This window comes from Microtus oregoni, unplaced genomic scaffold (genome assembly GCF_018167655.1).
Source record: "Microtus oregoni isolate MIOR12 unplaced genomic scaffold, Mior012 000073F_ref0000255, whole genome shotgun sequence".
Lineage (NCBI taxonomy): Eukaryota > Metazoa > Chordata > Mammalia > Rodentia > Cricetidae > Microtus > Microtus oregoni.
Genome location: NW_024543986.1, coordinates 3,322,014 through 3,382,146, shown reverse-complemented (window position 1 = coordinate 3,382,146; position 60,133 = coordinate 3,322,014). Strand labels below are relative to the sequence as shown.

The following is a 60,133-nucleotide window of genomic DNA, read 5'->3' as shown; positions in this document are numbered from 1 at the left end:
CCCCCCACCTTTCTCCCCCTCCACCCACCTTTCTCCCCCTCCCCCCACTCCTTTTCCCCTCCCTCTCCAGTCCAAAGAGCAGTCAGAGTTTTCTGCCCTGTGGTAAGTCCTAGGTCCTCCCCCCTCCGTCCATATCTAGGAAGGTGAACATCCACACTGGCTATGCTCCCGCAAAGCCAGCACATTAAGCAGGATCAAACCCCCCTGCCATTGTCCTTTGCGTCTCATCAGCCCTCATTGTTCGCCATGTTCAGAGAGTCCAGTTTTGTCCCATGCTTTTTCAGTCACAGTCCAGCTGGCCTTGGTGAGCTCCTAATAGATCAGCTCCACTGTCTCAGTGGGTGGGTGCACCCCTCGTGGTCCCGACTTCTTTGCTCATGTTCTCCCTCCTGCTCCTCATTGGGACCTTGGGTGCTCAGTCCAGTGCTCCAGTGTGGGTCTCTGTCTCTATCTCCATCCATCACCAGATGAAGGTTCTATGATGATATGCAAGATATTCGTCAGTATTGCTATAGGATAGGGTCATTTCAGGTTCCCTATCCTCAGCTGCCCAAGGAACTAACTGGGGACCTCGGCTTGGGCACCTGGGAGCCCCTCTAGGGTCAGGTCTCTTGCCAACCCTAAAGTGGCTCCCTTAACTAAGAATTGTGCTTCCGTGCTCCCCTGTCCAACCTTCCTTTATCCCAATCCTCCTGTTTCCCCAAGCCCCCCCCCTCCTTCCCTTCTAACTTTTCTCTCCCCATCTCCCCTTACCCCCATCCCACCCCACCCCCAAGATCCCAATTTTCTCCCCGGCAATTTTGTCTTCTTCCCTTAGCCAAGAGGATAACTATATGTTTTTCCTTGGGTTCACCTTCTTACTTGGCTTCTTTAGGTTCACCAATTGTAGACTCTGTGACCCTTGTTTATGGCTAGAAACCAATTATGAGTGAGTACATCCCATGTTCATCTTTTTGGGTCTGGGATACCTCACTCAGGATAGTGTTTTCTATTTCCATCCATTTGCATGCAAAATTCGAGAAGTCATTGTTTTTTACCGCAGCGTAGTACTCTAATATGTATATATTCCATACTTTCTTCATCCATTCTTCCATTGAAGGGCATCTAGGTTGTTTCCAGGTTCTGGCTATTACAAATAATACTGCTATGAACATAGTTGAACAAATGCTTTTGTTATATGATAGGGCATCTCTTGGGTATATTTCCAAGAGTGGTATTGCTGGGTCCAGGGGTAGGTTGATCCCGAATTTCCTGAGAAACCGAAACACTGGGTATATCTCTTCAGTGTAGAAGCAGGAACTGTTCCTGTCCAGATGGGATTCCTCAGCAACTCAAACATTTTTACTTTTAAACTTCACAGTTCTCCGACGGGTTTGTGAGGTGTCTTGCTTTGAGAGTTACAATATAAATTCAAGCCATCTTATGTTTAAAAAAGAAAAAGTCTATGAAGGTGCTGGTTTATTTATGAAATTTAGTTAGATCTGTGTGATTTGCTTTAATGTCTGCAAAAGCAATTGTCATAGCATTTGAATGTTTTAATGCTGTCGCTCCTTTAAAGGGCAGTGATGTGTTAAAGAACTGTTGCAAAGATGAAGAAATAGCCTCAGTTCTTAAATAGAAACAGTTGTGTTTTTTTTTCTTTTAAATTGCGTTTATTTGTTTATATTTCTCTTTTTTGCTGTATGTATGTATGTAGGTGTGCGCACCCTGCAGTTTGGAGATCAGATGACTGCTTGGTAATACGAAGTTCTCTCCTACTGAGGTAGGTACCCACAATGAATCTCTGATTTTGTTTTGGTTGTAAGCTCCCTTACCTGCTGAGCCCATCTCACTGAAACCCCGTTTTATTCTGGTTTTTTTGTTTGTTTGGTTGGTTTTTGAGAGGGTTCCATGTAGCCCAGGCTGCCCTTGAACTTGATATGTAACCGAGGCTATCCATAAACTCTTGATTCTATTGGCTCAACCTCCCCAATACAGTGATTACAGGTAAGAGCCAACGTGCCTATCCCCTTAGAGTCAGTTCTTGAACAAGTGTCTTCTGACTTTCACCTAAGGTTCAATTCATTGAATAATGCCTCACTTTTTATGGGCATCTCAAAGTGCCTGAGAAAGATAGGGAAAGAGGGTTTTATGTATACATTGTTCTGCTTGTAGGCAAAAAGAAGATCATGTTATAGATGGTTGTGAGCCACCATGAGGTTGCTGGGAATTGATCAGGATCTCTGGAAGAGCAGCTAGTGCTCTTAACCTCTGTGCCATCTTGCCAGCCTGGGTCACCTAAAATTTTTAAGAAGTATTATTCAATTTTTCCTCTCTACATTTTTTCTTTCTTTTTTGTTTTTTTTTGTTTTGTTTTGTTTTTCAAGACAGGATTTCTCTGTGTAACAGCCCTGGCTGTCCTGGAACTTACTCTGTAGATCAGGCTGGCTCAAAGTCACAGAGATCCATTTGCCTCTGCCTTCTATGTCCTGGGATTTAAGGTGTGAGCAATCATTCCCAGCCCCTCTATACATTATTTAATGTTTTATTTTTTTAGATGCATTGGTGTTTTGCCATGGGTATCAGGTCCCCTGGAACTGGAATTACAAACAGTTTTGAACTGCCATGTGGGTGCTAGGAATTGAACCCAGGTCTTCTGGAAGAACAGTAACAGTCAGTGCTCTTAACCCCGAGACTTTATAGTTTTGTATTTTAGCATTTGAATAATATTACATCCAAGTATGCTGAAAAATTGAAGAATAGTATTGAAAAAGTTCTGATGATGAAGAGTTCCATACCTCAACTTTTTCTTTCCTGTTCAACTCCTTCCCTCCGACTGTTAAATTTTCCAATTAGACTGGCCTTTTTAGCCCAGCATTTTACCACTTAGCATTGCTTTTTTATTAAGAAAAGGGAAAGGGGTATAGCATTCTATGCCTTCCTTTCCTTCCGCTTATTTTTCTAGGAGAATATTTAGAACCACACAGAATTTGGGGGGAGTACTAGTGATCAATTTGTATGTACTAATTATAGCTAGATGTTCTTTATGCTTCAGAGAGGACATTAAATCTTATTTCTCAAGCCAGCAAGATGGTTTACCAGCTGCCACCAATTCTGACAGCTTGAGTTCAATCCCAGACCCCACAACGTAGGAGAGAACCAGCTCCTTCAGGTTGTCTTCTGACCTCCATACATGCTGTGGCATATGCAAACACACACAATTTGAAAAATAATTGATTTTTAGTGAGATTGTTGTAAGAATAGTATAGGAAGACTTGATTTACTCAGTGAGTTGAGTAAAAATATACATCTATACTTTTTAAACATTCATTCTCTACAAATTAGTTTTTTATTAAAAGGTCTTTGTATTATCTTTAATGGGAAAATTGTCAACACTAAGTACCGTTTGGGTCCAATGATCCACTTTAATTTTTTTATATATTCTTTAAGTTAATTCATACATACTTTCCATAAAGGTAAAAGAGTTGCAGGAACAGCTATTTGATAAAAATCTAGGCATGGTATTCTTTTTTTGTACTTAGAAAAATGAAAAGCATCCAGGCATGGTAATACATACCTGTGATCCTGGCAGTTGGGATGCAAAAGCAGGAGGATCACTGGAAGTTCAAGGCTGATCTGGTGTATATTACAAGTTCAATCCAACCAGGGTTACATAAGAAGGTCCTGTCTCAGAAAGAGAAAGAGGGGCAGTATGAAGGGAAAGAAGAGAGTGAATGAAAATATAAACAAATGAATTTAATTATTTTTACTGCCTTTATTTTAAATGCTTTTAACTTATTTTTATTTATTTTAGTGTGTGTGTAGGTAGGTGTATGCACATGTGCTCAGTGTGAGCATGCGTTCTCGAAGGACAACTTGTATAGTTTTCTCTTTCCATTATGTGGGTTCCAGCAATTGAACTTAGGTAATCAGGCTCTGTGGCAGTTCAACTGATGCATTTTAGCAGCTGAGACCAATCTGTTTTCTCCTCTCGGTTCTAAGAATCAAGCTCAGGCTCTAGTGCATGCTAAGCAAATACTCTGCCACTGAAGTGCATACCTAGCTTTTGATTTTTCAAGCCAGGCTTTCACTATGTAGCTCAGGATAGTATTGACTTCCTATGTATCTTATCCCAGCCGCAAACTCATGATTCTCCCTCTTTTCCCTCTCAAATTCTGGGATTACATTTGAATGTGACCACATCTAGCTATAACTAAGATGCTTTTAAAATTTTTTATTTTTAAAGAGAATTTGTAGAGTATATGGTATGTGTATGAGAATTCAGGATATAACTTAAAATTCTTTTTAATGAAGCAATTCAAATTTTTGATTTTAATGTAACACCTGGGGGTTTGTTTGTTTGAGACTGGGTTTTTCTGTAGGTTTGGAGCCTGTCCTGGAACTAGTTCTTGTAGACTAGGCTGGCCTCAAACTCACAGAGATCCACCTGCCTCTGCCTCCTGAGTGTTGGTATTAAAAGTATGTGCCACCACTTCACGGCCAACACCTGGTTTTTTTTTTAAAGGTCCAAATAAGGCTGCAAGATGTTGCTTATAGAAAAGCACTTGCTTAGCACATGTAAAATCTTTTTTTTTTTTTTTAGTTTTTCAAGACAGGGTTTCTCTGTAGCTTTGGTGCCTGTCCCAGAACTAGCTCTTGTAGACCAGGCTGGCCTCGAACTCCCAGAGATCCGCCTGCCTCTGCCTCCTGAGTGCTGGGATTAAAGGCCACATGTCAAATCTTAAATTTGATTGCCAACACCACAAAGATAAAAGTCTAAATACTGTAAACAAATTAGATTGTAAACTTCTGAAGAATGGGACTACATTTTATTCTTTATTTTCCTCTAGAGTATAGAGGGTAATGGAAATTTGGTAATGAATTAATCTATGAAGTACTTTAGGTAATTTTCTTTTACTTTTCAGTTAGAAATGATAAAAAGGTCCATAAGCAAAGTATTTATATGTACCTTATTATAGTAATAATAGCATTCATTTCTAAAGTATAAAGAATAAGTCCTAGTTAAAGATATCACTTATACTCGAAAAACCAAAATAAAGATATCACTTACATTGAAATTAATATTTATTGAAACATGACTAGATAATTATGTTTTTATGTGGCATACCTTTTAATTTTTATTTCTAATTCTAAAATACTATTTTTCAGGTAGTAATTACTTAAAATATTCATGAGTTTATTTGCTAAATTTACATTCATTCAGGAATAAGCCAATTTGGGAAAGTATTAGATGATGTGTACATTTCATAGTCCCCATTTGGGGATGGGGTTACAGCTGTGAGAAGCCATGCCTAGTTTACATTAATTTTTTATTATTCATTGTGTATTTGTGTGTGCAGGTGTGTGTGTGTGTGTGTGTGTGTGTGTGCGCCACAGGACAACCTCAGGTGCCATCCTCAAGAATGCTGTCCCCTTCCTTGAGACATGATTTCCTCATTGGCCTGGAGGTTACTGACTATGACAGTCCTGCAAGCAGTTGTCTTTCTCTGCCTCCTCACTTCTGGAATTGCAAGTGCTTACTTTTATGCCCAGCATTCTTATATGGATTCTAGCAATATTAGACTCAGGTCCCATGCTTGAAGAGCAAGAACTTTACTGCTTGAGCTATTGCCCCATCCTTTAAAAAAAAAATTAATGTGGGTGTGTGCTTGTACACATGCCCGCTCAGACATGTGACATGAGGAAGTGAGAGAACAGTTTGTGAGAGTCATTTCTCTCCTGCTATGTGTACTGGTACTCAAATTCAGGTGGTCAGACTTAGTGGTAGAGGCATCTTCATCTACTAAACCTTTGGGGGGGGCGGGGTATGAGACAGGATTTCTCATTGTAACAGCCCTAGCAATCCTGGAACTAGCTCTGTAGACCAGGCTGACCTCGAACTCACAGATATCCACCTGCCTCTGCCTCCTGTGTGCTGGGATTAAAGGCCTGTGCCACTGCTACCACCTGGCAGCCACTAAGCCATCTTGCATACTCTCTTTTTAATTTTTTTTATACAAGATCTCATGTATTCCAGGCTATCCTATAACTTCACTTACAATTAGCCAATTGTTATGGAATAATGTGTTCTCTGGGAATGATGTAGCCATTACCTTCTTCAACTATCAGCAGCTATGATTTCCTGAAGGAGACCTACATAAGATTGGGTCCATTAATTTTTCTTCATGGAATGGGAAAGGGGCTTATGATCCCACATCCTTCCCTGAGAATTATAGACAGTTAACAGTAAAGGAGGGGGCTTATGAGGCCACATCCTTCCCCAAGGATTTATAGGCAATTAAATATTGATGTGATGTGAGACTGTGAGATGGCTCAGTAGGACCAAGCTTGATGATCTGAGTTCAATCCCTGGGACCTACATGGTGGAAGGAGAGACTTGACTGGATGTGGCCCTCACAATTAAGTATAAAACCAAAAATGTTGATGGGAGGTGGGGTTAACAGTTGTTAAGAGGAGGACTCATGAGGCCCTGCCCCTCCTCAAGGAATTATGGACTGTTAAAAGTTTCACAGTCGAGTTTGGCCTGATGAGGTCTTGCCCTTCCCAAGGTTTTCTAGACAATAATTACTAGGGGAATGAGCTCCAGAGGCCATAGATCTAGCCAAAATTTGTAAATAATTAGTAGGGGACAGGTTTAGGGGCCCCAACCCTCTTCAAGACTTCCAGGCAGTTGTTTCTGGAAGAATGCTTCATGCCTATCTCCAAACAGACTGAAAGCTTTTGCATGGGGGGATGGGCCTCAAGAAACCACTTGCTAGGTGAAGAGACTTTTTCTTCAGTAGTGAAGTCACCCTCCATAAGTTGCTCATGAGCTTGTAAATAACCCCCAGTTTAAAAAAATTTAGAGGCTGGGTGCACGTGCCTTTAATTCCACTGCTCAAGAGGCAGAGGAAGGTAGATCTCTGAGTTCAAGACCAACTCAGGTCATTGGGCTGGGGCAGTAGGCACCTTTACTCGCTGAGCTACCTTTCTAGCCCCTGTTTGTTAAATTTTGTCAGATGTCTCTAAAAGATGATTTTCTCGGGCTGGAGAGATGGCTCAGCGGTTAAGAGCACTGACTGCTCTTCCAGAGGTCTTGAATTCAATTCCCAACAACCACATGGTAACTCACAACCACCTATAATGAGATCTGGTGCCCTCTTCTGGCCTACAGGCAGGATACTGACTGACTGACTGACTGACTGACTGACTGAATCTTTAAAAAAAGATCATTTTCTCCTGTCCTCTGTATTATCTGTTTTTGTTTATATCTTTTAATCTGTTTTATTGCTTTGGTCTTTCACATTAGAGACTTTCCTCAAAATTTTGGTGTTCATTAATTATTCATAACCATTTTTGTTATTTTTTTATTCTTAGATTATTTTAAAGATGTATTTATTTTATGAGTTTTGCTTACATTTATGTATGGGCACCATATATTTGCCTTGTGCTCTCAGAGATCAAAAGAGGGGGTCAAATCCCTTTAAACTGGAGCTATAAGTAGTTGTGAGCCCTAGTATCACTGGTGGGATATGAACCCTGATCCTCAGCGAGTATTCTTAACTGCTGAGTCATCTCTCCAGCTATTTCTTTGTTTTATGGTTGTTTTTGTTTTGAGACAGGTCCTTGGCTACCCTGAAATACACTGTGTAGACCAGGTTTGCCTTGCACTCACAGAGATCCGCCTGCCTCTGCCTCCTGAGTGCTGGGACTAAAGGTATACACCACCATGCCTAGCTTATATCCATATGTTAAGAATGAAGTACTGAGTTGGCATGACAGCACACACTTGAAATCCTAAGACTCAGGCTGAGGCAGGACATTTATGAGTTTGGGGCCAGCCTGAGGCTACATAATGAGTTCCAGGACAGGTCAGCCCAAACTACATGGAAAATCCCTGTCACAGAAACAAAACAACAACATCCCCAAAGGAATAAGGCACTAAAATGTTTGCTATGAGCTGTGTAATATTTGTAGTACGTCCTTTGTTTAATTTCTTGAGATAGAAAATGTTTACTCTATCCTGGAATAAAATAAGCTTCTCTTTTTTCCCTGTTTTCATCCTAGTATCTCGTTTTTCTTCTTTACCCTAATATTTCTGAATCTGATGCAGTTTTTTTTCCTTCTTCCAATCTAATTGCCTCCTATGCTTGGTTTATAAACACAAGTGGTAGGCTTTTGTCTCAGGTAATAATTATATAATATTCTTTTTGGTATGTATAATATCCTAGTCATGTAATATAAACTTAGCTTGATTGGATTTAATTTTTTGGCCACCTGGGACTAGAGAGATAGCTTAGCAGTTAAGAGCACTGGTTGTTATTCCAGAGGACCCCAGTTTGATTACCAGAACCCACATGGCTGCCAAAGAACTCCAGTTCCAGATGATCTCATGCCCTCTTCTTGCTTCTGGGGGTATCACATACATGTGGTACACAGACATACATGCAAACAAAACATCTATATATTTAAAGCAAAAATTACAAAAAGAAAATTTTGGCCACTGTAACTCAACTGCTGTCCCCAATCTTCTAGCTACTTAGCCATTTTTTACTAGCTTTGTTTTTGAGACAGGGCTTCATTGTGTAGAGTAGACAGGCCTCAGAATAACTATTCTGTTACTTCAACCTCCTGAATGAATGGTAGGTAGGGTTGCAGGGGTATACTACTACACTGAGTGCTTAGTTTAGATATATAAATTGCTTTCTCAGTTTATTCTTGCTATGTGTAGTTATTCAGTAATTTCCTTTAAGATTAATAAAACTTATCTTTAATTATCATACTTCCTGTTACAAAAAGTTTTTTTTCCTTTTGAAAATATGGGTTTCTCTCCTTTAGGAAATTAGATAATTCAAAAATGGCAGAACTTGTTATGGAATGTGAAGAAGAAGAGTTGGAACCATGGCAGCAGAAAGTAGACGAAATTCAAAATAAAGACGATGATGATGATGAGTTGATCTTTGTTGGAGAGATATCAAGTTCCAAACCAGCTATTTCAAGTAAGCATTTATTTCAGTGAAGATTCTTATGATAGTTGTTGGTTTTTTGAGTGGGAAAAACCTGTGACTTTTATTTTTAGTGCTTGATGTATTTGTTCTGTACAGAGCTTAGATGAAAAGCAAGATAGGGCTAGGGAAATGCCTTAGCAGTTACTGTACTTGTCATGTGAGCCACAAGCATGAGTACTGGGATTTGGATAACCAGAAGCCATGTAAAATGGCTGCCTTTTTGTAATCCCAAATCTTAGAAAGCAGAGAGGGGGAGATCCCTGGAAGAAAGTGACTGGCTAGTTTGTAGCCTTTTTGGCCAATCTAGGTTTAGTTTTTTGCCTCAGTAAATAGAGTGAAGAAGGATTGAGGAAGACTGCCAGCATCTTGATGCCTTGGGCCTCCCACATGCATATATACCCACACGGTATGACCATGCATGTACACAAACACACAAAGTTTTTTTAAAAAGGAAAGCACAGTAACGGTCAGTGAGCACTTAAGATGTTTGTGGTGACAATGTAGTTTGTAGCACAAATTCTAATTGTTCTTAATAATAAAACCTTAGAGTTAGCTATCAGGGTGTAGAAGCTGAAAGATCAGAGAAACAGAGCAGCCACCCACTAGAGTTCCTACCTCTTACCAATACATCCTCAGACTGCAATGAGCTCCTGTCTCCTCCAGCCTTACAGTCCTCTCTCTGCCCAGCCATATCACCCTTATCTCTACATTGCTAGTGCTGGGATTAAAGGCATGGAATCCCAAGTGCTAGGATAACCTTTGTGTGAGCTCTGTTTCTCTTTTAGACTGAATCAGTTTCCTGTAGCCTGGGGTGGCCTTGAACTAACAGATCAGTCTGCCTCTGTCTCTGTCTCCTAAATCCTGGGATTAAAGGTGTGTGCCACCACTGCCTGGCCTCAACAGCTAACTAGTGGCTTAGCTCTGCACTGTGATCTTCAGGCTAGCTTTATTTGTTAAAACAAACAAAATAACACTACAGTGGTTAGATACAGTAATGAAGGGGAGAACTTAAAATAGCGTGTGTAAGAAAAGAGGGAATAATTAAAGTAACTAAGGATTAAGATTACCTGAATGCATTATAGGTCTTATATGATAGAGAGCCTACTTTTAAAATATTTTTGTCACATGTATTTTAGTGCATGAGTGTGTGTGTGTGTGTGTGTGTGAGCGAGAGAGAGAGAGAGAGAGAGAGAGAGAGAGAGAGAGAGAGAGAGAGATAATACACCCATGGGTAATGGGACAACCTGGAGAAATGGGTTTCTCTTTTCCCTACTATATGGGTCCTGGGCATTAAACTTAGGTCATCAAGCACCTTTAATACTGAGCCATCTCACCAGCTGCTCTAGTTTGTTTGTGTGGGAGGCTCCTTTTATTGAAAATGGATATTTTTCTTACATAATATTTAGCTTTATTATGTTTTCCCCTCCCTCTACTCCTCCCAGATCTTTCCCACCTCCCCTTCCATCCAGACCCACCCCTTTCTGTCTTTCATTAGAAAACAAATAAGCTTCTAAAGGATAATAATAAAGTAAGATTTTAAAAAACCCTAACACATCCTAATAGGACAACATAAACAAACAGAAGAAAGATCCCCGAAAAGGCACAAGAAACAGATATAGATGTAGAGACCCACTCATTCACATACTTCAGCATCCCACAAAAAACACTAAACTGGAAGCTATAATATGAATGCAAAGGACCTGTAGGATTAAAAAGAGAGAAGGAAAAATATATACATACATATAAAATAAAATGAAAAAAAATAAGATAAATTTTTTAAAAGCTAGAGCCCTGACACAGCATTATGAAATACGGAACCTCCAAATATGTGTTGAGATCATTTTCAGGGATTGCAGCCTAGCCTTAAGAGTAGTTAGTTTCCCCAGTGAGACTCCTTTGGAGAAAACTAGATTTTTATTTGCAAGTGGTTATCAAATGGAGAATGCTGCTGGATTGGGGTGGGAACATGTGTCCACTTCTCCTTAAAGCTCTAGGACTCCATCTGGTGTAGACATGTGCAGGTCCTGTGCATCATTTTATTGATTGAGAGGGCCTTGTTCCCTTGGTGTCCTCAATCCCGTCCCCTCTGGCTCTTTCTGCCTCCTCTTCCCAAGGGTTCCCTGAGTCCTGAGGGGAGCAATTTGATGGAGACATCCTGTTTAGGGTTGAGTGTTCCCAAGGTCTCTCATTCTCTGCGTGATGTCTGGCTGTGAGTCTCTTTATTTGTTTCCACCTGTTGCAGGAGGAAGCTTCTCTAATGATGGCTGAACAAGGCACTGATCTATGAGTATAGCAGAATATCATTAAGAGTCATTTTATTCCTGTACTTTCTTGTATGTTTGTTTTGTTTGTTTTAGAACAGTAGTGTTTGCTTTTACCATAGGTCCCTGGGCTATCTACTTTCAGGTTCTTTGTCACCCAAGCAGTATCAGACATGGGTTCCATCTTGAATCAAATCAGGAATTATTTGGTTACTCCCACGAGCTCTGTGCCACCACTACCCTAGCATATCTTGCAGGCAGTACCCCATTGTAAATAGAGGGTTTGTGGCTAGATTGGTGTTTATGTTTCTCTTTTGAGAGCATGTAGAGTATGTTCCTGTACCAAAGACATTGGAATGTAGGGATGAAGGCTCTATGTAGGCACCAGTTCATCAACTCTAGTTGTGTAGATGTTGTCTTCAGCAGTGGGTCCTTGCTGTCAGTTTGTGAAGAGCATCCTGTTGTCTTGGCAACAATCTGGGTTGTTTGGGGGTTCCCATGGGACCCCTTAGGCCGACAACTCATTTAGATTTAACCCAGCTCCAGTACTGGAAACTTCCATTTAGTGACAAGAGATACCCAGTTGGGACTCTGTCTCACCCATTATTTGATGATTTTATTTAGATCCTCTTCATTATACATATATATTTTAGGAAGCTTCTACCGTATTAGGCTTCCCTATAACTCCTCAAATGGCCCTTGATTTTAGCTCTCTTTCCCCATATTTCCTCCCTCATCTCCCACTTCCCTGCCCATCCCTGCTTGATCCTCCCATTCTAGTCCTCCTATGCATCCATAATTTATTTTTCATTCCTTATTAGTCTGTGCCCCCACCCTCCAGTCACTTATGATTATACCTAACCTCTGTGGGTCTATGGATTGTAGCTTCTCAGGTTTATGAGGTCCCATTTAACTATTTGTTGATCTTAGTGCCCGTGCTTAACAGTATTCTCTTCAGGAAGTTTTCTATTCTCCGTTTTCTCTTCTATAAGGTTCAGTGTGTATTTATTTTGATGTTTTTGATCCACCTGGAGTTGAGTTTTGTGCAGGGTAATGAGTATAGATAAATTTGGATTCTTTTATATACAGGCATCCAGTTTGACCAGCACTGTTTGTTGAAGTTGCTTTCTTTTTTTCCAGTGTGTATTTCTGGCTTCTTTATAAAAAATCAGATGTCCATAGTTGTGTGGATTTATATTGGGTCTTTAATTCCATTGATCAACATGTCTGTTTTAGTACCAATACCGTGCAGTTTTTATGACTATACCTCTGTAGTACAACTTGAAATTAGGATAATGATACTTTTATTGTACAGGATTATTTTAGCTATCCTGAACTTTTAGTGTTTCCATATGAAGCTAAGAATTATCCTCTTAAGATCTGTGATGAATCATGTTCGAATTTTGAGGGGAATTTCATTGAATCTGTACCTTGCTTTTGGTAGCTGGCCATTTTTTCCTGTGTTAATCCTGCTGATCCATGAGTATGGAGATCTTGCCTTCTTCAGTTTCTTTCTTCAGTGCCTTAACATTTTTACCATACAAGTCTTTGATTTGTTTGGCTAGAGTTACTCCAAGATATTTTATATTTGAGGTTATTATGAAAGGTATTGTTTCCCTGATTTCTTTCTCAGACCATTTGTTATTTATATATTGGAGGGCTACTGATTTTTTGAGTTAATCTTGTATCCAGCTACTTTGGTGAAGGTGTATCAACTATAGGAGTTTACCAGTGGAATTTTATGGTCACTTATGTATGCTATTTTATCATTTGCAAATAAAGATGCTTTGACTTTTTTCTTTCTGATTTATATCCCCTTGATCTCTTTTAGTTATCTTATTCTAGCTAAGACTTTAAGTACCATGTTGATTGAATAAGTATGAAGAGAGTGGACAGCCTTGTCTTGTTCCTGATTTTAGTGGAATCGCTTTATATTTCTCTCTGTTTAAGTTGATGTTGGCTATGGACTTGCTGTAAATTGCCTTTATTATATTTAGGTATGTTTCTTCTATCCATAATCTCTACAGTACTTTTATCATGAAGTGTGTTGGAATTTGCCAAAGGCTTTTTCAGCATCTAATAAGATGATCATGTGGTTTTTGTCTTTCAGTTTGTTTATTTGGTGGATTATGTTTATCGATTTGCATGTGTTGAAACATCCTTGCATCTCTGGGATGAAGCATACTTGATCATAGTGGATGATCTTTTTGATGTGTTCTTGGATTTGGTTTGCAAGTATTTTACTGAGAATTTTTGCATTTATGTTTATAAGGGAAATTGGTCTGTAATTTCCTTTGTTGGGTTTTTATGTTTTTGGTGGGTATCAGGGTAACTGGCCTAAAAAGAATAGTTTCTTCTCTTTCTATTTCATGGACCAATTTGAGGAGTATTGGTGTTAACTTTTTTTTGAAAGTCTTGTAGAATTCTGCACTAAAACTATCTGGGCCCTTGGCTTTTTTGGGAGATACAGGAAGTTGGGAGACTTAATTACTGCTTCTATTTTACTAGGGGTTATAGGTCTGTTTAGATTATTTATTTGACTTTGGTTTAACTTTTGTAAGTGGTATCTATTAAGAAAATTATCCATTTCTTTTAGATTTTCCAATATTGAGGAATGTAGGATTTTTTAAAGTATATCCTTATGATTCTTTGGATTACTTCGATGCCTGTTGTTATAACCCCCTTTTCATTTCTAATTTGGTTAACTGAGATATTCTGTCCACATTTTAGTTACTTTGAATAGAGGTTTGCCAATCTTACTGATTTTTCTCTAAGATCTATTTAATTGATTCTGTGTATTTTTTGTTCTGTTTTATTGATTCCAGCCCTCATTTGATTATTTCTTGCCATCTATTCCTTTTGAGTGTAATTTTTTCTTTTTGTTACAGAGCTTTCTAGTGTAGTGGTAAGTGACTAGTACAAACTCTCCATTTTTTCAAGTTTCTATTTTTTTTATTGAAAAATTTCCACCTCCTCCCGCCTCCCATTTCCCTCCCCCTCCCTCTCCAGTCCAAAGAGCAGTTAGGGTTCCCTGCCCTGTGGGAAGTCCAAGGTCCTCCCCACATCCACCCAGGTCTAGGAAGGTGAGCATCCAAACAGGCTAGGCTCCCACAAAGCCAGTACATGCAATAGGATCAAAACCCAGAGCCATTGTCCTTGGCTTCTCATCAGCCCTCATTGTCCACCATGTTCAGAGAGTCCGGTTTTATCCCATGCTTTTTCAGTCCCAGTCCAGCTGGCCTTGGTGAGCTCACTTTAGATCAGCCCCACTGTCTCAGTGGGTGGGTGCACCCCTCGCGGTCCTGACTTCCTTGCTTCCTTTTATTTTTTTTAAATGTAGGAACTTAGTGCTATGAAATTGTCCTTAGAACCGCTTTCATTATGTCAGATTTTGGAGAAAGTTCCATGGGGTGCAGAGAACAATTAATATTCTTTTGTGTGTTGGTAAAATGTTTTGTAAATATCAGTTAGGTCCATTTGGCTTATAAAGTCAGTTAACTCAAGCATTTCTATGTGTAGTTTTTGTCTGGATGTCCTGTCTGTTGGTCGGGTAGGATAGTGAAGAAGGAACCACAATTGAGAAAATACCCACACCAAATTGGCCTATGGTCTTAACTGATATTTATGTGGGTGGGCCCATCCCATAGGTGATGGTGTCACCCTTGGGTGGTATAAGAAAACAGCAGGCTGAGCAAACCTTGAGGAGGAAGCCAGAAAACAGCATTTCTCCAAAGCCTCTGTGTCAGTTATTGCCTCCAGGTTCCTGCCCTGTTTGAGTTCCTACCCTGACTTCCCTCAATGATAAAGTACAAATTGTAAGATGAAATAAATCCTTCCTTTTCTAAGTTGCCTTTGGTCGTGGTGTTTTTTTCAACAGCAGTAGGAACCATAACTTAGATATCATTTTCTTGTGATAAGAAATTTTAATCAGATTTTAAAATTCTGTATTTAAGCTGGGTGGTGATGGCACACACCTTTAATCCCACACTCCAGAGGCAGAGGCAGGTGCATCTCTGGTGAGTTCTAGACCAGCCTGATCTACAGAGCTAGTTCCAGGACAGCTAGGGCTGTTACACAGAGAAACCCTGTCTCACAAAACCAAAAAATAAAATAAAAAGATAAAATTTTGAATTTAAATATGATTCCTCAGTAACCATAAAATTAACTTCATATGGGGACAAGAGATAGCAGTCTGAAATGGTCTAGAGTATCCTGTCAGACCCAAATTGACTTATAGTGTATTTAACCTCTGAAACTAATCATATACTAAAATCTAGGTTTAACTTAATGTGTTATCTGATAATTTTCCTTTCTGAGCTCAAGTAATAAGCAAGGACGGATTTATTTCATCTTACAATTTGTACTTTATCATTGGGGGAAGTCAGGGTAGGAACTCAAACAGGGCAGGAACCTGGAGGCAATAACTGACACAGAGGCTTTGGAGAAATGCTGTTTTCTGGCTTCCTCCTCAAGGTTTGCTCAGCCTGCTATTTTATTATACCACCCAGGGGTGACACCATCACCTATGGGATAAGCAAGCCAGTCAGCTAGTCCATAATGAAACTTCCAGATATCTATGGATGAGGAATGTGCATGGGCTTGATTTTTGACTAACAAGAATTTGAGTCATAAAATCTTATAACCATTAAGGGGAATAAATATGTTTCTACTGTTGGTTGTATATGTCTATTTTAGACAGTTTTCCATAATCTTTATGTAGTTTATCTCAGTAATGAGTTTTTAAATGTTCTTGTAGATATTTTGAATAGATGTAGCCCTGGTTCATCTTCAAAGGGACTAAAGAATTACTCACTCAATCCAGGTACAGTATTACTATACTCTCTTAATGCCAAAAATTTGTTTAATTTTTTATTTATGTGTATGTATTTGTGCCTGTGTAAGTTTTTGTGCACCATGTATGTGCAGGTGCCCATGAAAGGTAGAAGAGGGCATTAAATCCCCTGGAACTGGAATTAATATGTGGTTATTAAACACCTGATGTAGATGCTAGGAACTGAACGTGGTCACTGCAAGAGCAGTGGGTATACTTAATGGCTAAGCCCTTACAATTTTAAACTCACCTATTTGACAGAATTGTATACCAATATGTTCATTACATTGTTTTTTGTTTGTTCTTTATGTTTAGCTATTTCTAATATATTCAGACCTGCAAATCGACACTACAAAAATCCATTACATAATCCAGTGGCTGCTTTGCGTAGATTTCATCCTAAATCCAAATCTTCAGAGAATTCTGGTGTTCAGACTGTGTTTAAACCTGTAAGTAATTTTTAACTTCACAGTTAATTCAGGAACACATTGGATAGTATATATCCAGCTTTAATGGAGAATGGTCATAGCTAACTAACATAATTACTCATAGAAAATGTCATTATCTTTAGGTTTTCTTTTTTGCTTGTTTTTTTCCAGACAGGATCTCACTATGTAGCTCTGGCTCTCTGGGAAATCAGTATGTAGACCAGGTTGACCTCAAAACAAAGATAGCCATGTGCCTCTACCTCCTGCATGCTGAAATTAAAAAACATGAGCCAGCACACTTAGCTTTATTTTTAAGCCAAAATCATTTCATTGTGTTAAAGAACACTATTTTATGCTCACAATTATGTAGCATATTTTGTGATCTTTATATGCAGGTTTTCCCAATATATTAAAGTCAACACTACAAGTCCAATAGCTACGTTACCTAGAGGTTATTTTTTGCTTGTTTTTTTTTTACTTTTTTTTATTATTAAAAATTTCCGCCCCCTCCCTTTTCCCTCCCTCTCCCTACTTCCCTCCCCCCCACTCCCCTCCCCCTCCCTCTCCAGTCCGAAGAACAGTTAGGGTTCCCTGCCCTGTGGGAAGTCCAAGGTCCTCCCCCCTCCACCCAGGTCTAGGAAGGTGAGCATCCAAACAGGCTAGGCTCCCACAAAGCCAGTACATGCAGTAGGATCAAAACCCAGTGCCATTGTCCTTGGCTTCTCATCAGCCTTCATTGTCCACCATGTTCAGAGAGTCCGGTTTTATCCCATGCTTTTTCAGTCCCAGTCCAGCTGGCCTTGGTGAGCTCACTTTAGATCAGCCCCACCCTCTCAGTGGGTGGATGCACCCCTAGCGGTCCTGACTTCCTTGCTTATGTTCTCCCTCCTTCTGTTCCTTATTTGGACCTTGGGAGCTCAGTCCTATTCATTAGTGTTTACCTAGAGTTTTTTGTACTAAAGTCTTGACTATTCCCCTTTGCCCTTTCCAGCCCCAGTAACCTATATTCTACTCCTAGTATTTGACAAAGAGGCCAAAAACACACTGAAGAAAAGACAGCATCTTCAACCAGTGGTTCTGGAAAACTGGATGTCCACATACAGATAATTGAAATCAGACCTATATCTATCACCCTGCACAAAAAAATAACTCAAAGTGGATCAAAGACCTCAATTTGCAACCTGAAACATGGAAACTACCAGAAGAAAGCATAGGCAGTACGCGATGTAATATAGGTATAGGAAAGGACTTTGAGTTGATAAGTGGGACCTCATAAAACTAAAAAGCTTCTGTACAGCTAAAGAAAGAATCAAATAAAGAGGAAACACAAAGGAAATCAACTTAAGAGAGTAAACTTAGGTGTTCTTAATTGAGATGATTATTCCAACAAATTGTGACTGTTTATTGTCAAAACCCTTTTCACTATTTAGTTCTTAAACATTTTAGCCAGCATGGTTGTTGATGTGCCTGTAGTCCTAGTACTTGGGAAGCTAGGCAAGAGGATTTTGACTTTAAGACAGTCTCCTTGGGCTGGAGAGATGGCTCAGCGGTTAAGAACACTCACTGCCTGCTGTTCCAGAGATCCTAAGTTCAATTCCCAACAACCACATGGTGGCTCACAACCATCTATAGTAAGATCTGGTGCCCTCTTCTGGCCTGCAGAACACTATATACATAATGAATAAAGAAATCTTTAAAAAAAAAAAAGACCAGTCTCCTCATTGTAAGTTCCAGACCAGGCTAGACTACAAAGTATGACTGTTTCACAAAACAATAACAAAAGACTTTTAATAGAAGTAAGAAATGGCAGTGATGTTTAACATTTGGAGGGAAACTGTTGATATGTGCAAATGTAATTTTTACATAATTCTTAGGACATCCCTATGAGGGAGGCTATTCCCAATTTATGGTTGAGGAGACGGAAACTCAAGGAGCCAAATGATTATCCGAAGGCCAGCTGGTAACCAAAACATAGGATTTCAATCCATATTAGCCCAGGGGTTTATACACATATCTAATCATACATTTAAGTATATATATATCACTGCCTGGCTGTTTTAGGTAATTTCAGTATCTGTCTCCATAATTCTTTTGTCTGTGTGTATGTATGCACACCATGTATGTGTTTTGTACCTACAAAAGTCAGAAAAGGATTCCAGATCCCTTAGAACTAGGGTTGTATTCAATTGTAAACCTATATGTGGTTCAGGTCTCAGGAACCACAGGTCCCCAGCAAGAGCAGCAAGTACTCTTATCCACTGAGACATTATCTCTCCAGTACCTGTCTTTTTAAGTTCCTAACAAACTGATGAGAAAATTTAGTGACGAAGCCAGTTATGGTGGCATATGGCTATACTCAGGAAACTGAGGCAGGAGGATGAAGAAGCCAGTCTGTTCTTCATAGTCAGTCCCAGGCTATGCAAGATTATATTGGGAAATTGTTTCATTTCCTCTTTCTCGATTTAAAAAAAAGTAATATTTAGTAAGAACAGAAAATTCGTCCAACTTAATTATCTCAGCTTGAAAGCATAAGACAAGCAAACAAAATATTTGTATTATGAAAGTTAATGTATGTGAAAGTTATTAGAAACAAGGGAATATATTATATTTTGATTTTTATTTTCTGTAGATAGTATAGTCTGTCATGACCATATTTATACATATTTAATGCCTATTCCTCATTTTTAACTGAATATTGCATTAAAAATATAGTTCTTTGTCATTCATTGTTTATCATGCTTAATAGTCTGTCAAACTTATGGAACTATTCCTCTTTTGTTGAACATACAGGTTTTTGTGTTTTGCTTTTATAAATGCTCTGTTAACGTTTTCACTTCCTTATCACAAATTCTTAGAAGTAGAATGATTATATCAAGGAATAATGGATTTTGAAAGCCTTTATATTTTAGTAGATACTGCTAAAACGTTCTTGCCGAGAAGTTATACCAAAAAATGAAACCTTACCAGTGTTATAACTGTTTTTTATTTTAACACTTTATTTACACCTAATTTTAATTTTCCAAAGAAATTACAAAAATATTTAATAATGCCAATATGCTTTTCACGCAGTATGTGCTCATTTTAGCAGAGGGTAGTAATTACTTTTGTGCTTTCTAACTGATTTTTGTAGTACTAGCATACAATTCGGTTTACTTTTTTAATAACTAACAAAATAACTTTAACGTTTTACAGAGTTTTTCAAAGACTTCATCACAAGATGATCCAGGTGCTTCTATCTTACAGTTAGACTCAACCAAGGATAAACCATCCTACAGCATACTGAAAAGGAGTACAGAAGGTTTGATTTAGTATTTCTTCTTAAAATTCTACAAAAAGAGACTTTGTTAATGTTCATATAGAATTTTTATACAAGGGCTTAAAGATGGCTCAGCAGGTAAAGGTGCTTGCTGCTAAACTTGCAACCTAAGTTGGATCCCTGGAACCTACATAGTAAAAGTAGAGAATCGACTCCATGCCATCCAAAGATGCACACTAAGTAAACAAATTAATAAAGATTTAAAAAGGCAGAAAGATTGCTCAACAAAGGCAATTGCCAAGCTGATCTGAGTTTGATCTTTGAACCCACACAATAAGATGAGAGAACTGACTCTGGCAGGTTGTCCTCTAACCTCCACAGTACACCCACATGCATACACATACTTCTGAAATCAGTGCCTTCGTGTTATTTTTTGGATATAAGATGTAAATAGAGCTATCATTCCTGAATGCTTTAGATGTGCAATCTTATTTAATGGACTATCTCCTTTCTTTCTGTTAGTTTAGCTAGTGTGTGCTAATTGAGGTTTTTGGGTTTGGGTTTTTTTGGTTTTTTGTTTGGTTTGTTTGTTTGTTTGGTTTTTTTTTGTTTTTTTTTTTTTGAGACAGGGTTTCTCTGTATAGCCCTGGCTGTCCTATAACTAACTCTGTAGACCAGGCTGGCTGGTAATTCAGAGATCCACCTGCCTCTGCCTCCTGAGTGCTGGTATTAAAGATTTCACCACCATCCCTGCCTGAGTTTATTCTCATTTAGAACTGTCTGTGAGCTATGAAATCTTAATATAGTTTCTGTAAGTCAGAGAAGTCTCCTGATGACTTAAATACTGTGTAAAATATATTTATTGTTTGGCATGGCTTTAGTTTAATTTTGGTAAACTTTCTATATAATAAATGACATGTGAGATAGCTAAACATAATAGAGTGGTATTATAAAATGGCAGAACTAAAGAGATAATATGCACATGATCAGTACCTAATATATATTCATTGAAGGAATAGAAATTGCACAATTGAAATAAAATTCATTTAAAAAAATTTTTTTCTGCCTTGACAAAATCTTAATGAATGTAAATAATATAATTGTAGAAGAATGTTACCTAGATAAAAAAGAAATTCTTTATAATGGAATAAAGTAGCTTCTCTATTAGCTAATTTGATATATTTCACTAGAAAGGAACATAATTATCTTTTGAATTTTTATTTACTAATAAGTAGTATATTACATTTATCAAACCAAAGGGAAAGTTTTAAAGTAATTTGAGTGTCACAATATTTTCTCACTTTGCTAAATACTTCATTTGATATTAACCTATGTCCAGTTAGCAAAATAACCAAGAACCAAAATTGATAGGGAAATAAAATAGTTGTCTTAAATTTGATTTTACTAAGCACATGGTCTCATTCCTAGAACAAATCTCAATTTGTGAAGCTTCTAGAAGTTAAAGACTAACTCCTACTCACTATTTAAAGATCCTCCACTAAGTGTGGTGGCACACATATGAAATTTATGAAATTCCACCACGTGGGAGGTAGAGCCAGGAGGATCAGAAGTTCAAGGGCCAGTCTTAGCTGCTTAGCAAGTTCAAGGGCAGCATGAGCTACATAAATCCCTGTCTCAACAAAGGTTTTTAAACTGTAGAGAAGAGAGCTTTGTCCTGTATATTAAACACTGTTAAAGTTGGATTAAAAGATAAAAGTTTAAACCTCTGTTCTACAGATTTGTATAGGCTTTATCAAGTCACCTAACTTAATCTATGTCACTTTTCTCACATTGATTAAAATACTGTTTTTATTTATTTTTTAGTTTTTTTTGCTCCAATGAGCTGTTTTTTTTTAAATTTGATTTTTTTAAATATTTATTTATTATGTATACAATATTCTGTCTGTGTATATGCCTGCAGGCCAGAAGAGGGCACAAGACCCCACTACAGATGGTTGTGAGCCACCATGTGGTTGCTGGGAATTGAACTCAGGACCTTTGGAAGAGCAGGCAATGCTCTTAACCTCTGAGCCATCTCTCCAGCCCCTATTTTTTAGTTTTTTGAGATAGGATTTCTCTATAGCTTTGGAGCCTGTCCTTGAATTTCCTCTGTAGATCAGGCTGGCCTCGAACTCCCAGAGATTGCCTGTCTCTACCTCCCAAATGCTGGGATTAAAGGTGTGCACCACTACTACCTGACTTTAAAATATTATTTTCTGTTTCTCACATAATACATTCATTCTCTGGACCTAATATGAGCCATTTGTAAATAATGTTATTCATCTTAGGATTTTATTGAGTTTGCAAAATTAAGAAAAGTGAAATTGTTTTATAAACTTTAAATGGTTTATTAAAGTTTATAATAATAACCACAAATATGTGATAACGTTTGAAGTCTAGGATGACCATGAAAACTCAGAGAAAATTAGATTTGAGCTTGAATTTGAAGAAGGGAAATAGGATTTTTTATGAGAATAAGTTTTTTGGTTTTTAGCCAGGCATGGTGGTGGTGCATGCCTTTATTCCTAGCAGAGACACACAGATTTCTGTGAGTTCAAGGCCAGTGTGGTTTACATAGCAAAGTCCAGGACAGCCAGAACTACAAAGTGAGACTCCATCCCAAAAATTAATTTCAAAAATATTCTTTTTCATCAATTTATTCTTTGACAATTTCACACATGTATGTAATGCATTTTGACCACACTCATTCCCCCCACCACCACTATACTCGTCCCACCTCCACCAACTCCCTAGTCCCCATTCCACTTTTTGTTTTTACTTTTCTTGTGTGACCCACTGGATTTAATTAGGGCCGCCTGCTTATTTTTATTTGTGTAAATAGGAAGTCTTGAAAGTAGGGAATAGCAAAGATCAAAGCAATAAAAATAAATAACGTGAAAGATCAGTATTTAAAACTCTTTAAGAGTAATTTTCTTTAATTTAGATAAGGCTGGTGAGATGCTTCAGCAGTTAAGAGCACTTGAGCTCAGTTCCCTGCATCCATGTCATGTCATGCAGCTCACAACCACCTGGAGCTCCAGCTCGAGGAGATCTGACACCTTCTTCTGAGCTCTGTAGACATGCATGTAGCATATAATCCCTAAGATGCACAAATACCAGTTCTGAGAGGTCTTGACACCTTGTGTGCTCTGCAGACATGCATGTAGTTTATATTCCCTGAGATGCACAAACACCAGCTCTGAGAGATCTGATACCTCCTTCTGGGCACTGCAGACATGTATGTAATGTACATTCACAGAGATGCACAAACATACATGTGCATAAATTAATAAAAATAAATCCATCCTTAAAGGCTATATTAAAATGGTCTATTTTTATTACATGGTATATTGTATAATATTACCTAGTGCAAAATGCCAACATTTATTGATTATCCAAGTGACACAGGCATCTTAAAGAAACATTAAAGTCCAAGGACCAAATAAATAAATTTAAAAAAAAGAAACATTAAAGTAACAAAACCAAAGTCAGTCTCATGTGCTGGCAGTAATCATTCAGTAGACATAGTCTCTAATAATGGGAAAAAGAATTCCATCATCTCAAAGAATGAAACATAAATTTGACAAGAATATGTCTACTGCTTCTGTGAATGTACACTTGAGAACATTAAATAAACGTATGTTTGATTTTACAGACTTTGTCACAGAATACAATTTATTTTGGATTATTTTATAAAATCACTTTTTCTGTTTCTGTGGCTGTTTCTCAAACAGATGCCATTGATTACCTAATCCTTTGGATGCTAAGACAATAGTGTTAAAACAAAACTATTTCTCCCAGTCGCAAAAGTCAAATAAAACATAAAAGGAAAGGCTCTGTCAGGAATCCCCATTATGTCTAATTAACTTGGTATAGTAGTTGGAGAACTATAGTTTTTTTTTTCATATAAATGACTTACGCATTTTTTTTAAATGTGTAGCCCAGGCTGGCCTCGAACTCGTGATCCTCCTGCCTCTGCCTCCTTCAGCAAATCCTACCGGCGTGCGCCACCACAACCGGCTGACTTACGCATTTTTGTTTCCATTTTCTACATAAGAAAGAAAACTTTGATTGGATAGCTCAAGATTTTTAAAACAGCTATAAAAAATTCTCTTGGATTTTAGAATGAGTAATTTTTTTTTAGTTTAAATAACTTTAATCACCAGAACATAAGTTCATTTGTAAGGGCATAGCTCAGAAAAAGTTATTTACCTTCTCTTTTCTCTCTTTCTTTTTTGTTATATTATTGTTGTTATTGTTGCTTTGGGTTTTGTGTGATTTATGCTTTTCTTTTTTTTTTCCTTCAGCCTGCTTCCTTTAATGGATAGCTTTATTTGAAAGTATCCTTATAGTTTTCTTGCATAAAGTTCATTTTGTGAATCTGAAATATATATGAAGCTGCTTCCTTGTATAATTTCTGCTTTATGATTTTTTTTTCCATTTAGGTTAGCTCCAAGGTGTTTTTACTATATTAAAATCTAAGGCCATTTTTATAGCAATTTAAATAAGTAATATTCTGTACTAAAGCATTTATAAATCTTTCCTGCTGTTCAAATCTTTGTAGGTATCGAACAAACTTCATTAGGATTAAAACATCCTTCCACTTCCAAATTAAACAGTGTTAATCCAAAAAAGCCAAAGACCAATGAAAGTGTTTCTGAAACAAATCCTTCCTCTTCATCATCTTTAAATAAGTCTCCTTCCGAGGCTTCTTCCCAGGTTGTACTATCAAGTAAGTATGAAATCTCATGTAGAAAAATGTATTAGTTAGAAACAAATTTTAATAATTGTGAGATGGATTTTTTTAAAGATTTTTAAGCTTTTTAAAAGATCAGTTTTTACTCATAAAAGTCCTCAATTTATTTTAGATGAAAATACCTCATCAATTCAGGCTGAAACTGGAGCGCCTTCATTAAGATCTTGTCCAAAGTGCAAGGTTAAGTTCAGTTTTTTGGATCCTTTGAAATGCCACATGAAGGTAAAATAGTGTCAAATTTTGAGTTTTGAAAATGTTTATAAATCCAAGAAATAGTAAGAATAGTAGAGAGTGTTTGTCTATATATTTAAATAAAAACCTATTATTGTCAATTTCATATGAATAAAAATTAATTTTCAATTTTCATAATGATTATACAAAATTTAAATTCTTCCCAATCATAAAATTATAAAACTTAAGTTCATCCTACATACACCATCGTATGTGATCATGTATACTCTATAGTATGTGTGCATTGCTTTTTAATTTTAAATGAAAATTCATAAACCGTAATATTGACTAAATTGTGCCATTCTTTTTATTTCTCATAAAGCAGGCGTTTTATTAATCTAAAATATAACTTAAAATTTCCTTCTATTTTACACATTTTTCCATGTTGTCATATTCATTTACTATTTTTCAATGGAAATTTTAGTTGTGTGTCTTAGTTTTCCACAGTTTCCTAATGAAACATTTCTTATGAAATAATAGCTTTAGCTAAATCCAAAATAGGATATATACAGTTATTAATGAATTATAGCTTTATATTGGTATTTCAAACTCCTGAACTTAGGTTTTAGATAAATTTGAAGCTACTAAAGTATGGAATTTAGAGGGATTACTATTAAAATATTTTATAATATAATATGGTATTCTGTTGTATCTTTCTAAAGATAGTTCATCTTTGGTGGCGCACGCCTTTAATCCCAGCACTCGGGAGGCAGAGGCAGGTGGATCTCTGTGAGTTCGAGGCCACCCTGATCTACAAGAGCTAGTTCCAGAACAGGAACCAAAAGCTGCAGAGAAACCCTGTCTCGAAAAATCAAAAAAAAAAAAAAAGACAGTTCGTCTTCTCTTTGTCTGCCCCATGTAAATGGTAGTGAGTGAAGAGGCAAGAAAAACAATAAGTAAGATAGGTGACATGGAAAAGAAGGATAGGGAGAATGCAAAGAAGCATCTTAGGAAAGATTCTGCTTACTGTTCCAAAGAGATTTTTATTAAATCCCGCCCCTTGGAGAAAAGTACAAGAGTAAGAATGAATTCCAACATTTCAAATGCAGTATCTATTCTGGGAACAAAACTGATCCTGGATGTTAATCCCTCTACGTCCCTGAGCATGTAAGAATAGTGAAGCCAGTCTCACATCATTAGTACTTTCTTTGATGTTTGACAATTCTATTTTGTATGCCTCTATCTTTTTCTCTGCGTGTGTTTCATAACTTCACTGACATTTTAAATAAGGTATCCTTTTGCCTTGTTTAATTCATTCTGGCCTAAATTGCATTTTAATTTATTTATATTGTTCATATGTAAATGTGTAGGTATATGTCTGTGCAAATTTGTATGTTTGCGTGTAAGTGTGCACTTCCCACTGTACACATGTAGAGGTCCAAGGACAACCTCAAGTTTTAGTCCTTGCTTTCCACCTTGTTTAAGACAGGGTCTCTTTGTTGATGGGGGCTGGGTATGCCACATTCTCCAATCTCTGCCTCCCATCTTTATGTAGTAGTATAGTATTATAGGCGTGTGTTACCATGCCTGACCTTTCTAGGTTCTGGAGATCCAAAATCAGCTTTTCACCCATGTTCAGAAATGCTTTCCCCACTGAAGCATTTTCCTGGCCCTCATAATTCTTATTTTCCTATTTCCATTTGCTTGCTAAATAATTTATTTATTGCTTTATTTTTGAGACAGGGTTTCTCTATGTAGCCTGGACTGTTCTGGAACTTGTTATGTAGACCATGCTAGCCTTGAACTCAGAGATTTACTTGCCTCTGTCTCCCAAGTGCTAGGATTAAAGGCATGCACTACCTCACCCAGCTACTTGCTATGTACTTACTTTATCCTATTATTTTCAATATTTCCAAAGCCCTTTATTATTTATATATTTCTAACTTTTACCTGTGTTGCTTTTTCTTTCTAACCCTATGTGAAAACTCCTTTTCTTTCAGGAGTTTAGTTAGATCTATTTGCAGTCATTGATGTAAAAGATTTAACTGGTAGTATAGGTATGTGGACATAAGTGAAACCATAAGCATACACCAATTTCAGAAACCTCCACCTGTCCATTTTGCATTTTCTGTGATAACAACAAAATCTATTCTGTTAGCAAATTTTTAAACATTCAATTCAGTGTTGTCAGCTATGCATATTAATGCTGTACATTAGATCTTTAGGGCCTATTTATCTTAAATAACTAAACCTATATATCCATTGCCACTTTCCCAGATTATGGCACTCAGCATTCTACTTTCTTTCTGTATTATTTAGACTATTGTATATTTCTCATGAAAATATAATCATGAAATACTTATCCTGTTACTGAACTATTTCACTTATATAATGTCTTCCAGGTCTATCCATGTGGTGAGAATAAGTAGAATTCTCTGCTTTCTTAAGGCTGAATAATATTCCAAACTGTCTATTCATCATATTTTCTTTGTCATTTGAATTTTAGTTGATTTATATTACTTTTGTATCTTGGCTATGAATAACTCTACAGTGAACTTGAGCCTGCAGATTTGTCTTGAAATCCCAAATTCACTTGTTTTGGATAAATACCCAGTATGGTATTGAGGGATCATATAGTTATATTGTTTTTAGGAACATCTGTATTTTTTCACATTGATTTTACTGTTTTGTATTTACGCCAACAGTGTAAAAGAATTGACTTTCTCCACTTATCTTTTCTCTTTTAGATAGAACCATCCCAATGAGGCAAAACCTCATTGTATTTTTGACAGTTACTGATTTTGAGTGTTTTTTTTCACATATCTATTGTTCATTTTGTATGTCTTTTTAAAAAGAAATGTCTTTGCCTTTTTTGTTTTCCAAATCTTTATTAGAAAATTTAAATAATGAGAACTAATGAAAGGTAAAAGGCATCACAATAAAACTAAAGTGAAACTCAGTAGAAATAACTGAATGTGGAAATGGGGAAAAATAGAATATAACATTTTTAGTAGGTTAGTGATCAGAAGAGGAAATAGATATAGAAAGAAGTTGAACAGCAATTCCTAATAGACTATATCAGTTTATTATTCAGGGTTCTCTAAATAACAGAACTGATAGGTGAGGAAAATATATATTCAGTTCAATTATATATTTAATATATATTAATATATACTAAAAAGTGTTTGTTAAAATGGCTTATGAGCTGTGGTTCAAGTGGTCCAACAGCGACTATCTCCTAAGGAAAAGGTCAAGGAGATCCGGTAGTTGTTCAATCCACTTCACTGAGTGTCTCTTATTAGGAGTTCTAAGCCTACCAAGTTGCCAGTTTGCATTCCAAATTGGAATCCCAAAAGACTGGATTCTAACACAAGCAAGGGAACAACTCAGGAACGGGATCAATAAACTTACCAGTGAGAGTGAAAGCAAGCAGGCAAAAAGCCAAAAGTTTCTTTTGTTCTTTTATGTGAGCTGCCACCAGGAGATAGAACCTAGATTTAGGGTGGGTCTTCACCTCAAATGATCCAGCTGAGAAAAATCCCTCACAGGTGGGCCTAGCTGCTTGGGTTTTAGCTAATTCTAGATTTAGTCACATTGGCAAGCAATGTTAGCCATCACAATAAGTAATGTAAAATTCTTTCATAAATGGCAAAATGCTAATCCAGTCAACAATGACATATATTAAATCCAGCATAGATAACATTTACTGAGATTTAATTATATGGTCATTTGTTTTTCTGAAAGTAATTTTTCTCCTTTCATACATAAGTCCCTTTTCTACCATATGTGATTATTTTTAAGTTGATTTAGGATATTTTTAGTATAGTTGTTATTGTTGTGCTACTGAATTATAAGAATTCTCACAGTTGTTTTCTTTTTTACTATTTATTTATTATCTTTTGTTTGTTTGTGTTCCAAGACAGTGTTTTTCTTTAGCTTTGGAGCCTGACCTAGAACTAGCTCTTGTTGACCAGGCTGGCCTCAAACTCACAGAGTTTGGGAGACCTGCCTCTGTCTCCCAAGTGCTGGGATTAAAGGCATTCACCACCACTGACCAGTCACAGTTGTTTTCTAACACCTTAAATAAAAATTTAAATACTTAACAATTAAAAGAATTCGAATTTGCTAACATTTTCTCCCATTTTATTTTGTTCTCGTTATTATTTAAATGTTTTTTTTTTCATTTTATGTGTTTGGGTGCTTTGTTTGCATGTATGTTTGTGCACTGCTTACTTGCCTGGTACTCCTGGATGCTAGAAGCAGCATTGGCCCCCTTAGGACTACAGTTATAGTCGTGATGATGTGGGTGCTCAGAATTGAACCCCAGGTCCAATGTTCTTAACTGCTAAGCCACCTTTCCTCTCTGTTCCAGTTATTCTTAGAGAATCCTCCTAGAGAAATTCTACCACTGAAAATTATATATAATAAAAAATTAATTTTTTCCATTGAGAAAAGACTTACTATATCAGTTTAAATGAGATTCTGATTTTATTCAAAGTAAATTTCCCCCATGAAATATTTAAGTATTATAGATAGGACACATTGAGATTTTGAGGACTGATAACTTTTCTTTGTGGGACATACTTTATGTTAGGAGAAGAGCATACCAACTCTCCACATAAGTCTAGTTCCAACTATGCTTTCTTAAAATATTACTATGTCATTAGATAATTAAGCTTCATACATAAATGATATATGTGACTTTTAAGTTATATCTTGACATTAATATGAATGAAATCTATGATTTGTGTTCAAAAAGCAAATTAATAAGTCCTACTCTGAAAAGAAAAATTACAAGGTAATTTAAAGTTTTAAAAGTTTTCCATTCATTTTGGAAGCTATTTCATTAAAATGGTGTTTATTGTTGGAATTTTTGCAATTTAGAAGGAAAGAAGCGAATGGTTTTGGTGGATGTCTTCCCATATATCATATATTGCTAAGCATAGCTTTATATGATCTGAACCTACTGTAAATATAGAATGATGTCTGGTTTTTATAAGAAGTACAAATAAAACACACTATTTCTCTTCTTTTAGCGTTGCTGCCCAGACATGATAAATAACTTTTTGGAGACTGTTAAGTCAGAACATTCAACGACTGAAAACAAAGCTAACATTGGCTCGGATAAAGAAAAATTGATCGTGCTAGTTAGTGATTTTTACTATGGAAGACATGAAGGAGCTGTTGAGGAAGATCTAAAGACTTACACAACTTTTAAATGCTTCAGTTGCTCGAAAGTTCTTAAAAATAATATTAGGTATGTAAATATTACTTTGTTTGAAAATTAAGAAATAATAATTTGCATCTTGATCTTTTAGTATAAATATATTTTTCTTTGCTATCCTTAGGTAAACCATCATAATATTTCTGCTAAGAAAGGCTATTTGTTATGCTGAAAGTTGTACCAGGCTTTTCTTTTGGTCCACCAACCAGCTGCCAAATCATGACGAAGAGACGTATTAGTTTTCAATGCTCAACCCTAATTTAGGCTCTTTTCCAGCAAGCTCTTTTAACTTAAATTAACCTGTTTCTCTTTACCTTTTGCCTCAGAGCTTTTTACCTTTTCTTTCCTTCTGTAAATCTTACTTTCGCTGCTTGTGCCTGGCTGGCTGGTCCCAGGCATATTCCTTTTTCTCCCTTTTTCTCTTTTCCTTTTCCTCCCTCTTCCTTCCCTATTTACTCTCTGCCAGGAAGACCAGCCTATTCCTCTCCTGTCTAGCTGTTGGCCGTTCAGCTTTTTATTAGACCAATCAGGTGACTTAGGCAAGCAAAATGAAACAGCCACACATCTTTTCATAATTAAACAAACAGCATACCTTTATGCAGTTAAAATAATAGTCTGCAGTATAAACGAATATAACACATCTTTGCCCAGTTAAAATAATATTCCACAAAAGAAAATTTTTATTTTTTCTTATATTTCATAGTTTTATACCTGGGTCTACCCAGTTAGAATTTTTCAGATAGCTTAAGAAAACACAAGAGTATTTACTGTAACTTGGGGAAAATAATATATTTTCCACTTGTCTGAGTTACTTTCCTATTGCTGTGATAAAACACCATGGCCAAGGTTTTAATTTGAGCTTATTGTTTCAAGTGAAGCAGAGGTATGGTATCAGGAACAGCTGGGCACTCACATCTTTATCCACAAATAGGAGGTAGAAAGAGATCAAGACACTGAAAGTGACCGGAGTCTTTTGAAACCTCAAAGCCTGACTCTAGTGACACGTCCCTTATAACAAGGCCTTTCTGAAGAGTTCCTCCCTTTTGGGAACAAATATTCAAACATATGAGCCTCTCAGGTCCATTCTCTTCCTAGACACCACATTCCAATCTGTATTGGTCAGAGTTCTCTAAAGAAACATAACTGATGGCATGAATATATATAAATATGTGTAGAGGGATTTATTAGAGTAGCTTACAGGCTGTGGTCCAAGTAGTTCTACAGTGGCTGTCTTTTGATGGAAAGGCCAAGGATTTGGTAGTTGTTCGGTCTACAAGACTAGATGTCTCAGCAGTCCCCAGTCTGGTGTCAGAGTCCCAAGGAAGTCCTAGAGAGCTGCCAGTCTTCAGTCTTTGTTGGAATCTAGAAAAAGTAGGCAAAAAGCAGTCTTCCTTACTCTATAGCCTTTTATGTAGCTACTACCATCAGAAGGTGAGTCTTCTCACCTCAAATGATGACAGTAAAGAAAATCCCTCACGGATGTTGCAGCTTGGGTTTTACTTAATCCAGATATGATCAAATTGATAACCAAGATCAGTCACCAAATCCCTACATTTATTTTCTCGTCGTGTTGAATTTTATATTTATTTACATAACAAGAACTACCTTATTCTGCCTAGTATCTCCCATGCTATTCTTATTTTTCAATATTAGCTCGAACTTTTATTCTAGCTCAATTTTTTTCAACTCATGTTATAATTTTCAACATATTTACCTTAGGAAAAAATTATTCATATTTAAATTATCTTCTTTAGAGAAGTTGTATACAACATGTCTGCTTTGATTTTTTTTTCTTTACAATTTTTATAACACATGTACAATGGAGTTCTAAAGGTTTTTTTTTTGAGACAGGTTCTTACTATATATCCTAATTCACTATGTAGACTAGGTTGGCCTTAAACTCAGAGCTGTACCTGCTTCTTCCTCCTGATTAATGGGGTTAAAGGTGTGTGCCTCCATGCCTGGTTGAAATTCTAAAGATTTTGTAAGTTTTTATCTTAAAATTTAAGAACTTATATTTTATTATCTGAATTATATGGCATGTTGAATATTTATCATCATAAGTAAGATAGTAATAAATCAAAATAAGACAATTGACTGATTTTTTTTTTCATTGGTTTTATAGCCTTGTATTTGTGGTAAGTGACTTTTTTTTCCCAATTGGTGTGTGTATAACATTTTTCTTGATATTTATTGTTAATACTTCTAAAATTTTTCTAGAGGAAAAAAAGTTTGAGACAGGGTCTCTCTATTTAGTAGCTCTGGCTGTTGTGGAACTCATTATTGTATCTCAGGCTTGCCTCAAATACACAGCGATCCCCCTGCCTCCCAAGTGCTAGAACTAAAGGTTTTAAACTATGCCTGAATTAGAGAAAAAAAATTTGAGACAGGGTCTCACTGTGTACCTCTGACTAGTCTGGAACTCACTGTGTAAACTAGACTGGCATCAAGACTACATAGCTCTGCCTAGCTCTGCTTTAATCCTGAGTAGTGAAATTAATGGTATGTACCACCATGCCCCCACTAGAATTTTTTTTGCAAATATAACCTAATATATTTCTTAAAGCCTGATATTTTATTCATTCTTTTATTCTATTCATATTTACTAAATTACTACTATTTGTAAGAATTGGGCTATGAGCTCTGTCAAATACAGACATGAGTCAGTAAAATCTTCACATAGCTTGTAGACTTTATAGACACATACAGTACAGCTTTAGGGAAACTAATAAAGTATGGGTTAGTAGCCCTTTTCTTACTGTTTTTATTGTTTGAGAATTTCCTATATGCATATAAAACATTTTGATCAATTCCACCCCATTTCTTTCCCCTACTTTTTACTCCCAAGGTCATTTTTTTCCCTTAAATCTACTGGATCCACCTAGTACTGTTTGGTGTTGCGATGTAGGGCCATCCACTGAAGCATGAGCAATCTTTTAGGGACCACATTCCTGAAGAAAACTGACTTTTCTGTCCCACCAGCTCCCATTAATTGTCAGTTAGTTTCTCGATTAGGAATGGGACTTCATGAACTCTTTCTCAATCCATGCTGAGATTTTGACTGGCTTGATCCTGTATAGGCCTTGTGCATACAGTCACAACTACTGTGAGTTCATGTGTGTAACAGTGCTAGTTTCCCAACATTTTATAATAAAATTGCTTAAATATTTAACAAGGATTACTTTTCAGAGTAACTTACAGACATCTACTAAAACCAAAAGAGTAGAGAAGATATTGTACTCCATATATTTACATTGCTAAGCAATGGAACAGATGTGTTCAACTTTAGGGAATACTGTCAGGCACACAGTAAAGGGAACATTTTAATTTACTCTCTCATTGGATCCAGTTACTTTTGTCAGTGCTAGATTTTGTTGTTGTAGCCATGCTAGTAGGCATCTGGTGATGTGAAATTGAGATGAGGAGGGTGGGCATTGGAACTGTGGTGTTCTTTGCAATTTCCAGATGAATAATGGTGCTGAGAACCTTAAGCTCATCAGTGCCTACAACTGTCTTGTGAAATGCCCTTTAAATATTGCTTACTATTTCATTGGATTATCTGTTTTTATGATATTTTTAATTCTTTGCATACATATTTTGAGTTCTTTTTCACTTTTCCTAGAATACAATTAATTTTTTCCCTCCATGGAAAATGCTCTTTTGAAAAAAAAAATCTTAAGTTTGCTCCCCTAAAATAATAGGTACATTCTATCAGGTTTGATTCCAAAAAAAATTCATTGCTTTAGACTTAACACTCAAACCTACATTATACCTTGAATTGATTGTTTGTCTGCAGAGGAATAAAAAACTGACTCCTTCTAGATCCACACGAATCATCAGCATTCCCTGGGAAGTTGTATCTCCAGTGCCCTGCACACGTGACCTTCTGTCATTACTCATAGGACTACATGTCTGTGGGTCTGTGTCTGACTGATGTCTGTTCTGTCTTCATCTACTTGCTTACTCTCTAGTTCACATATGTCTGTGGTGTGTGTGTTTGTCTGGTCAGACACTGACAGAAAATCCTTCCTAAGTTGCTCTCACCTTCATTCATTGAGGCAGGGTCTCTCAGTTGAACACAGTGCCCATCATTTAATCTAGTGTATCTAGTCGCCTTATTCTGGGGATCTGCAGTCTCTGCCTTTCCTGACCTGAAATGAGAATGTGAGACTGCATATGACTTATGTGTTATGTGGTGATTTCAGGATTTATTTGATAATCTTTAGATATTCATCATTATCCTGAGACATGAGTATTATCAGTCTAATTTCATAGATAAAGAGCCTGAGGCATTGGGAGGTTCAGTAACTTGAGAAGAGAGCACAGAAACTGAACTGCAATGCCAATAATCCCAGTACCTAGGATGCTGAGACTGTATGATTGTGAAACCATCCTGGGCTACCTAGAAACCCTGTCTCTAAAAAAGTAGATATTGTAGAATGTAATTATAACCAGGTATAAAGAACAGTGTTTTGAAGCCTGTAATCCCAGCACTCAGAAGGTAGAAGCAGGAGGATCAGAATTTCAACACAGGCATCAGCTATGTAATGAATTCAAGGCCAGCTTGGGCTACATGAGACTTTGTCTCAACAAGCAGAAATAAAGAGTGCTTTGGTAGGGGTGTGAATAGGAGATGAATGATCAAAACCTCCGAGATGATTGGTTCTCTAAACTGATAAGATTATTACTCAATTATAGGATGGTTTTTATAGAGACTCATAGTGATTTGTTATAAATAGTCAACCTAATCTTAAAATTGCTTTTGATTGTTGTTTCTCTTACTTCCAACCTTAGCCTCCCTAGCTCTACGATTACACCAAAGTGTTTTGATTGATTGAGTTATTTTACTTTGAAATTCAGTTTGGTAAAGGCTTTAAAATAGGTTTGCCCATTTATATCGTAAGCTTTGTCACAGAAAGGCAAAGTTCCTTCTCATAAGAAGCCCATTTATGAGAATGTAAAACTAAGCATATGGAAGGTGTTACAAAGATTAACACACTGCAAGAAAAATAATACTTTCTGCATTATAATTTTTGACATTGTGACAGATATCTAAGAGAAACAGTTTAAGGAAGAAAGGATTGTTTTCTTCATGGTTTCAGAGGTTCCAGTCCATGATTAGCCTGTTGCAAGGCAGAATCAACATGGAGGAAGGATATAGTGAAGGAAAGTCATTTATCTTGGTAATTAAGAGGCATAGGAAGTGCCAGGGGCAAGGTCCCTCATTTTAGGGCCTGCATCCAATGATCTACTTCTCTCAGCTAGGCCCTGCCTTCCAGTGATGCTGTTTTATTACAACTACACCACTGAATTAATACATTGATTAGATCAGAGCCTTCAGGATCCAGTCACTTCCCAAAAAGCTGGCTCTAAGGACATAAATATAATATTTTGAATTGCAGTCATGCAACAACATTTTAAAATTTTTAGGATCAGATAATTATTTGTGAACCTTTCGTTGTTATAAATCTGCATTTTGCACCTATTTTACTCTGATTTATAGGTTAATGAACCACATGAAACATCACTTGGAGCATGAGAAACAGAACAGTGAATCCTGGGAAAGCCATACCACATGCCAGCACTGCTATCGGCAGTATCCCAACCCCTTTCAGCTACAGTGCCACATTGAAAGTACACACACTCCTCATGATTTTTCTAGTAAGTAACAGTTTTAATGAATTTGATTATCTGATTATTAGGGGGAACCTGTTCCTTTTACTACTCATAGTAGTAGTGTTACTGTATTACTTGATGTTATGATTTATACAAAATGAATCTTGTTTTCATATGCATGTGAAAATGGTATGTTTTTTTTCTCTTTCAGCTATTTGTAAAATCTGTGAATTGTCATTTGAAACAGAGCATATGCTTTTACAACATATGAAGGACACTCATAAGCCTGGTGAAATGCCATATATTTGCCAGGTATACACATTTATTGTATACTTCAGTGTTTGTTCAATGTCTACATGCCATTAAATAGTATTGTGTCCTTTTATTTCTGAAGCATTTAAATAAAATTAATTAGCATACTAAAATTGAAAAACCTTTGTGTTTATAGTGAGATTTCCATTTGTTGGGAATTGTTCATACATGGGTATAATGGGCTAGATTTGGCCTTCTTGGCCATAGTTCTCTGACTACTGTAATAGAAATTGTCCAACTGGAGAATGACAAAGATGGACTTATCATACAGGGAAGAATACAGATGTTTTGGAAAATAGGAAATATTTGAGAACTAAATATCTTTTGACCAGTGGTTTTTCAGAATTTGAAGTGACTCCCAGTATTAAGACAGCAACATAAAAATATACTGTCTCTGGCTTAGCCTGAAAAAAGAATGAGTGGGATCAGTGCTTGAAAATTAAAGTCAACATAAGGGATGATCGATCTGCAAAGAGGAATGAAATCTGTGTTTTAAAATATCCCTAGTGCAGAATGTTTTTCTAAACCAATGATCTATCACTGCTAATGTGATGTAAATTATATGCAAATTATAAAATTTTATATTGAACATAAACTTTATTTCTAGGTTTGCCAGTTTAGATCATCAATATTTTCTGATGTAGAAACTCACTTTCGATCATCCCATGAGAACACTAAGAACTTGCTGTGTCCATTTTGTCTCAAAGTTAGTAGAATGGCAACCCCTTATATGAATCATTACATGAAACATCAGGTGAGATTTAAACTTTCTTTCTTCATATTGTTTTATGGAAAAGATATACAGACTTAGAACATTCATTAAATTTATTCCAAGAAGACAAAATTGTTCCAAACGACGTTTGACAGTTTATTGCTGATTTATGAAACATTCACTTCTTTTTCTTTCTTATTTTCAGGTAATTCTAAGGTCCATAATCTGAACTTTCTGAAAGCTATCACTAGAAATAGGAACCACAGAATGGGGGGGGAGGGGAGAGGAGTAAATGAATGGAATATAACTTGCATATTTTGGCATTCCAGATTGCTAGGCATTGTGTCTTGTGGGTAATTTTGAAGAGCATAGGAAAGGATTTTAACTGAGAAAGCGTAAAGACTTACAGCCTTATGGTTTTGCTTTTCTTCAAATCTTTCCACTTGTCCATTTTTTTGTTGCTGTTATGAGAAGAAAAGTAATTGTCATCAGTGACCCAGGGTGGTTTCTAGTGGTAGCTGCTAAAAGAGGAAACAGTTTTGACCCTTATTACCAGATTTATAAACTGTGTCAGGGAACTATACTTAGGTTGTAACTTGCTTCCTCCATGACTTTTGCTAGTTGTACTTGATAATTTCTAAAATACCAGTATCAGTGCTTGCTCCTCTCTTGAGTTCTGATTTTTTATTCACCTACTCTTTCTTTTCTTTTCTTTCTTTGTTGTTTGTTTGTTTGTTTGTTTAGAGACAGGGTTTCTCTGTAGCTTTGGAGCCTGTCCTGGAACTAGCACTTGTAGACCAGATTGGCCTCGAACTCAGAAATCCACCTGCCTGTCTCCCAAGTGCTGGGATTAAGGACACGCACCACTACCACCCAGCCTCACCTAGTCTTTATATATCTCCTCCTTCCCTACTACCTTCCTCTTTCTCACCTATCCCCTTATTCTTAGTTCCTTTATTCCACTAGACAGTTTCATTTCTCTTTTTAGTACTTAGTTCTGGGTGGATTAATACAACTCTGGTCTAAGAGAGTGCTTTGAGGTTGGTGCCTGGTATTCTTTATCCTTAATCTGTTTCTTTATTCTTTCACTGTAATAAACAAAACTGGCTGAATCAGCAAACCTGGGATACTTATGGAAATCATTGATATCCTATGAGTACTCTCTTCATCTATTTAGGCATCTGTACCACTATAATGAACTGGATCAAATAATAATAAATATTTATTTCTCACATTTCTAAAGAAGGGAAAGTTGAAAATCAAGGCACCAAAAGAATTGGGTGTGGTAAGGGCCTGCTTCCTGATTCACAGATGCCCATGTTCTCACCGTGTCCTCACATGGCAGAAGGGGCAAAACAGCTCTTTTATAAGGACACTATCCCACTGCCTCCATGATCTAATTGCCTTCTGAACATTCTGCCTCCCAGTGACGTTACATTGGAGCTCAGGAATTCCATATAAGAATTCATATAAGGGGCTGGAGAGATGGCTCAGTGGTTAAGAGCATTGCCTGCTCTTCCAAAGGTCCTGAGTTCAATTCCTGGCATCCACATGGTGGCTCACAACCTTCTGTAATGAGATCTGGCGCCCTCTTCTGGCCTGCAGACATACACACAGACAGAATACTGTATACATAATAAATAAATATTTAAAAAAAAAGAATTCATATAAGAAAGATGACATTCATTAAGTTTAGTATACTTAAGAGGTAGACATTCAACAGGAAAGAGAAAAAAATCTTTTCATAAGGCTTATCATGTATTTCTCAGGTATTTTCAGTTTGAAAGCCAGAGATGAGCAGTTTTAGTCTTGCAATGGAAATTACATTATTAATAAACTAACAATAATTGAATTTTTAGTTTATTATTATTTGTTAAGATTTTTGTTGTATGTAATATTTTCCTAAAAGGAATATAATTTTAGGAATATTAGTTTGCATAATGTTTAAGAAATACTAAAGCTTTTAGATATGCTAAATATTTTCCTTAATTTCTTAGTAGTAAAATTGCCAACTACTAATCATTTGCCTTATAATAACCGTGATGCTTTTATGTCCGTTTTATTTAACAGCTATCCTATGAAGTAAGTATATGATCATTTCCATTTTATAAAAGGGAAAACGGGCTGGAGAGCTGGCTCAGTGATTAAGAGCACTGGCTGCTCTTCCAGAGGTCCTTAGTTCAATTCCCAGCAATCACATGGAGTGGCTCACAACCACCTACAGTGGGATCTGATGCCCTCTTATGGCATAAAGGTATACATGCAGATAGAATATTCATACATAAAATAAATAAATAAATTTTTTAAAAAGAAGGGAAAACAAGGCTTTATAGGGAATAATTTGACCAATATCACATTCTCCAACAAATGGCAGCTAAAAGTTGATTCAGAGCCTAAACTTTATCACTGACTCAAAATCCACAATAATAGGTAGGGAGGCAGAAATTACAGAAAGTTAATATTACTCTTTGAAATCCTTTAAATTCATCAAACAGTATAGTGGCTTGTCAAATTTCAGTACAGGGAACCTTTTGTGTTTCTTTTTAATGCAAACTTTTTTTTTAAGATTTATTTATTTATTATGTATACAACATTCTGCCTCCGTGTATGCCCACACGCCGGAAGAGGGCGCCAGATCTCATTACAGATGGTTGTGAGCCACCATATGGTTGCTGGGAATTGAACTCAGGACCTCTGGAAGAGCAGCCGGTGCTCTTAACCACTGAGCCATCTCTCCAGCCCTTGTGTTTCTTTTTTTAACCTTTGTCATATATCACTGTCTCTTTGGTTGGATATCATGGTATTCCTGTATCCTCATCAACCTTACTTAGTACCTTGCAACATACATACACATGAAAGACATTGAAAATTTAAGTTTAGTTAATTTTAATATTAGATTAATATCTCTAACACAGGCCTCTAGGAAAATCTACTCTGAATGGAATAACAGACATTTTAAGCTCAATGAATTGTGTTCTGTGCTTATGTGTATTTTTCCATTCTCTTCTGCCTAACTTGCTATTTATTTAACAAATAATTTATAGCATATAAATATTAGGAATGCTAAAGTGAGAAAAGCAACCTTTGCCCTCTGAAATTTGTACTATAATGTGGAAAAGTGTGTGTGTGTGTGTGTGTGTGTGTGTGATTTACATATCAGTTAGTAGTAAATATAGTGGGAAGAAAGTGCAGGTGGATTAGGACTTCTAGATCTTTTGTGAAGTGGTGGGTGCTCTTTTTTACATTATTTGGTCAAAAAGGCCTCTCCTGAGGGGATAAGGCAATATATAATATGGCCATCAGAAAGAGAATATATTCTAAACAGCGGGAATTACTTAAGTACATTAGATAGTGAGGTGAGCATATATTTGGGATGTTGGAGGAATAGCAACAGTGTTAATATGGCTAAAGCACAGTAAAGAAGCAGTAAGGCCAGGTGTGACTCACAACCTTTAATTCCAGCGCTTGAGAGGCAGAGGCTGGCAGATCTCTAAGTTTGAGGCCAGTTGGGTCTACAGAAAAAGTTCCAGGACAGCCAAGACTACACAGAGAAACCAAGTCTCAAAAAACCAAGGAAGGGAGGGAGGGGAGGGGAAGGGACAGGAAAGAAGGAAAGGAAAGGAAGGGGAAAGACAGCAGTAGGAAAGTAGTAGCTGAGGATGTGGTGATGGAAGATGGAAGTCAAGCCAGATGAAGTAAGGCCATGTGTGCCAGAGTCAGGATTCCTGAGAGTAAATGGAAAGTCATCAAAGGACTCTTTTGTTTTGTTTTTTTTCGAGACAGGGTTTCTCTGTGTTGCTTTGGCTCCTGTCCCTCCTCGAACTGTTAGCTCTTGTAGACCAGGCTGACCTCAAACTCACAGAGATCTGCCATTTTCTGCCACCAAAGGATTTAAGCAACTGAGAAATGTATGATTTTAAGGTCACCCCAGCAGCTGTGGGAAGGAATGACCATACTAGGGGTTAAAAGATAGAAACAAGGAGAAGATAGGAACCTTTTTCAGAGTCCACACATGGCTTTTACTAGTATGGATGGTAGCAGTGGTTGGAAGTAATGAAAAAATAGAAAGATAAGTGATTTAAACATATTGCCAATAACTTACAGGTTGTATTAATGTGTAAGAAAGAGGAGTTAAGAGTGACCAAGTCTGGTGTTTGTTATGAGCTACTGTAAGAATTGAATTTTCATATACTGAGACATTAGAAAAATATGGAAGGAATAAATTTTTTTAAGTGTATAATAATTTTTTGAATTATTATTTCCACTTCTTTTCCTCTCTCCAACCCTTCCCATAACCCCTCTCCTCTTGTTCTCTCTCATTGATATCCTATTTTTCTTTATTTGTTGTTACACACACAAACATACACATTCACACCCCTAAATATATAACCTGCTCTAACCATATAATGTTACCTGTATGTATATGATCTAAGGATTGCTCATGTGATACTGGATAACAATGGGGGACCCTTTCATGATACTTTTACATGGAAGCATATAGTGTTGTGTTTCATTCTGTACATGAAAGAGAAGTTACTATTTCCTAGAGAATATATAAATTTGAATCATTGATATATGAAAGTGCTTGCCTATTCTACATGAAATCCCAGAATTCATCTCCAATACTTCAAAAATGAATGAATGAATGAATGGCTCCATGTAGCCCAATGATAGCATAAAGGCTTAAATATGATCCCTAGCACCAAAAAGGAAAAAAAATACTTTGGCATTATCTATGATGGGAGATGGTAAAATGGTTGCTTTTAAAATTATAGAGATGTAAGTCAAAGAGAAATTTCAGGGTTTGTGGTTGGTAGTTGTTAGTGACTCTAGAATGTGGTGGTACATACCTATAATCCTAGCACTTGGGTGCTGAAACAGGAGGATCACAAGAAACCAATAAAGTATAACACAGAGCTTTCAACGGCAGATGGGGTGTATAATGAGACTTTTCTCATAAAAGAAAACAATTTTAATATCATTTCTAATAATTTTTATAAACAGAATAAAGGAATTTATCGTTGCCAAAAATGCAGACTACAATTTTTGACCTGCAAGGAGAAAACAGATCATAAGTTAGAACATCGCACATTTATAGAGCCTAAAGGACTAGAAGGATTGCCTCCTGGAACAAAAGTGAGTATTAAATATGTTGTATCCTAGTGTTTTGTCTAGTAAAATCCTTGACTGGCCAGGCGGTGGTAGCGCACGCCTTTGATCCCAACACTCAGGAGGCAGAGACATTTTTTTTTTTGACAGAACTTGCCTCAAGTTTATTTGTAAAAACAGCATAAGGTCCTGAACATCTGCAAATACTGTGTAGGTGTTCACACCAGTCCATCTGTCTTCACATTGGCAGACTGAGACCTTTTTTATGGGGCCTTCACAGGGGCCTGGGCACCTTTTGGAGCCTGAGCTGCAGCTGAGGCCTCTGCCTTGGCTTGAACCTTGGGCATTGTTATTTGGAGCCTACGACCCCTGGCCATGTAGCTTCTAATCCGCTTCCCAAGCTTAGGGTGAGCAATTAAAGCCAGACGGGTGAGTTTGCGGCTGGGGCCCTTTGTACCTTGGGCTTCACCACCTGGGACTTCACCAGGGCCTTGATGGCCTCCACACGTGCACTCATGGCCTTTGCATTATTTGCCTGCATCTTCTTCCGGCCTTTCTTGTTGTGCTTCTTGGCAAAGCACATGTTCCTCAGGAACTTGGGGTCAACCCCTTGAGAGATTCGTATCTTTGTGACCGGGGTTTCTTGATGCCGTTTCTGTGCCATTTCCAGGACTGGTTGTGTGTGGTGTCATTCTTGGACTTGGCCATGGCTGGACGGTAATCGGTGGCTCCCGAAGCACCTGCGACCGGAAGAAAAGAAAAGGGTCTCTGTGAGTTCAAGGTCAACATGGTCTACAGAGTGAGTTCCCTGACAGGCTCCAAAGCTACAGAGAAACCCTGTCTCAAAAAATAAACAAGTAAATAAAATCCTTGACTGGTTATAGTGGTGCATGCTTTTAATCCTACCACACAGTATGCGGAAGAAGCAGGTGGGTCTGAGTTCAAAGATAACCTGATCTACATAGTGAGTTCCAGAACAGCGTGACTCTGTCTCAGAAAAGGGGTGGGGGAATAAAGAAAGGGAAAAAAAACTCCTGTCTGGGTATTGAATATAATATAAAAATATTGCCTACTTTTATTAAGAACTAAAGTTAAAATTTTGTTACATTTTTTAGTGTGTGAGTGTGTGTTATATTAGTACCTGTAGAAAGGCATCAGATACCCTGGGGTTGCAAGCAGTGAGCTGCCACCCTACATGGATTATGGATTCTGGAAAACAAACTCAGGCACTCTGCAAGAGTATCAAGTGTTAAGAACTGCTGAGTATTTTATCTCTTCAGCCAGGTTTCATCATTCTTATTCTTGAAAAGTAAAACTTCTGACTGTTGTTCGAGTTGATTGACAGGTGCCTTGTTGAAGTGATATTACTTTGTTGTAGGCTGAGTCACTAAGTGGTTGTACTGTTCTGTAGGCTTTTTATTTATTACATGTCTCTACTGCTAGACTACAACGCATTTGAGACTGGGAGTCACATTTAATTTATCTTTGTAGTCCAAGCATCTATCATAGCAACTTGAATATTATGGTGTTGAAGTTGATATTACTGAATCTACTTACAGAGAAACAGGTTCTTTTCCTGAATGACATTACTGTTTTTTTAAGGTTTATTTTTCATGTATACAGTGTTCTGTCTGCATATATGCCTGCAGGCCAGAAGAGGGCGCCATATCTCATTACAGATGGTTATGAGCCACCGTGTGGTTGCTGGAATTGAACTCAGGAGGACCTCTGGAAGTGCAGTCAATGCTCTTAACCACTGAGCCATCTCTAGCCCCAACATCACCGTTTTCAGTGAATAAACATACATTTGACTATAAATTTAGTTCTCTATGTTAGTTCACCATATTTTTTCTCTGGTTTCTTTATGTAAAGTTTGCTCCCGAATATTTGGTCTGGCACATGAATGGATAATCCAAAATTAAATTATTCCCAAGCTTTCATGTTTGGCTTTTAGCACATACTTTTGTGAGTGTATCTGCTATTAGAATTACCTAAAATAATACAGAGCAATTGCTGTGAACATCTAGAGTAAGAAAAGCATTTCAGTGTAACTTCTTGCAACCCACTTATCCCGTGTTGAGACTAAACATAGAGAATACTAATATAAACATTGCAAAGCTCTCATTTTCCATATTGTAATACAGTGGTAGTAATAATAATATCCATGTCCTTTTTTATACATTCTAATTTATCCAGTCAGCAATCCAACAAGACAAGAGAGTTAGTATTATCCCTGTATTAGAGATAAAGAGAATTAATTAGATGAAATCAATTATTTACTTAATTACAGGAAGAGTTGAAAAGTGCATTATTTAGATGCTCATATAGTTTACATTAACTTCTAATTATTAATATCTCTTTACATATAAATGTTACCAATATAAAATTATAATATTTCAATAGCAAATAAACATCTAACTAAATTTCATTTAACTGGTAAGAACATTTACAATAAATGGGAAACTGGGCCAGCGAATAAAGGTACATACCTCCCAACAATGCAAGTCTGATTATCTGATTTCAATTCATAGAACCCATATAGAGATAAAAAGAATCAATTCCAGAGGTTTTTTTTGACCTCTACATATGTACATGTATACACACACACACTACAAAAAGTAGAGTAAATGGAAAGTATATCTAGTTGCATCTTATGGTTTACTCCTTTAAATAATAAGAAAAGGAATCTTAAAAAAAAGAATAAAAAGTAAAGGGAAGAAAAAGGAAAGAAATGAAATGAGAAAAATAAGAGGTACCAACAAGAACAAGTGTTCTGGTGAAGGCCAATCCCTCATAATACCTTCTTACTATGTTGTACAATGGAGGGAACAAACTAGCTCTTAGGTCTCTTCCTATAAGGGACACAAATCCTATGTGTGAGGATTCTACTTTTGTGACCTAATTATCTCTTAAATGGTTTCTTCTAATGCCATCACATTGATTGAGATAAAGGGGAGGTTAGGATTTTGATATATTAATGGGTGAGCCCTTGCTCAGACCATACCAGGATCAATATAATCTCATTATTTCTGTCATTAACTTCTATTCAAAATTAAGAAATTAAACATAGACTTGAAAATATGAAAATAAAATTAATGACTTATTTAGTAATAAAAGTAATAAATTCTTGTTTGTCTTTTATCTACCAGCTCTCATAGTGACCACCCAAGTAAACAGCTTTATATTTTTAAGAAGCATTCAAGAGCTCTCAGGTAATTAATTGATCTTTTTCTGTACTTTGCATTAAAGAGGTGAAATTATATTTTTTAGCCAGATGTTGGTATACCTAATTTGAAATTCTAAACAATTGTCACTGGATATGATAGAATTATGTTTGTTATATTCTTAGAACAAAGAAAGGGCTAGCCTATCATATGACTAACTTCTGTTTCATTGGTACCAGATATTGAATTGAAACTTTCATGAATTTACTCTGTAAAATGAAAATAAAAGTCTCTTTAGCAATACTTGATTGGGAATAAGTTTATTTAAATGCTATAATATTTGAAATTAATATATATTATTTATAAAGCTCAGTTTTATTCTTTTTTGAATATACTTTATTATGTATGGGTATCTTGCCTGTATCTATATCTGTGCACCGCATAATTGCCTGGAGCCCGTGGAAGCCAGAAGAGAGAATTGGATCCCCTGAAACAGGAGTTTCAGTTGGTTGTGAACCACCATGTATGTTCTGAGAATCAATTTTGGTTTTCTGCAAGAGCAGCCACTGCTCTTAACTGAGCCATCCCTCCAACCTCTCACTTTTACTCTTTTATGAAAAAAAAAGTATATGGCTTTTTATACTATACAGAAAGAATGTTTGGTTACTGCTTATAAAGATATTTGCTCAGAGTCAACTAAGTATTATGGGACTTTTCTCATTCTTCTGCAGGTTTTTTACTCAATTTTTTTTAATTATCTCATTCATGTTGTCAAGACATTGAATGTGCCTTGCACATAATAGATACTTAGTTAAATTACAATGTGTATTAAAAATATACATCTGTAATATTAGGTCAGTAGCTCATAAAAGAAAGTTTGATGCCATTAAAAATCAGGCAGGGCATGGTGGCTCATACCTTTAATCCCAACACTCGGTAGGCAGAAGCAGGCAAATCTCTGAGTTTGAGGCCGGCCTGGTCTACAAAGTGAGTTCCAGGACAGCCAAAGATACACAGAGAAAACCCTTTCTCAAAAACAAAAATAAGACCTGGAGAGGTGGGTCATGATTTAAGAGTACTTGCTGCTCTTGCAGATGATTAGAGTTTAATCCCCAGTACCCATGTCAAGCATGTCATATCAAAAGCCTGTAACTCCAGCTCCAGGGGATCCAGAAATCTTCTGGCCTCTTCAGGCAATGCATACATGTATACACATACTCCCCCATGCACATAATTAAAATACAGTCTTAAAGTATATATATTGTAGCATTTGGGAAAGAATGCCTAGGGCCCTAGCACTAAGGAGACTAAGATAGAAGGATAGTGATGTCAAGGCCAGTCTGATCTACATACCAAGTTCCAACCCAACCTCTTACCTGTCTCAAAGTAACAACAATTAATAATAATTAGAAAAAGAAAGAATATTAGATAGTGCCATTACTAGAAATATTTGTAAATCTAAAATGGATTTTTTTAAATATTATTTTATGTTGAATTGTTCCTTTAGCTATTTATTGTTCATCTGTCACATGTAACACAAAGTGTTAAGTCATGTACAGATCAATGATGAAGAAGGCTTGGTACCAACTTTCTAGAAGGTACAATTTAAGCTGGGTATGGTAGAACATGCCTTTAGTCCCGGCACTTGGGAGGCAGAGGCAGGAGGATCTCTGTAAGTTCCGGGATAGCAAGAGCTACATAGTGAAGCCCTGTCTCAAAACAATTTATTGGAAGGATATAAGAAGTAAAAATAAGTTAGTACAGCAGAATCAGGAAATTTGTCATAAATACAGTGAGTTACTTATTTCAGAGATGACCAGAGGTTTCTACTTAAAAGATGCATGAAGAAGAAAGCATGACTTGAAGTGTAGAAACAAAAAGAAGTATGTAAGTGCTTCTAAGTCACATTGAATAACTAGTAGTACAGTTTGAATGGATGACAAAGTTCACGTATATGGTGAAATAATAATTTTGAGTTTAGAGACAGAATTTTTAAATCCAAAAAAATAGTTCTAAGGAATTAAGAATTAATTTTACTTTGAAAGACATTGAGAAAATCAAAACCAATGCTTTGAGTCGAATCAAGGGTATGAAAGGAAGATCAGTTTGCAGGAGTATACATGGTGAGTTGTAGCTGCATAAACCACAGAGTAGTTACGGCTGTTGTTTAGTAATTGATTGGGCTGGAACTAAAGAGATGCTGATGTGGTCAAAAGCGCTTGTTGCTCTTGCAGAAGTTCTAGTTCCAGTTCCCAACACTCACGTGGTGGCTTAAAACCATCCATAATTCTACTTTCTGGGGAATCTTACGTTCTAACTTCCCTGGGCACCAGGCATGGATGTGGTTGGTATACATACATACATGTAGTCAAAACACTTATACACAGAAAATAAAATAGTGTATCTTTTAAAAAAAATTCCAAAAGAAAGAACCAGAAGGGCTAGTGAGATGGCTCAGTGGTTAAGAGCACCCACATGTCAGCTCAAAATTGTCTGTAACTCTAATTCCAGGGATCTGACACTTTCCCACAGACACGCATGCAGGCAAAACACCAATGAACATAAAAATAAATTATATTTTTTTAAAAGGAAGCCCATTTGTTTAAAAAAAGATAATTAAATTAAAATCTTAAACAAAGCTTATGGGCTATTTAAAAGAAAAGGGACAGAAAGTAGGTTTCTGAATCAAAGCGCTAATTTTCAAATATGGGTCTAGCCTTAGGTAAGTTATTAAATCTGATCCTGTCCTCTTTAGACAATTGGTCATTATAACACCTGTCTTTTAGAGGTTATTTGTTTCGAAGAGATAGGTCTTAAAATCCCCAGTTTTGTATAATGTAAATGATATTTGAAATTGTTATTAAATATTAGATATTTGAAATACTAAAATATTTTTATTTGAACCTTAGAAGCAAGGAAATGACATCATAAGAGAAACCAGGAATAAAGGGTGGTTTGGGGGAGGAAAAACAAATTTTGGTTGTTAAAGGACACTTTTTTATGTGTCTAACACCTAGTCTTGACTATAAAACAGGATGTTAAGACAAGAGCTGCAGAGAAAAAAAATCAGCATAAGGTATACTACTGGGTTTTAGACATATAAAGGTAAGGTGTTTTGTATGATGAAGTGGTTGTGGTGGCTCACACCTATAATTCCAGCACTGGGGAAGGGAGGCAGGAGCATCCCAAGTTAGGATCCACTGGGCTATTAGTGAGACCCTGTCTCAAAGCAAACAAAACATAACTAAAATACCAAGTATGTATATGCTTTGTTGATAAACTAATAATTATATTAAATGACTAAATTAAAGGCTTTCACATCTCTCCTAACTTTATTCAGATTTAAATACAGTAGCTTATATGCTTTATAAACTGTACTGTTTTGTTTGCTGTTGTATACAAAATGCCTACTAATTTGATGTATAGAGGATATCCTAGGGCTTATTTTTAGTTTTTAAAGAGACTCTATTCTGTTTTCCATAATATTACAAACGTATACTTCTAACAGCACTGTATAAGAGATCTCTCTCCATTATCTTCGCCAGCATACGTTTTGTCTATTGATACAAGCCCTTCAGACTTGAGTCAGATGATATCTCATTGTGATATTCATTTCTATTTCTTTGATGGCTAATGAGTTTGAAATCTTTTTCAGACCTCTTGTCTATTTATATATCTTACTTAGAGATCTTTTGCTCAGTTTTGTGTGAAAATAGTGCTGTGTTTTGTTCAGGTGTATATCCATCTCTCATGAAGACATGCAAGAAGCAAACAAGATATATTTTGAATAAATGTATCTTCTTGCTTGGCAGATAAACCAAAGCATGGAATCACTGTGATTTACACAAGTTATACAAATTGCTAGTGGATCCAAGGCTGCTTTGGGTCTCTGGATGCCAATATTTTAGCAACAGATTGAGAGCAATTTATAAAGCACTAAATGATATCATAATTTACCTATGGCTAGGCCAGATTTTTTTTCTTTTTATTATTATTATTATTACAAATTTTCACCTCCTATTCCCCCTTCCTCTCCAGTCCAAAGAGCAGTCAGGGTTTCCTGCCCTGTTTATTTATTTATTATATATAGTGTTCTGTCTGCTTGTACGCCTGTGCACCAGAAGTGGGCACCAGATCTCATTACAGATGGTTGTGAGCTACCATGTTGTTGCTGGGAATTGAACTCAGGACCTCTGGAAGAGCAGCCAATGCTCTTACCCTCTGAGCCATCTCTCCAGCCTTAGGTCAGATTCTTAGAATCATTTTTTTTTCTTTTCAGGGCCAGTGATTAAATCTAGAGCTTTGCACATGGGAGGCAAATACTGCCTACAACCCAACCCTTTGAAGAGAATATTATATATATTTATAACAAAATTGGAAAACAACAGTGATAGCACATAAAATAAAAATCAAGAGTAATTACATGGAACAGCAGTTACTGAATTTATGTATGTATTGCCATATATAATCTGTCTTATTAGTCTTTTCTCTTTCCATAGGGGCATAACTCTAGTGTGCCTTAAATGTGACTTCCTAGCTGATACTTCTGGCTTAGACCGTATGGCTAAGCACTTAAATCAACGTAAAACTCATACTTGCCAAGTAGTAATCGAAAATGGTATGTACATGTGTCTATTACTTTGAATTTATGATATATGAGCCACATTGTGAGCTCTTACAAATTAAATTGATACTCCATCTATGTGTATTCCATTTGTAAACATAAAGCCCTCTGTGATTTCAGTTACAGAAAGAAGCTTAACTTATGAATCCACTTCTGAGTAAGTTTAATTTTCATTCAGCACAATTTACTTTGATAGATTTTATTACTGTTGCAATTTTTAAATGTATCATTAACAGAAATGAAAAATATTAAAGTATTTTATTTTTGTTTTTGTTTTAAAGCGGCTTGTTGAAATAGATTCCTGCTCTATGGAACTCATGCAACCTGGTGCAAGACAAGTTGGAATTTCCTAAGTTCAAAGTTCTGCAGTGTTTGCCTTTGCAAATCCAGTTTCCTAAGTGCAAAGTTCTGAAATGTTCCATAAAGGCAGTTAAAATCCACAACACTAGTTCGCATTTTTTCAGCTTTCTGATGGCAGTAGATTCTTATTCCACCTTATCTTAACCTGTACTTGGCTTCTCTAGTTAGCTCTGAAAAAAAAAAAACTTTAGTTGCTATTGTCTTTACTTGCTTTGCTTCAGATAATTTGTGTTTCTTTGCTTCAGATAATTTGTATTTCTCTCTGCCTTCAGAATATTACATATCAAACAGTATAGCTATTCTATTTCTTTTTTTCTGTTTTGTCTGCTTCTTAATTTTTTTTAAGTCTTGCTGCTCAGCTGCTTTTTCCTTCATTCTTTGTCTGTCATTGTTCTATTTTTCAGATGCAGAAGCGACACAGAAATTTCAAAAGATGTCCAGTATACTCCTGGACAGTGTCCCCCTTCGATGGACACAACTAATGCCTGTTTTTCTTTCCATGGAATGTGAATTGTTTGACTGTGAGACCTGTTTCAATTTGTGGCCTTGGGAATCTATCAGTTCTTAGGCAGAGTCCCTTCCTGCCTAACTAGCCTTACATAAGGCTGATGTTGATTTGGCCATCAACAACCTCAAGGTCCACCAAAATGAACACAGCTTCCTACTGGGGGCTTTGGTACTTTTTAGGCTTATGAACGATTATAATAATGAAAGCCTACCAAGTAAGTGCTTTAACACCCAAGTTCAACTTTAATCACTTTGGCTGCAGTCCTTTAATCTTCCTCTAGCATGAATACAGTCTGAGGTATATGAAAAACCTGATTGTATAGGGAGTGAAAATTACTTTCATGTTCTTGGAAAAGCAAACTTTGTGGAGTTCTAGCTCCAAAATAATTTTTTGTGTTGTCATTTAAAGTTTTAGCCAATATTCCAAGAGTTCTCAGCAGTGATACTATTTAAATTCCTAATTTTTTAAAATTTTGATAGCTTGGTTTTTGTCATTCACCAAATTTATTGATGTCTACTTTGTATGTTAACTTTTGTAATTTCTGATTAAACTTTTTGTGTTTGTTAAAAATGCCAAGAAATTTCTTTAAAATTTTTTACAGATTTCATACAGCTACCTGTTGGTAGTTTCTTTTCTTTTTTTCTTTCTTTTTTGGAGGTTTTTTGTTTGTTTGTTTGTTTGTTTGTTTGTTTTTTGAGCCACGGTTTCTACTATAGTCCAGGCTGACCTTGAACTCACAGATTTTTCTGCCTCAGCCTCCCAAGTGCTGCTTTTAAAGGCATGTGAGGTCCTTGTTCAGGTCATTAGACATTAATATATGATCTGTCTATCTTGAGACTATCATGAACATCTTAGCAGTCAGGAATTAAAAGACAAAGGAACAAAAACTCCCCTTACAAATATTACAAGTTTTACATTGCTATTCAATTAGCAATTACCTTCTTAGCCATTAATGTAATTCCTTTAGATAAAGATAATATATTCAATAATATTGGGACCAAAAAATGCACTTGTTTCTTGCCCACATATATATAGAGAGAGATGTATATTTTTTTATTTTGGTGTTTGTTTATTTTGGTTTACATTGAATCTAGATTTTCTGAACAGTTTTGGTGTTACTTATTTTTTTAATAAAATTTGTATTGTTAAACACTCTTAGGAATTATTTTATAATAAGTTGCTATAAAAACCTATAGATTGTATCATATAACAAAAATTGTTTTCCTTTTCACATGGAAGCCTGCCTGCTTTGCCTATAGACTAAGATCTTTATCTACAGAGTATATCTTGTGCTGCTTCCTTAAGCATACTTAAAAGCTCACTAATTTAGGGTGGGTTTTTTTTCTGAGACAGAGTTTCTCTGTAGTTTTAGAGCCTGTCCTGGAATTAGCTCTTGTAGACCAGGCTGGCCTCGAATTCACAGAGATCCTCCTGACTCTGCCTCCCGAGTGCTGGGATTAAAGGTGTGTGCCACCACCTCCCAGTTAATTTGAACTATTTTACATGTAGGCCAAATACCCATATACATAAAATAAAGTTTCTTTTAAAGTTTTGATGTAGAATCTTTCCGTTTAGCCTTGGCTGTCCTAGAACTTGCTGTTTAGACCAAGCTGACATTGAACTCACAGAGTTCCACCTGCCTCGGCCTCTTGATTGAAGTTTAAAGTCATGCAGCACCATACCTGTACTTTAAAAAAATTAAGGATTTATTTATTTGTGTATACAGTGTTCTGCCTGCATGCCAGAAGAGAGCACCAGATCTCACTATAGATGGTTGTGAGCCACCATGCAGTTGCTAAGAATTGCTCTTTTGGAAGAGCGGCCAGTGCTCTTAACCGCAGAGTCATTCTCCAGTCATTTTTAAAGCTAACAAATGACTTCTTAATTATGGTGAAAGGAATATTATTACTTTCTTAATTATGGTGAAAGGAATCTGGGTCTGAAGTACTGATTCAATTATGAGGGGTTTTGTTCATTATTTGTTTGTTTCTTTGTTTGTTTCTTTTGATTTAATTTGAAGTCAGATCTATATGAGCATACTTTGAAACACTCTAAAAGCCAGTTCAAGTGGTTATGTAGTATATCCTTTGTAGTCATAATTAAGAATTGAATACATAAGCCAGACAGTTTTTGCACATGCCTTCAATCCCAGCACTCCAGAGGCACAGGCAGGCAGATCTCTGTAAATTCAAGGCCAGCGAGAAACCCTGTCTCAGAAAAAAAAAGTTGAATCATTAGGCTAGGTTTTCATACTGATACCTGCCAACAATGTATTTTAAAATCTTTTGGGATTGACTTATTTTGAAATAGTGACCGTGGTGATACACAGGACTTTTATTTATGTACCTAACTAAAGGAATTGTTTTTGTCAGTTACCATCTTTCCACTCTATTTATAGAGCATTTTGTTTTAGTAGTATTAATGGAAAACCAATTCTTAAGTTTTAAACTCTTTATTTTATAGATTTTATTTATTTATTATGTCTACAGGGTCCGTGCCTGCATACCAGAAGGCGGCACCATGTCTCATTGTAGATGGTTATGAGCCAACATATGGTTGCTGGGAATAGAACTCAGGACCTCTGGAATAGCAGCCAATGTTCTTAACCTCTGAGCTATCTCTCCAGCCCCAATTTTTAAACTCTTAACAACTTTCTTTAAATAAAACATTTCAGATGGACTGAAGAGATGGCTCAGAGGTTAAGAGCACTGACTGCTCTTCCAGAGGTTCTGAGTTCAATTCCCAGCACCCACATGGTAGCTCTCAGCCATCTGTAATGAGATTTGGTGTCCTCTTCTGGCATGCAGGCATGCATGTAGACAAAATACTGTATACATAATAAATAAATCTTTAAAAATAACACATTTCAGGCACTTAGTACTAAGCTTGCCTATGTAAATAATATTAATGATCACTAAACTGCAGAGACTTAGATCCATCCTTGCCTCCATTTTGACAACACATAGTTGGAACTTATGGTTTGTTCAGCAAAGATTTATTGATAATTTACTAACTGCCACTATTCTAGGTATTTCAATAACTGAAATCACTGCCCTTGAGAAATTTGTACTTCAATAGTGGGGGACAGACAATAGAAAATAAGTCCTAGGTACTTCTGAAAATAACTCTTAACAGCTCAGTAAATGGTTGTAGGAATTGATTTAAAAAAAAAGAATTGCATGTGATTAAAAACCTGCGGAGCAGCAAAAGAAGCAATAAGAGTGAAGTGACAGCCTACAAAATGGGGATAGACATCTTTGCCAACTATATATTTAACATGGAGTTAGTATCTAGAATCTATCAATAAATACATCATTATGTGTAGTTAATATATGCTAGTAAAAATACCAAATAAAAGAATACAAACGTTGAATAATCCAGTCAATAACTTAGCAGACATTTCTTAAAAAAAATAGAAGGATGACTCAGCAATTAAGAAAGCAAGCTGCCCTTTCAGTGGACTGGACATCGATTTCTGGTATTCAAGGGCAGCTCTAACCATCTACAACTGATCTGATGTCCTCTAATGGCCTCTATGGGCACTACATGCACATGGTGCATGGACTTGGAAAAAAACACATAAATATTTTTCTTTTTTTGGTTTTTCGAGACAGGGTTTGGCTTCTCTGTAGCTGGTATTAAAGGCATGCGCCTCTACCACCCGGCTCACTGAACAATTCAAACAGCCGTATTCTTTCTTTAAAATTAAGATAAATGGCTGGGCAGTGGTGGCCCATGCCTTTAATCCCAGCAGTCTGGAGGCAGAGGCAGGCAGGAGGATCTCTGTGAATTCGAGGCCAGCCTGGTCTACAAGAGCTAGTTCCAGGACAGGCTCCAAAGACACAGAGAAACCCTGTCTCGGAAAAAAAAAAGTGAGTAAAGGTCATGCCATCAAGCCTGATAACCTGAATTTCATTCTTGGGACTCACATGGTATAGAAAGAGGGATCTCACTCCTAAAAGTTGTCCCCCAACCTCTTCATTTGCCCTGGCATGCATACATGCACACACAATAAACGATGTATCTTTTCCTTCAAAGATATACAAATGGCTGATTACACAAAAAATCCAACAGCCTTAACCATCAGGAAAATGCACAAACTACATTGAGATTCCATATGCCAAAGTCTATGAATGGCCATCATTATAATGTAAGGAAAGAACACATGTCTCTGATAGTATTATACACTCATGCAGCCACTATGGAACTCAATGAGGTTCCTCAAAAAACTAAAGTAGAAGTGCCATATAACCCACTGTACTTCTATGACCTAGACACCCAAAGGACTCTGAGTAAACATACCACAGAATTACTCATGTCTATATTTATTGTGGCTCTATTCACAATAGTCAAAATATGAAATACCTAGATGCTCATCAACAGCTGAATGGGGGAAGTGAATGAATTTAAAAAGGTGGTATGTGTGTGTGTGACTGACAAAACTCCATTTTGTGTGTGTGTATATATACACGAGTTTTTGTCAGCCATAAGGATGATGGTAATTGTGTCATTTTACAGGAAAATAGGTGGGACTAGAGTTTACTGTCAGTCATATTCAAGTACCACATTTTCTTTCATATCTGAAAAGTGACTGATGGTGATGGTGTGTGTGTGTAAATGAAGGGAACCATGCAAGGGGAAACAAGGCAGGATGATGACAAGATAGAAAAAAGAAGCCATATCTTATGTAGAACCTAGAGTAAATCATTACTTTTTTTATGTGTATAGGTATTTTGCCTGCATGCATATCTGTGCACTATGTGTATTCAGATCCCCTTGGAGCATCATTGCCCTTGGAATTAGAGTTGTAGGTGCTGGAAGTCACACACTGTGGTTCCTAGGCAAGAGAATCAAGTGCTCTTAACCACTGAGCCCAGTCATAAAAAGATCTCTTCCAGAGACCCTGAATTCAGTTTCCAGCATCACATTTTTTATCATAATCTGATGAGATGCATTATAGCATATTCTAGTAGGAAAGAGTTTTTAATTTTAGTACATTTTTTTATTTTTAGAGACAGGGTTTCTCTGTAGCTTTGAGCCTGCCCTGGAACTTGCTCTGTAGACCAGGCTGGCCTTACACTCACAGAGGTCCACCTATCTCTGCCTCCTGAGTGCTGGGATTAAAGGTGTGCATCACTACCGCCTAGCTATTTATTTAGTCGTTTGTTATGTGTGTATGTGTATGGGTGTGCACATGCCATAGCTCATAAGTGGAAGTCAAAAGACATTTTTGGGGAGTCTGATGATCTATGTGGGATCTGAGGATCAAACTCAGGTTTAAAGATGGACTTTGCTGACTGAGCCATCTAACCAGCCCTGGAATGAGATATTACTATTTACCAAATGTTCAGAGCCTCAAAACAAGATAATTGTTAGTAAATGAGTAGGCTATTTACCAAGTTGTCTCTCACTGACTGGGTCAAATGTCCTAAAGACAATTTGAAATAGTATTTAAGTTAGCTTAGATCACTTAGTAGTCTCTGAGTGCCTCTGAATAAAAGAAATATAATTCAACACAAAATTACTTTTCTAAGCCAAATGGGAAAAGATTGTGTAACCTTCCATTTTCACTTATTTCTCAAAAGAATTCAGGGTTGGTGTGAGCACAGCCTTTAATCCCAGCACTTGAAAGACAGAGGCAGGTGGATCTCTATGAGTTTGAGGCCAGCCAGGTCTATGTAGAAAGCTCCAGGATAGTCAAAGCTTCATCAAGAGACCCAGTCTCAAAATAACTGTATATATGGAAAATACATACAGTATACAGATATCTATCTAAAAGTTATCTTTAACCTTCCAAAATTCCTGAACAAATGGTTTCCAAGCCTATTTTATGTATGAGAAAACTAGAGTGACATCATTCTGGAAGATAACATCATTATCAGGAAGTGCTTATATCTGTATGGTAGAAGTACCACTTTCCCTGCCTCATTTTAGGAAAATCAGCATTTTCTTTTTACTACTAAAGGTTTGGGTTTTCTTTTGTTTTGTTTTGTTTGGAATGGTGTGTTTTAGAGGGGTGGGAGGAGCAGGAAGGTGTGTTTTGGGGGTTTGATTGATTTTATGGTGGTGCTGGAGATGGAACTTAGGGCTTCATGCATGCTAGACAACACTCTACCAACTGAGCTATACTCCAAGCTGGAGCACATTCTCACATAGCCCTCAGGTTGGCCTTGAATGTGCCACTAGCACTGTTTTTGTTTGTTTTTGGAGACAGAATCTCTCCGCGCACCTTTGGCTTTCCTTTACTTTACAGTAGACCAGGCTGGCCTTGAACTCACAGAGTCTGTCTGCCTCTGCCTCCCAAATGCTGGAACCTGACCTGAGCCACCATACCTGGCCAAAGGATGGTCTTGAACAAAGATGTATTGAATTCTTTTTATGTTGCATTTGTTTAATTCTGTAAAGCTGTGTTACTTTGCCTGTCTAAAACACCTAATTGGTCTAATAAAGAGTTGAATAGCTATTAGCTAGGCAGGAGAGAGGGATAGGTGGGGCTGCCAGGCAGAGAATAAAGAGGAGAAATCTAGGGGAGAGAGCTAAGAGGAGGAGTGAAAAAAGGAGAAGAGGACACCAGGGGCCAGCCATGGAGTAAGAAGGAAAAAAAGATGTATAGAATAAAGAAAGGTAAAAAGCCCAGAGTCAAAATGTAGTTAAAGTGGGATAAATTATGTTAGAAAAGCTGACTAGAAACAAGCCAAAGCATTTATAAGTAAGAATGAGTGTGTATTTAAACAAACTACAGTTATCCCTTGGAGCATTTTATCAGAAAATTTGTAGTATTCAAAGCTGATTTCTGATTTGTAGACAAACAAATAATTCTTATCTTTTGGCCTAAATCTTCATTATCTTCATAGTGAGCTTAACATGCATATGTCCATAAAAAGTAGTGCTCAATCCTAATACTTATATTTGTCAAAGGAATAGTGAACTGGAAAGAATCTTACAAATCATATTCCCATTTCCCAAGTGGTGCAAGAAGTGTCTGTAAAGTACCTCTTCTTTAAAAGCTCTATAGTTCAAAACTAGATTTTCCATCCCTTGCCATTCCCTTCTCTCCTAGGATGTTTTGATTTTTGTGTCCCTGTGAACTCCCAGGTACTAGCCTAAGCCTATTTAAGGATGATTTAACCAACTCAAGCCCTGGTATCCTGTATCAATGCCCATCTACTCTGCTTATCCTAAATGACACAGATATGGGGCCAATAAGCTCAGGCCCAAGAGTGTTTACTCCTCTCAGGTTTGAGATGGAGTGGGGTAAGGGAAGTATGCACTGTACTTCAGGCTGTGCAGTTAGGCATAACAGGGTTCTACCCTATCCAACACTTGGCAGCCACGTAACCCTAGGCAAAATGCTTGGCTCATTATGTGCCTCAGAGGCTATTGTGAGGATTAAGCATGACAGCCAATGCTAAAACCATCATGTAGTACTTAGATGTGGTAGTGCATGCTTGTTATCCCAGCACCCAAGAGACTGAGGCAGAAGAATTGAGAGTTTCAGCCTGAGCTGTTACATACTGAGTTTCTAGACTGCTTAAGCTACAGAGCGAGACTCTAATTCAAAAAACCAAAAATAATAACGTAAGAGCTGTCGGGCAGTGGTGGCACATGCCTTAAATCCCAGCACTCGGAGACAGAGACAGGCAAATCTCTGTGAGTTGAAAGCCAGCCTGGTCTACAGAACGAGCTCCAGGACAAGAGCCAAAGCTACAGAGAAACCCTTTCTCAAAAATCAAGAACAACAACAATAATAATCTAAGAGCTGTCATTAATTCAGTGGGAAACAGAGACTGAAAACTAGAGTTAGTCCTCATGAAGTACCATGTCGGGGCTGGAGAGATGGCTCAGCGGTAAAGAGCACTAGCTGCTCTTCCAAAGGTCCTGAGTTCAATTCACAGCAACCACATGGTGGTTCGCAACCATCTGTAATAAGATCTGGTGCCGCCTTCTGATGTGCAGGCATACATGCAGGGAGAACACTGTATAGATAATAAACCTTAAAAAAAGAACTATCATGTCTAAATAAACCAAACTTTTCAATTGATTATGTCAAGCCACTGAAGCATATCTAACTTCGGGAAGGGCCATTTGGCCCGTGTTTTCGAGGCAGCAGCAAGTCACAGTGACAAGTCATAATGAGATTCTCTCAGAAGGGACGGCCTTCACATTCCAAAGCTGGGAAATGGCCTTGGTCACAAGATACTGGTCATTAGGGCTTCAGTGACCTTGAGTAAACAAACTCCTTGATTTAACCCTTATCTTCCAATAGTTACTACACCCCCACCATGTTTCTCTGTAAGGACATCCCTAGAATTTACTACCCTAGTCCAGATAAACCATCCTGTTATTACTGTACAGATTTATTGACGTTGATCTAAAAAAGTATGAATGCACCATGATTTGATCAATTCTTCAGAACTCAATGTGAAAATTACAGTGTATATGTAAAATTAATTGAAAAAAGTCTTGTCCATCAGTTCTTGTATTGACTTCATTGATCTTGCCCAAGGAATCTACACACAAACTGAGAAGAATAGAGCTAATCTTTTTGTCATCTAGTCTGATATTGTTTCCATTCAATGAGGTCCCCAGAAGAATAAGCAGGACAGTATTTGAGGTACTCCCCTTTATTTGATTTCGTTTTTTATTTTTATTTATATTTTTTTGGTTTTTTTTTTAAGACAAGGTTTCTCTGTGTAGCCCCTGACTGTCTTGGAACTCACTCTGTAGGAAGGCTATGCCTCTCCCTCTGCTTCTTGAGTGCTGGGATTAAAGACATGCCGCCATTGCCTGGCACCCTTTTATTTGAAGTATCTGAATTTCCATATGGGTTTGTGGGTAGACTCAAGTAAAGCAGGTTTCTTAACCATGATTGTGCCTAAAGCTTCCTCTGGTCATGTAAGATTAAATGCAAAGTCACAGTGCTTACTCAGTTATTGGGGGGAAAATGAATACTAACCACAGAGTCAGAGCCAGCCTTAAAATTCCATTTCTTATTCTGGTTCAGCTGCATCCTGATTTAAGGCAATCAATATATCCCCAAAGCAACAGGACTAGCTACTTTACTGGGCTTCAGAGGCTGCCTCCCTGCACAGATCAAGTGCTTCCTATGTGTCCCTGCTTTTTCCACTCTGCTGATATGCTATAGTTCTTAACATAGCAGGTTAACAGGCTTCCCGAGAAGAGCGAAGCCCTAGTAATTGGACAAGGAGTAATGTCAGGGCACCTTCAGGTCATTTCCTTGAGTAAGGATATCCTAGCTCCTGGTGTCTAAGTGCCCGAGTTAGTGCCAGAATTTGTTCCTGCTACTTAGGCAAGCATCCAGGAAATATTAATTCAGCTGTCAGAAAACCACTTTGTTGCCATCACTAACTTCGCCAACAGGAGGCGTGTGGTGGACGTGTATCTCCTTTTAGTGTCAATTTTGTCGCTTGCATCTAGAGTGGCACTCGATGTGGAAGTGTTTATACTCAGGATTAGTCTTCCCAAGTCTCTTGAAGTTAAGAGGCTCTTACCTAGTAGTTTCAGGCAAGCAGCCCAAGGACAATGGGTGTGCCCAAAATAGTTTCATTTTTTTTCTTGCTTAGGGCCTGAAAGGATCCACTTCACCAGGCTGAGTTCCTTGGGAACCCAGGGTGTCCTGCTGGCTTTAACGACATGGCTAAAGAAAGACAGTTTCTGCTGTTAGAGCTTGTCAGGAAGCTTATGGAAGACTACACACATGGGGGCAATACAGAATCATCTGTGACCATTTTAAAAATTCCAATTCCTGAACACCACTTTTGAGCTTCTAGATAAAGTGGTTTGGAAATCTGTT

The 60,133-nt window shown here is 37.0% G+C and overlaps 1 protein-coding gene across 1 annotated transcript; it reads left to right on the top strand.

Moving 5' to 3' along the window:
- The first annotated feature begins 8,815 nt into the window (after positions 1-8,815).
- On the top strand, positions 8,816-49,612 carry LOC121441119 (zinc finger protein 280C-like). The gene is made up of 14 exons (XM_041642254.1): positions 8,816-8,978; positions 16,005-16,070; positions 16,395-16,528; positions 19,700-19,805; positions 24,328-24,495; positions 24,632-24,741; positions 29,727-29,947; positions 35,418-35,575; positions 35,742-35,842; positions 36,450-36,596; positions 41,559-41,716; positions 44,813-44,875; positions 49,327-49,445; positions 49,572-49,612. Exons 1-14 carry the CDS (start codon positions 8,837-8,839, stop codon positions 49,610-49,612), a joined length of 1,734 nt encoding a protein of 577 aa, XP_041498188.1. The 5' UTR covers positions 8,816-8,836.
- Positions 49,613-60,133: the final 10,521 nt, after the last annotated feature.

Excerpts from the sequence above, each read along its gene's own strand:
- LOC121441119 (XM_041642254.1), top strand. The coding sequence starts at position 8,837 with ATGGCAGAACTTGTTATGGAATGTGAAGAAGAAGAGTTGGAACCATGG. Across the intron at positions 16,529-19,699 it reads TTCAGACTGTGTTTAAACCT|AGTTTTTCAAAGACTTCATC; the intron begins GTAAGTAATTTT and ends AACGTTTTACAG. Across the intron at positions 44,876-49,326 it reads AAGCATTCAAGAGCTCTCAG|GGGCATAACTCTAGTGTGCC; the intron begins GTAATTAATTGA and ends CTCTTTCCATAG.